Below are 53,832 nucleotides of genomic sequence, written 5' to 3' on the forward strand. Positions count from 1 at the left end.
TATTAAATTAATCACATAAAATGAAACATGCTAGGCTGCCTTCAATATAAACCATGGTATTGAATGTTATTTGGCCTTCATATTGTTTTTTGCATATGAAGCCAAAAGGAAGAGAAATCATCCAATTAAGCTGAGATTAAAGATAATTAAGACTAGCAGATGGAGATCAGTGGAACAAAAAAGCTCCTGATTTCGATGGCGGTTCTCATGACGATTTTGTTGCATGGAGCTACAACTGCTGATGCTAATATTGTGCCTCCGGTTGACATCACCTACCAGTCATGCTACACAGGCTGTAGCTCCAAGTGCAAACAACTACGATTACCAGCCGAGTTCTTCAAGATTTGCATATTAGAGTGCGACGGGAAGTGCAGCTTCTTAGCCGGCGCCTGACTCCCTCCGATGGTGCCCTTGGTCCAGCTTCCATTCGGTCCAGTAGCGTCATTTCAGGTATAACATTACAATGAATAATTGAAATGATGCAGTGTAGATGGAGGTCTTAAGATTCCATATAGTGTGTGTCCAGATGTATTGCACTGGGATTAGTTAGTTATCACATCAAAAAATTTTAACGATACAATTATAGTGTGTATACATCTTAGAATCTACCTTATAACTTTATTATTTACACCTATTTTTCACGCTTGGAAGAATGAATGGGTCATAAGTTTAATAGGAGAAACAGCCCACACCCGGAGGCCAATGCATTATCGAGTTCATAAGCCCACGGCAAAATCCAATTCGGCCCACCGATGGAATGGGAGAAACGACAAAAGCCTAGGTGGGGGCCGCAGGTTAGCAACTAATGCACATGGAATGAACATGAGGGTAGATTCACGGTTAGCCAATCTTCGGGCTAGTTCTTAGTGTCACGGGCCAGCTTCCTAGTCCCTCCCCAAGAGCGATAATGGGGTTTCTATGACTGTATATTGATTCCCTTCATTATACGTGGGCTAATATGAGCTGCTCTATCATAGGTACTTACTTCGGGTGTTGTACTTAATATCGATTGGTTATCTGTGTTAGCCAGTTAATCCTGGGGAGGGCTGGTCCGAGGAGCCTCGGTGCTCGTATCTCTGGACGCTCGCACGGGCATCAAACAGTGAGCTCGTGACAAGTGGTATCAGAGTGAGTCTTGGTGGGAGTAAGCCATGATTACGCAGGGTCGACAAGGATCCAGCAACAAGCGTTGTGACGCTTCGGCTCAGGCAGGGAGTGCTTTCCTACGAGAGGAAAGTGTGGAGACTCCAAGCTTGGGTGTCGAGAGTCGCCAGTCCTCGTTCAGTAGGTAAGCTGGTCATGGTGTCTCACTGGGACGATCCAATGGTTACCTTGCTAGGGAAGACACATAATACAACAACCAGCGAAGGCGTAAACAGTCATGGAGCCTGATGTGTCCTTATGTCCTTGTTCGTGGGAGAGTTTGTGTAGTGGGAGCCGAACTGCTTAGGAACTGACACCATTATGACATGGTGTGGGGTGAAAGCAGTGTTGTTGCTGAGGTACTGACACCACGAGGGTTGTGGTGTGGGGTGAAGGCGACGTAAGGCATTGGGACTGCTACACAGACAAGCCCGCAACGAGGACGTTTGCGGATTGGGTAGGGGAGAATGTCACGGGCCAGCTTCCTAGTCCCTCCCCAAGAGCGATAATGGGGTTCCTATGACTGTATACTTATTGCCTTCATTGTACGTGGGCTAATATGAGCCGCTCTATCACAGGTACGTACTTCGGGTGTTGTACTTCATATCGATTGGTTATCTGTATTAGCCAGTTAATCCTGGGAAGGGCTGGTCCGGGGAGCCTCAGTGTTCGTATCTCTGGATGCTCGCACGGGCATCAAACAGTGAGCCCGTGACATTAGCATGTAAGACAGTTTGTTACCAAATTAGCTGCGAAGAGGATATGGGAACTAAATAATCGATCATGGCAATTCCAATTCAACTGAGAATATGGACAAATTCAACTGAGATGGATGCGGACGCGATGCAGAGCATGGTTGGTGGGTAATCGGCCAAGAAAGGACCTAAATATGCTCAGATTTCGTTGCTTTATTTTAGGTTATTAGAATCGCTAACAATCCTAGGATTATCTTTAGTAGGTTAGTTTCGTGTTTTCATTAAATATTTTCCTATTACTATATGTTGGGCAATATTACAATCAATCAGACTTGTACCTTTTACTTATACTTCCCTTTATCGTACTTTATTTTACATTGCATCTTTACATTTCCTTACACATTCACATTCCCAAAGTTTTATCTTACCCTTCCTTTCCTTTCTAGTACCTTTTCATTTTCTGGAGAGAGAACCGATTAACCATCGGGGGTTATACGGTGTTGATCCGTCGGCCTCTACCTATCCTGGCTACCAAGCCGAAGCAGTTTTTCCGAGTTTAAGATTTAGCTTAAATTCCCCCTTTTCGGCTGAGAACCACTCCTTGCATGGCCCTGCTAGCCGTGACTCATCAGCCTTGGTCACCCAAGGAAGCACCTTTCTTCACTTCGGCAAAGTTTGTCCCAATCTCAGCTAAAATTGGGGTAACTCAGCCAAGTCAGCTGAGTGGGTCAGTTTTGGCTGAAACTCATCCTTGTTGTTTTTTTTTTTAGCCGAAATCAGTAGTGGCCCCTTGGCCGCTTGTCTTTGAGTTCCGGATCACTTAGACCACGAAGGATAGTGGAGAACTCACCGCGGCTAAATCCTCAAGTCGTGAGATTGTTTGAGACACACTTAACACCATTTACTTCATCTATTCGAAATTCAGTTGTTTTTTAATCCCATGGACTCTCAATGGCGTGGTACAACACTCTATATCAGTAGGGCCGGTTGGTGTTGCGCCGAGCAATTTCTTGAGACAGTGCCTTATCACGTCAATTTTTTTAATTGATTACCCATTGAGTGGAAGCCGATAAAGGTTTCGTCGTTTTTTGACATGAATAGTTACCAATAATCAACTTGTAATCGATTCTGATAAGCTCAAATTGAGTGTTTCGTTTATTTGCTCATCTATCAATTCATGGGAAATGTTTTGTGGTCCATCTTGCTTATGGCATGAGGGACAACAAATAAATGTACCGCTTAACCACGAGTGTGCGTGCGTGTCTGTTCACGGATTAGGGATTAAATCACAATTTAAACACGACCATTGGACTTCTTTTTTTTTTAATAATGCTAGAATGAATCGTTGGAATTCAATTAATGAAACACTATACTCCTCTTTGGAATTGAGTTCAAACGGTTTTTGGATGATATATATTCAAAATTATAAGAAAAATATTCATCTATCTCTATATTACAGTGGGAGAAGAAATGTAGTTGAAGTAATTTTCCTTTGCTCATGTTACCCATATTAGAAAATGATATTATTAATTGAGAACCGTCGAAATAGAAAAAATAGAAAAATTAATAAATTCAAGCAATATTCTTTTTAATCAAATCAAATACTCCCACAATTCTTTCCCTCGTAAACTTCATAGATTTTCCCTTTCTCTACTCTCTCTCATATTCCTCTCTCCTTTCCCAAATTTTCTATTTTATTTCTTCATTAATTTTTTTGCCAAAATTTCTTCTTTAAATTTATTATTTTATTTTTCAATTGAATTAAAAAAGAAACTACAAAAAAAAAAAACTCATGGTACAAAAATAGAAAATCCCCTTTTCATTGTTTCAAATGACTTTCCATAAAAACATACAACACCATGCATATAGCACGAGTACACATTCTTATTTAACAAAAAGGGATAATTCCAAGAAAAAGAAGTCCCAAATGTTATCAAATAATTAAAAATCTATTTCAACCTTTCAATTGTTGCCAAAAAGAAGCATACGATATCAAAACTTTGCCAAAATAGGATAGTTATTTTCATCCTCCCCCGTCAAGCATTCGATTATCACATGGTGTCGAAGCGGTGCAACATCCTTCGGGGTATTGGCACCCTGACCACGTTCTTCATACGCGATCAGATTTTGAAATTGCACTTCTGTTGATCGTTCTAGTAAGATGACTGGAATCTTTAAGAACTAGTTTTCAAATGTGATGTCATAAAACTTTCTTTTCTCCACACTTTTGAATCTAACTCCAAAATCACTTAGCTCTGTGGCAGAATGCACCTGGTCCTTAATTTTATCCAGCACAGTATAAGTGAATTCTTCCGATGCTTCATGCGTTGGCTCGGATGGTGAGGCACTTTCGTCTTACGTTTCCAAAATCTCCTCAAACAACATAAACTTGTAGACAAGATCCAAAAGATGCTTGAATTCCTTGAGTTCGTTAGAACGTTCACCTTATCCTTCTTGCTCATTTCCTCGCTCGCCATCTCTTTCTAATATTTGGGAAAGAAGTTCTCTCCTTATCTAAAAGAAACTTCTCCGGGGTCGTACCTCACACGTAGCGCTGTTGTATAGGATAATGCAGTGAAGTCCCATAGTTTTCTCCGGTCATAGAGACTGTGCATAGTGACGAGGCATTTACCGTGCAATCAATCAAATATAAAATATTTTTCGATGACCAAGAGAAACAAGTCAAGCAACCACTTTCTTAAATTACTTTTCAAATTGTAGGCCCATTGACAGGCATTTGCCTTTCGTCTGCAGGCGCCGTATTTATTTATGGTGGTTAGGAAGATACATAATTGAAGGCAAGGAAATTAAATGATCATTCGACCCCTGTCTAGTGAACTTTTAGAAGTGTGAAATCAGCTGAGCCAACTGTCATCTTTAATAAATTGGTCAATTATATCACATTCCCATTGTGCATTTGGTTATTCCTTAGTAATAATGACGTTATCCTGATGAATAGATGAATTTAATTTTTCCTATTGAACCATATAAGTTTTCAAATTATATATGAGAAATTTTATTGAAACTTAGTATTTAGAACGATGTCCACTGATGATTATAAGGTGAAATTTGAAAGCTGTAGATGCCTAACTACGTTGGAAGTGTGACATATGTCAACCTCTCTTACCATGGCAGCCCTCTTTTCCTTTCCAAGAGGGCTGATGATGTTAGATTTGAAGTTGTTCCGCTCAAGATAGGGGTCCTCCGAGCTTTCTTCTTGGACGGAAAAGCCTTGGGCGATGGGAACAAGTTCCAATTGAGAATAACTCGTAGCATGTTGAGCTTCCTCATTAATAAATCTATATGTGTTTAGAATTTCAATATCATGCTTTGTTTGGTTTCGGGATATAATCTAACTCTACTCTATCTCCACTGTATTCTTCTTTCAAATCAATGATAAAATCATTACTTTTTTAGCTTTTTATTTAATAATAAATTTTTTCACATACTTTTTTAACCATTATTAAAATTAATATTTTAATATTAAATTCTCCTAACTATTCATTAATTTTTTGTCATTTTTCTAATTTTATAATAAATTCTCTTATATATTTTTTTAATCATTATTACAATTAATCTTTTATTAATAATTTCCCTAACTATTTTTTCTCAATTTCATTCACTAAAATCTCAAATCTTGAAGTCTAATCGCTAATATCATAACCACGAGATGGCGTACGGAGGAAACCTAGGGGAAAGAAGGAAGGGAGAAATGCATAAGGGTGGGGCTGGAGAGGATAGCGGGGCAAGTTCGCAAAATTAAGAATAATAAGGGGTCCATTTTCATTTTTAAAAAAGATAATATTACACGTCACTTTTCTATTGATCAACCGTAGCCCACTTGACAGTGTTATCATCCACGTAAGCAATTAGACAGAAAAAGTGACGGAAGGCAAACAACGTGCCATAGTTGAGACGAAAACAAATTTTGTGATTTTTTATGCAAAAAATGAACAGTGGTACTTGCCAAAACTAAAACAAAGGTAAAAATTTGAAATATTTTGTGTTATTTACCCATTTAACTATGTGGAAATAATAATATCACAATATAAATCACAATTCAGAAAACAAATCATATGTCATCTAAATCATAGTGAGAATCATCATCATCGCCATCTTAAGTCATCCAATGGGTCGGAAAATGGGCTTGGCAAGCCCATAATTACTTTAGAATCACCAAAAGACCCATGGGTTTGGATCGTAACTATCTTAATATCCTATGATCCAAGCAGCTCTCTTAGACTTATCTTACTTTTTATATCTTTTGGCTGACATAGAGATAGGTGGCCGGGTGCAGGAGACTATTATCGTACTATCTTAATATTTTGCAAGCTATCATGACAACCTTCATTAGACATATTATTCAAGTCTAAAACTCAACAAGAATATACTCGATTTTGAGTTTGAAAATATAATTTCTTAATTTTCTTTAGAGAAACAAATGTAGAAATAGACAAAGAAAAGTGGGTAAGAAAAATTGAAAAGTTTTTTCTCAAAGTAAACAGGCTTTCTTAAAGTGGCTAATTCGAGAATGATACAATTAAAGGGATGATATGAAATCTAAACATCAATATAATATTGAAAAGCAGGGTAGGACGTGATTGCGTGACGCAAGGCCAATTTGTAAAACCCGCAAGTCCACATTAGTAGACCTTTCATTTTTAGTTAAATGAATTATTACTATATTTTATTTGTACTATATTCAATGAATTTTTATTTGTCTATATTATTTGTATGAATTTATATAATTACAAATTTTATTAAAAAATCAAAAAAAAATTAATTATTTACATAGAGTCCTCAAGATACTTTTTCAAATTTAATGCACTAAATATCCTATAAATAAATGGCATATTTCATTTCACAATAATAATCTTTCTATTCATTTTTTCCTACCCTTTAAGTTATAGACGATTTCTCTCTATACGTATAACATGTAGAATTTCTATCTCTCTCAATATATACACATTATTCGCATTTTTATAAGAGTATAGTAAGTCCTTTTTTTTTACCATAATTCACTTTTTTTTATCTGACTCACTATTTATATAGACATGTCTACTCGGTACATGCACTTTTTTCTATTTATATTTGTTCATAGCATATATGTTAAATTATTACAGCACAACGTACGGGTATCAACTAGTGATACTAAAAGTGTTCGTACTATTCTAGATATTTAAAGAACAATTCTTTTTGGTGTATATCTCTGGGTCTTTTTGAAGCCCAATGGTTCCCAACCAATCGAGGTGCGAACTCAGTTAGCTCATTTAGAACAAAGTTCTTGAATCATGAGTTTTTCCCATTCACGTAACTCAAAATCAAAACCTTCTAAGTCTAAGAGAAATAAGCATGGAACAACCAACCCAGGTCAGTTAAAGAAAAATATTTAGAACTCATGATAATTATCATCTTTCAAAGATTCCAGCTATGATTCTTGCCTGTGGGAAGAGAAATGCAGTTTGAACTTTAGATAACTTTCTTCTTACTTTCCATTAAAAAAATCTCTAGAAAAGGAAAACTTTTAAATGCCGACCTTCAAAAGGAAAAAATTAAAATGCAGACCTTGAAGAGAAAAAAATCTCTACAACAATAGTTTCTCAATTAATGATTTTTAAATGTAGTCCTTAAAAAAAATACAAATGCACACCTTGAAAAGGGAAATATTTAAATGCAGACCTTGAAAAAAATTACAGTATCTCAAATAAAGATTTTTAACAAAGTATTAAATTAATCACATAAAATGAAATATGTCAGGCTGCCTTCAATTCATGGTATTAAATGTTATTTGCCCTTTGTACTGTCTACCATGGTATTGAATGTTATTTATTACTTGTCCTTTGTACCGTCTCCCATTGTATTGAATGTTATTTGCCCTTTGTACTGTCTCCTGCAGATGGAGCCAAAAGGAAGAGAAACCATCCAATTAAGCTGAGATTGAAGATAATTAATTAAGATTGGCAGATGGAGATCAGTGGAATCAAAAAGCTCCTAATTTCGATGGCGGTGCTCACGACGAATTTGTTGCATGGAGCTACAACAGCTGATGCTAATATTGTGCCTCCGGTCGACATCACCTACCAGTCATGCTACACAGGCTGTAGCTCCAAGTGCAAACAACTACGACTACCAGCCAAGTTCTTCAAGATTTCCATATTAGAGTGAGACGGGAAGTGCGGCTTCTTAGACGGCGCCTGACTCCCTCCGATGGTGCCCTTGGTCCAGCCTCCGCTCAGTCCAATAGCGTCATTTCAGGTATAACATTACCATGAATAACTAAAATGATGCAGTCTTGATGGAGGTCTTAAGATTCCATGTAGTGTGTGTCCAGATGGAATGCACTGGGCACTATATTAGCTAGCATATCACATCAAACAATTTTAGCGGTCCGATTGTAGTGTGTATACATCTCAGAATCTACCTTATAACTTTACTGTTTACACCTATTTTTTCACACTTTGCGGAATAAATGGGTCAAGAGGTATCATGGATCGATAACACCTGCGAAATCCATTAGATTAATCAAGTTTAGTAGGAGAAACAGCCCACACTCGAAAGCCAAGGCATTATCGAGTTCATAAGCCCACGGCAAAATCCGATTCGGCCCACCTATGGAATAAGAAAAACGACAAAAGCCTAGGTGGTGGCCGCAGGTTAGCAACGAATACACGTGGAATGAAGATGAGGGTAGATTCACGGTTAACAAATCTTTGAGTGAATTCTCAAGTTTAGCTAATTCTTAGCATGTAAGACAATTTGTTACCAAATTAGCTGCGAAGAGAATATGGGAACTAAATAATCGATCATGGCAATTTCAATTCAACTGAGAATATGAACAAATTCAACTGAGATGGATGCGGAAGCGATGCAGAGCATGATTCGCGGGTAATCGGCCAAGAAAGGACTTCCATATTTGCTTAGATTTCCTTGCTTTATTTTAGGTTACTAGAATAGCTAACAATCCTAGGATTATCTTTAGTAGGTTAGTTTCGTGTTTTCATTAAATATTTTTCTATTACGATATGTTGGACAATATTATAATCAATCAAACTCATACCTTTATAGCACTTTATTTTACATTGCACCTTTACATTTCCTTACACATTCACATTCCCGAAGTTTTATCTTACCCTTCCTTTCCTTTCTAGTAACTACGTTGGCCTCTACCTATCCCGGCTACCAAGCCGAGTTAGTTTTTCCGAGTTTAAGATTCAGCTTAAATTCCCCCTTTTCGGCTGAGAACCACTCCTTGCATGGCCCTGCAAGCCGTGACTCATCAGCCTTGGTCACCCAAGGAAGCACCTTTCTTCACTTCGGCAAAGTTTGTCACAATCTCAGCTAAAATTGGGGTAACTCAGCCAAGTCAGCTGAGTGGGTCAGTTTTGGCTGACACTCATCCTTGTTTTTTTTTTTAGCCGAAATCAATAGTGGCCCCTTGGCCGCTTGTCTTTGAGTTCCGGATCATTTAGACCACAAAGAATAGTGGAGAACTCACCGCGACTAAATCCTCAAGTCGCGAGATTGTTTGAGGCACACTTAACATCATTTATTTCATCTATTAGAAATTCAGCTGTTTTTTAATCCCGTGAACTCTCGATGGCGTGGTACAACACTCTATATCGGTAGGGCCGGTTGGTGTTGCGCCGAGCAATTTCTTGAGATAGTACCTTATCACGTCAATTTTTTTAATTGGTTACCCATTGAGTGGAAGCCGATAAAGGTTTCGTCGTTTTTTGACATGAATAGTTACCGATAATCAACTTGTAATCGATTCTGATATGCTCAAATTGAGTGTTTCGTTTATTTGCTCATCTATCAATTCATGGGAAACGTCTTGTGGTCCGATCTTGCTTATGGCGTGAGGGACAGCAATAAATGTACGGCTTAACCACGAGTGTGCGTGCGTGTCTGTTCACGGATTAGGGATTAAATCACAATTTAAACACGACCATTGGACTTTTTTTTTTAATAATGCTAGAATGAATCGTTGGAATTCAATTAATGAAACACTATACTCCTCTTGGGAATTGAGTGCAAACGGTTTTTGGATGATATATATTCAAAATTATAAGAAAAATATTCATCTATCTCTATATTACAGTGGGAGAAGAAATGTAGTTGAAGTAACTTTCCTTTTCTCATGTTACCCATATTAGAAAATGATATTATTAATTACGAACCGTCGAAATAGAAAAAAAATATAAAAAATTAATAAATTCATGCAATATTTTTTTAATCAAATCAAATACTCCCACAATTCTCTCCCTCGTAAACTTCATAAATTTTCCCTTTCTCTACTCTCTCTCATCTTCCTCTCTCCTTTCCCAAATTTTGTATTTTATTTCTTCATTAATTTTTTGCCAAAATTTCTTCATTAAATTTATTATTTTATTTTTCAATTGAATTAAAAACGAAACTACAAAAATAAAATAAAAATACTCATGCTACAAAGGTAGAAAATCCCCTTTTTTATAGTTTCAAATGACTTTACATAAAAACATATAACACCACGCATAACACGAGTAGACATTCTTATTTAACAAAAAGGGATAATTCCAAGAAAAAGAACTCCCAAATGTTATCAAATAATTAAAAATCTATTTCAACATTTCAATTGGTGCCAAAAAGAAGCATACGGTATGAAAACTTTGCCAAAATAGGACTCATATTTTTTATTTTCCTTGATATGATGCCAATTCAAATAGTTGAACAGTTAACATAGGTCACCTCCCAAGGTCCTTGTTGAGGTTCATTGTTTTAATGGTGATACCACGTAAGATTATGCCACAAGATACATGAAAAATATTATTTTTGACAATAATAAATTATTTTTATCAATAATTTTTCTATTTACATACTAAAAATTAAAATAGCAGACCCTTATTGGCTTGTGGTATTATCACATGGTACCACCGTTGCATACAAAACTTTCTTTGTCACGGGAGTGGCCCAGGTTTACACCCCGTTTGTAGGGGTAGGAGCACGCAAACTCGCGCTTCACCAAGTAGTTGGGCTGGCCTAGGCCTCCTCGCTAGGCCTGGGCCCGTCCAATTAATATTTTTTTTAAAAGAAATTCGATCGTCGACAAATTTCTCGAGAATTAAAAAAAATTTAAAATTTACAAATATTGAGAACTTTCGAGGGATTATTGAGGGAATTCCCTTAGTAAGGGCATAACTTTTAGCAGTGAGAGGGAAAGCGGTCTCCCTTGTTTGGGAGAGTTACATAAGGGAGCATTGCATGAGGGAGATGGAAGGAGAGGGAAGAATTTGGAGAGAGACACTCTCCTCCCATTTCCCTCCATTATTAAGAAATTTCTAACCTTCCAAATATGTGGAATTTGAATAAATTTATGAATAATTTTTTAGTTCTTAATCTACAGAATTCTCTTTACAATAAATATTTTTATTTTTATAATATTTTCCTTTGGATTCCTCTCATCTCCCTCATTAATTTATATTCTCTAATATAACCATTATAAAAGTACGAATCTCGAGGTATTTCTAGATTTTTTATAATTTCATTTTTACACTTCAATGTAAATAGCCGTATTTCAATTCCTACGCCACACAGTCAATGTATCTATAACAATATTTTAAACATTCAATGTATTATATTACTTTACTCTAAACAAAAGAATAAGAATCTTATCCGTTTGTTTTCACACCTAGAATTCCAAATTTTGTATTCTCGCCTTCAAAGAGGTAAAAAAACAAAGAACAATTGATGGCCTTTCAATTGTTTTTTCTACTACTCCTATCAAAGGGGTTCAACGTTCCAGCTTTATGTGAATGCGCATCCATCCTTTTAATTCTCAGCACTTTGCTCTCCTCTTATTTCTTCTTTCTTCGTCTCTCTTGATGATTCTTTCTCTTCCATTTTGTGCTACCTCTGCAATCTATGCTTTGCCAAATTCTGGCCACGCTTTCCCACTAACAGCCCGCTCGTATGCACAGTGTTCTTGATTCCGCTTACTCACCCAAAACAGCGATTATTCCTAAGCATGCTACTAAGACTGCTTACTCGTGCAAATTGCACTCACCTAGCCGAACAAAAGTCAAGTCAAAAGATAAAGAAACAACTTCAAAAACTTAGTTAGAAATTTGGCGTTTATTATAAAATTTGAAATTTCGAAATGTCACATCTCACAAGCCGTTTAAGGAAATCACGCACCATAAAAGTCTATATCTTCCTTACGAATGGCTCTAACGTTATGAAAGTTTCAAATAATATCTGGCCCCACTTGAATATACCATTAACGACCATAATCAGGGGTGAAGCTAGGATTTCCATTCAGGAAGGGCAAACTCATACTTTTGGGATAAAATTTAAAAAATTTAAATTTCAGAGGGCGACAAAATATGAAAATACTAATTTTACATAAAAAAAATTCATAGTTTTAGGATAAAATTGAAAAACATCAAAGTTCAAAGGGGGTAATTGCCCTCCCTCCCCCTCCCCCGCCATAACATTGGCTCCGCCCTGACCATAATCAAGCTCTCTCTCTACATGTTGAAAAACGATAATTGCCGTCCCCCATAACATTGGCTCCGCCCTGACCATAATCAAGCTCTCTCTCTACATGTTGAAAAACGATAAGATATAAAGCTAAACCTCCCAAAATGACTACACACTTACTGTTGTAGCCCCAGCCATGTCACATCTAACGTGAACTTCAAGAGGAGGTCATGAGGAATTAAGCAATTTCCCCCTTTTTTCACTTTCTCATAGGACAAAATGTAGTCTTTCAGAACTCGAGTTAGGGACAAGAGCTGCCACTCCAAGGAAAAAATCAACACTCAAATGTTCCTTCTCTCACATTACCCTCGTTTTGAATGAACCTCTTGTGCTCTCTCGTCGAGAATTAGTCAAAGTAGCGTTCAAAAACGTGTTATAATTGTTCCGAATCAATTATATGTGGGTAATTCTTTTTTATTGTCCCGGGTCGGAGAAGATTTTCTAAGTCTGTCCCTAATCCTTATATATATATATATATATATATATATATATATGTCCAAAACATAAGAAAAATAATTATACTTTCGCAAAGATTAATTCAAAAGAAAAACAAGAAAAATAATGTTTGATGGTACATAGCGCTGGTAAGACTAAGGTGGTATTTGATAAATTAAGTGTTTAATTTTTAAACACTTAATTAGCTAAAGGAAGAAATGTATAAGAAGAAGGAATAAATAAATAAGATGAAAAAAGTTTTATGGAAGATAAAGAGCACCAATAATTGAAACAAAAAACTTATTTCATGAAGTTAAAATTTTCTAATTATTTCATCACGTAATTTTTTGCTGAATGATTTAAGTATTTTAGATCTTTATCTCTTATCTTTCCATATTTCTTATATTCATTTCCTCTTAAAATTAATTTATAATTAACTTTTAAATACTTATTTAATTAAATTGAATTAAGCACACGCATTGAGCCTAGTAATAATAATTTCTATAGAAGAGAGAGTGGAAAGAGGTGTGGCAAATTCTCAATGTTCTAAAGATTTGGGCTTTTCCAGAAATTGTAATAATAATCCCCAATTTCTTGTCTGCGGAGTTGGGCAAATTCTCAATGCTTGTCTGATTGCTTGACTTCCATTCCGCAGAAGACATTCCGTCTTGTAATTCCTCTCTTCGATCCTCTCTTTCCTACCGAACATGATCATGTCGTATTGACTTAATTACTGCTTATTCCGCCAGTGAGAGTTCTCTGATTGAGATTGCAGAAGCTCAAGCAACTGCAGTTGGGAATTGGGATTGAAAGAAATTCCATTTCTACCTTCAACATGTGAATCAATACTTGATTATGCTTTGAGGTTTCGATTGACTGGTGATTTGAGGATTCAATGTCGATTTCTGGAAATTGGATGAGGTTCCCGTGCCGGGTCGGTGGCGGTTTTGTTCGACATTAGTTCTTGATAGTCTCAGGTTTGTTGAGGTAGGATGGAGGAAGAGCAAGACAGGATTAGTGACTTGCCGGGGCATGTGATGGACCAAATCCTGTCGTATTTGCATATCGATGAAGAGGTGAGGACGAGCATCTTATCGAGCAAATGGAGGTACAAGTGGGCTACGGTTCCGGTGCTTTCATTTGATACTTTCCTCCGAGATATTACTGGTCATACCCCAGTTGAAATTATCAATCGTGTCTTACTGTCTCATGCTGGCCCGATACGAAAGTTCGAGATTTGTCATCAGGACAAAACTAATGACGATAATGGTTGTGATGTCGACCGCTGGATTCTCCATCTATCGAGGAGGTCGTTTGAAGAACTCACATTGTGTTTCTTTCGCTGTGATCCGTACAAGATACCTACTCATCTATTTGGGATGCAGGATTTGGTTAAGTTGGACTTGCTGTATTGTTCCATGAGTCTTCCACCGTCATTCTGAGGATTCAAGAAGTAGAGAAACTTGTCTTTGATCTCTGTTGTTGCCACTTGAGAAGCACTTGAGTACCTAATCTCGAGTTGCCCTCAGCTGTCAAAATTGACACTGATGGTGGAAGATATCAAATATATCAACATCAGTAATCCGAATCTCCAGTCCCTCGAAATTTCAATCCCTTTAGAAGGAATCAGTTTGTAAGTTCCCAGCTCGTTGGTTTCAGTTGCTGTTTCTTTTGAGAATGATATTGCAGATCGTAAAACTCGCAGCAATGTTAGCTCCAGCAACTTGAACAGATTCCTACTTGATCTGCCCGAGTTCAGAGCCTGAAGTTTGGAAGTTTTTTACTCAAGGTTTGCGAAGATTATATCATCTGGATGAAATTTGACATTTTAATAGTTAATGCCTTTTCAGGATCCATATGCAAGTGAATGTCACTAGGATTGAACTATCCTACGCAAACTATACTTCTGAGCAGCTTGCAATTCTTTCATTGTTTGTTTTTTGGATCGGTTTCAATGTTAATGTTGGGAAAATTCTCAAGCAAGATTAGTTTTTGTGCTCACGCAGGTTATTTTGGCCAAATCATATTGTAGCTGTTTACACTTGGATATGCAGATCTGTGAAATCATAATTTTACATAGAGTTACTCCGAAATGTGAGTGGCCATACTGATAGAACAATAACCTATAATCAATCGTTCTGTTTAGACACTAAATTCTTGTCTACTAGACATTTAGTGACTTTCAATTGTATTCAGCTCTCTGTTTAACTTTCAGTGTGCTTGCTTTTAGTCGTAGCTTCATCTGCTGCCAAGTTTGACCTTTTATTACTTGATGTCTACTTGTTATTTGCCAATCGTAGATGACCCTGCATATTTTTGCTGCCTGTTGTAGCATTTTTCTGTTCGTGAGGTTCCAGAAGTGTTGCCTGATCAATGCACTCATGTAAAATCCGTCACCTTTGAGATAAACTTCAGTGATTCGAAGGAGATCTTAGCCGTTTTGTGCCTCTTAAGGAGTGCCCAAATCTTGTACAAGTTGAATTATTGGTAAGCATAACTCTGAATCTCCACGGTATCTATTTCTTTCAAGCGTGATATATTTGTTGATCTTTTCTCCACTTAGCGGGAATAGTTGTTTTGTAGTTACAAGTGTAATTAGGGAAGATGAAAAGATGTAAGTGGCCAACTGTATATAAAGCTTTCTTGTCTTGGAACTAGTTGCAAATTGTCCATCACATACAATCAGAAAGTGCTATTAGGTGACCAATATAAAATGTTTGTCCATATATACAGATATATGTTATATGTATATAATCCTTTTCGTTTTTATGTTGAAATAAGAAGTTGAAGGTCGAATTTCACTTGTGAGACTGCTCTAAATGTGGAGGCCTGACTCCTTATTACCATCGGATGAAAGTCTTGATCTAAAGGGCTATATAGACTTGGCTTAGCAATAAAACTGACAGTCAAGGCCAAAGTGACATTGATTGTCAGTTTGTGTTTTTTTCTGTGGATATTAGTTAAGAGTTATGGGATGCTTGAAAGTCGGTGGAGTGAACTTGGCTTAAATAAATGCATTTTATATGTTTGTTGCATTGCCTTTTCTTGAGCATATTTGAAGAAAAACAAACTAATGTACTATATGCAGGTTCTCAAGTCGGATAGCAATTGTGAGGAGGATACTGTCGGGTCCTTCTGGGAAGTATACTGTTTGCTTTATCCACTCGGGCAAATCAAGTTCCTAGCGGTGAAGAACATCTTGGGGATGAGATCAGAGATGGCCTTCATAGCGTTTCTGCTCAACAATTCACCAGGTCTCAGAGGATTTCAGTGGAGGCAGCTTTCGTGGAGGAAGAAGGAAAGACGCTGCTATCTGAGCTGTTCCAGCTTCCTTGAGCCTCTCCTCACATTCTGTTCGCGTTTGAGCATAGGTTTTGGAAATTTGACCATCAGTTCAATGCCAAAGAACCGTCCAAAGTGGCATGAATCCACTGTGGTATTTCATTCAAGTCTAGGAGCTTGATTTTTGCTAATGGAGGATTCGCAGGTGTTGTCACAAGAACTGACGGCTGCGAAAGTAATGCAATGCAGATCTCTTGGGGAGTAATGAGAAACTGGGGCGAGACCCATCATATTCTAAGTGAAGCAAACTCACGCAGGCGAGTAGTAATGGTGAAAGATCTAATTTACAAGGCTTATTATAGTGTGGCTAGAAACAAAATGCAAATTATTAGATAATCATTGAAATCATTGAATTAATACACCACATACGACATAAGTATCTTACTCCAGCAATTCTGAAAATTACACGCAGGAACATGCAGTTTTTGTGCAGAAAGACATTTCTCAATGTAAGCAACTAATTAACGTGCCGGGACGTGGATATTTATTTTGCATTGTAGTATGAGAGGGCACTGTAGATAGTCTGTGTGATAGTTAACACGAGTAAGACTGATGCTGCGAGAACTGACAGGATCTTCCAAGGGCTGCTAAGATAATTTGCCCTTAATTTCGCCATCCAAACGTTTCGCCTCTTCCTGCAATGCTTTATCAGATTGTTAACTATTTCTTTATAGTAAAAGTTTCTGTCGGGTATAACTCCTCTGCCCGTACTGTTGAACATGGTAGCAACAGCTTCATCATCACTCAAATAGCTTTCGAATATCCCATGGTGTCGAAGCAGCTCAACATCCTTTGGGGTATTGACCAGACCATCCATGAAGCTCATGTAGGATCCTATATATTTAAATTCACTGACACCCTGACCATGTTCTTCATACGCGATAAGATTTTGAAATCGCGCTTCTGTTAGTCCGTCTATTTTGATGGCTGGAATCTCTAAGAGCCCGTTTGCAAATGTGATGTCATAAAATTTGTTTTTCTGCACAACGTTGAATCTAACTCCAAAATCACTTAGCTCTGAGGCAGAATACACCCGGTCCTTACTTGTACTCGATCCAGTATTAGTGAATTCCTCCGATGCTCCCTGCACTGGCTCGACTCCTCAACCAACGTAAACTTCCAGAAAAGATCCAACAGATGCTTGAAATCATTGAGTTTTTCTTGATTCAGTCGTCTAGTTTGCAATGCACGCTGATGTGTTGAGATGTTTCGTACTGTCACAAGATCGGCGATACTTTGTCTTGCAATGCCATATTCAAGTGAGCCTACAGCTGAAGGCAAGTGATGATAAATGAAAGGAATATTCACGACCGTAAAAATAAGGATGAGTGGGTCGGGACCATCACCAATCATAGAATAGAGATGCTCCAGAACGAAGAATGGAATTTGATTTTCAAGTAAGATTAAATCTTTACTTAAGACCTGAAATATCCAATCAGCCATAAAGAGAGGGTCCATTTCTCTTTCATGTCGACGAGCAATCCATGTAGCTTGACGGAACTGCTCAATGATAAAGCAGCCATCAAGTAACAACATTTCTTGGAAGTCATCTTTCTCTAGGGCGACTGCTTCCGCATAGTAACCACGAGCCCGGTCTTTCAGTTCTTCCAAAACCCTAAGATACTCCCTTAATTGATCAGTTCTGGATACACCATCTCTTTCCTCCCTTCTTCTAATTATATCATCCAGGTAGCGCAATTTATGTTCTTCCATATGTTGAAGCTTACTCCTGCGCTTATCATAATGGTATGGTCCAATTGAAAGTAACTTGGGCTCGTACGCCTTTTCATTCACAGCACGTATATCATGGCGAACCCTGAATATATAACCCAACCGCCTAGTGGGAAGCAGCTGATCAAGCTTTCTCATGATATTGATTGAGATCTTATCCGTGTTCTCACCTCTCCCAATAGGCTTCAAAATTATAACAAGATGATATAACCAAATTAGGAAATATCCAAATGATATCGAAAGTTAATCTAATATATTCTAATATAATATAATCTATCTGATCTAAATCTAAATATCTAAATGTAAATCTAAATAAACTATTATCAGTCCTGAGTACCCACGGCAGAGTGAGTGGCTTTTCTTCAAGTGCCCGGAATTGTTTTTGCTAATTGCCCATGCTATACACGGATTTTGGGCTAGAGTGGTTATTTTTATGGGGATTTTTAAAAGTTTCACATCATATAATCTTAAATTGAAACAATTCAAATATTAGTGCATATAATAACAAATTAAGGATAATTCAAAGTGAATTATAATACCAAATATGGATTGACAAATGATATTACTTAGAAAACATGTTGCATTTTCTTGAATATCGCACTCTAAAAAATTGCAATAGATAATTTTCACATGTTTTGCAGCAAAAAATGCAAATAATCTATAATCAAAAATTCCTTTTGCAAATTCCTACTTTCAATAATATTTATATAAATTTATCTTTTACCTTTTCAAAAGTAGTCAATATTTGAACATGCTTATTACATATCAGTAAAATTTTCTTTTAGTTACTAATTACATATAAAAATTTATTCTTTTTTCAAAATAAATTTCAAGAAATTCTTTTTTTTTCAAATTCAAGAATGTGCTTTAATATTAAAATTATTAAGCATTTAATAATTTATGTGCATTTATTAACTTAATCCTAATGAAATATACATTTACGATTGTGCCATTATTTATTATATCGTATTCAACTTTATATATATAGATAGATAGATATTAGATGACCTTTCTTGCCCTAAGATATTTATTATATTTACTTTGTGACCCTATTTATTGTCTTGTAGTCAAATTTATATCCATCTATCTATCTATCTATCTATATATATATATATATAATTGTATCCCCATAGTAAATATGGTTAGAAAAGTAATTTTATATATAGTTAAGGTTATAAAGATAAATGCCTAAATAAACAATTATAAATGTAAATACAATTAGGACTAAATTAGCAAATGCATATAAATCATTAAATAATTAGTAATTTTCTTATACAAGCACATTTTTTATTTAAAATATATAATCTCAAAACTTATTTATAAAAAATACAATAAAAAAACTTTAAGACATAATCAGTAAAAGAAAAAACTACTAGACGCATTAAGTATGTTTAACTATTGAACACTTTTGAAATAGTAATAGATAAATCTATTTTAAAATTTATTAAAATTAGATGATTTCATTGTTCTCAAAACCGGATCGAATGATGAACTGGAAGGGGTATGGGTTCATGGGTCGGACAATACGTTTAATTAAAATAAAATAAATATTCATATTATTAAAAAAATTGTGATAATTAAAATATAAGTATGATGATCTCAAAGAAATATAAGGATAGTGTAAGAAAATATATATATTTAATATTTCTTACTCCAAAATAAATATTAAATTTTAATAAGTACTTAAAAGTAGAGTTAAAAGAACAAAAAAAATAGTTGTGGCTTGGTTGGTGGCATGCTAATATAAGAAGTAAGAGGTCATGGGTTCAAATCCTTACACAATTAAATAATTTTTACACTAAATAGGAAACCCATAAAATCCATATAACCGGCCGATTCAATGGGTCTACCGGTTCAAATATGCAATTTCAGGTTTTAAGTAGACCGGACTGGACATGGTGCCGATTTCTAGTCCAACTAGTCGAACCTGCCGGGCCGATCCGGTCTGATAACTGAGGATGATTTGCACTTTTTTTTAACAAAATTTATGGATGTCATCTATTATGATTTTTTAGAATTTGATAGAAAATGTAATACGTTTTCTAACTAATATCATTTTCTTCATTCATATTTGGTATTATAATTCATTTCCAATTATTTTAAATTTGTTATTGTATGCACTAATATTTGAATGATTCAATTTAAGAATATACATAACTTAATGAAAATTTCAATTGTGATATCAAAATTTTTAAAAATCCATCTAAAAATAATCACTCCAAACAATAATCCATGCATTGCACGGCAAAAAAGCCAGTATGTATATAGATTACTTTCTATACAAATTAATTTAAAAGGTAATAGTTAAAATGGAAAGGAAAAAACTTAAGTTTTGCTGTTGGTGTGGTGGCAGTGCAACCCTAATTAACTACGTGGTTTGAACCCTTCACTCTTTTTATTTTTTATTTTTTCCGGTTAAGTGAAAGTTTGTGATTTTTTTTAATATTTATAAATATTATTCATGATAGATTTGAGAAAATATTGGAAGTTCGTGATTTTACATGTAATTTGCCCATTCTTTTTCTAAGTGATATAATTCTAAAATGACATGGATATGAAATCATCAAATTGTTTGAACCTTTACCTGGATATGAGCCACATTACTCATTTCCTCGTTTACTTTCTCCTTTTGATATTTGGGAAAGATGTTCTCTCCGGATCGGAGGAATTCTCAATGATCCTATCTCACCAAGCAAATAGAGTAAGAATATTGTCGATATATATGCTTGTAATTGGTCTATTGAAGGAGTGTAATGAAGCCACGTACCAGTTTTCTCCAATTATATAGATAGTGCATCATAGCCAGTCGTATTAAACACAAAATGGATATTTTGTACGAACAAGAAAACCAAGACAAGCTAACATTACTCTTCTCCTTCAATTGGCAAGCCCTCAGGCAAGCTTTTCCCTTTTGTCTGCATTCGTCATTGTTGACACCTTATCACAGGAAACTTCTAAAATTATGTACTCTCAAAGTTTTGATGTATGTAATTTAGAAATGCTGTTTTAGGCCGACCTTGAGTCTTGGATCAAAAAGTTGTTGACGTTGGACGTGCATTCAATTTCATCACTTTAGGCTTATTTTCTAGGAGTTAAATTCTAAAGGCTCGGGAGTGAGTTCATTATTCGATTCACAATTGAAGCCCGAATTCTGATCATCTATATATATAAAGTTGTGTCCCAACAATAAATAGGGGTGGAAGATAATTTTTCTAAATAGTATAGGGTCATAAATGTAAAAGTTTAAATAATATTCAAGATTAAAAAAATACTATCTTAAAGAAAATAAGTACTATCTTAATGATATATGTGCATGAATTAAATGTAAATAAATAGCGACGCAATTATAAAGAAATATATATATATATAATTAAATAATTATAAAAAAATATCGTCCATAGATCAACATATTTATAAATAACATATATTTATATATGTACTTCATTGCCACTCTATTAAATTAGATTAAAATGGCAAATTCATATTGATTGAGAGTTTATTTCTCAAAATGTTTAATAATTTTATCGACATACATATCTAGTATTAAAGAAAATAATATTTGATATTATAACTGTCACTTTGAATTGTCTTTAATTTGTTATTACTAGCATTTGAACAACTTTACTTTAAAAAGATATCTCTTATTAAACATTTTAATTGGAATGTCACATTTTTAAAATTATCATAAAAATATACACTCTAGCTAAAACTCGTGCGTTACACGGGAAGAAAGCTAGTATATATATAAAGTTGTAACCAATGCATTAAATATGGGTAGAATATAAAATGTCAAAATAATAAAGGGGTAAAGAATTAAAATACTTACCAATTCATATATTATAAAAAAATTCAAACATGTCTGAAAAATATTTCAATCACTTATTATCATATCGTTAACAAACAAAAATAAATTCATCATTTTAAGAAAATAACCAATGCATTAAATAGAGGTAGAAAAGAAAATGTCAAAACAATATACCGGTGAAGTGGTAAAATCTTTACTAATTCATATGTTAATATACTTATATATTATAAAGAATATATTAAAATGTATAAAAAATATTTCAAGCACTTATTATTATATCTTTAATAAATAAATATATTCATCATTTTAAGAAAATAAGCTACCATTTATACTTGTATAAACTTCAAATTAATTTAAAAATATTTAAGCATTATAGCTACTCTTATAAAACCTTAATTAAGTAACATTCTCATTCAAGTAACTGGATCATTTTATTTAAAAATGTGTTCAAATTTATAAAAACTTAATATATGGAATATCAATTATAACAAAGAAGCACAAGCAAATAATGAAGTTTAAAAGTTTTGATAGACTCTAAGATTCTTATTCTTTCATAAAATAAAACTAACAATCTTATCTAAAAGTATTCACATTTTATATTAATTTTTCATAGAAATTAATTTGATAATTGCAATGATGTATATATTATATGAATTCCCTAAGAACTTTTGATATATATTTAACATATATTCTTCTATTACAGGTTTGAATTTACTGCATAACTTTTTACATGCTAATATAAATTGTAAATTCAAGCCAATTATTGTTTTTATATTTAAACCTTTATAATAAATTTTTCTTTATAAAATCCATACAAAGCACAGGTCCAATAAAGTAGTATCTGATTAAGAAGAAAAGCTCAAAATTAGTGCATCATCATCTTGATTGGGGCTGAAATTTGATGAATCAAATAATTAGTTTCAAAATATCGTGCAATTTGGTGAAACTAATACGATATATGCTATGTGGTGAAAATTTTCAAAATATCACATTGTACAGTGAAATTTACCAAATTTTATATTATTTCAAAGATCACAATTTTTTAATAATTATTTTCTTTCTAATTATGATATGGAATATTCATGTTTATTTTTAGTTTGTACTTAAATTAGTAAATCATTTTATTCTAATATACTAAGGTAAAAATCAAAATACTTTTACATATTTGAGAGTAAAGTATATTATGCTAAATTATTTTAAAAAATCATGATTTTTTAGTAATTAGTTTCATTTTAATCATAATATTGAATATTATTACTTATTTTTAGTTTTAATTTAAATTGATTAATTATTTCACTATATTATTCTAAATTAAAATTTGATATATCTTTTATGTGTATAAAGTAGTAAATTATATGACCTTATATTTTTTCTAAACTCATGATTTTTAAATAATTAATTTCTTTCTAACTATAGCATTATTTTATTTTATTTTATTTTAATATAATTATAATATAAAACTTTTATTTTGAGTTTAACTTGAATTTATAATTATTTCACTCTAATATACTAATTTAAAATTTGAAATATTTTTACATACATGAGATGGTATTTAAGTATATAATTTCATATTATTTCAAAACTCATGATTCTTGAGCAATCGGTTTCTTTGCAATTATTATGAGTTTTGACTTAATATTTAATATCATTTTACTCTAATATACTAAGATAAAATTAGAAATATTTCTACATACATAAGAGTAAAATATATTATGTTAAACTATTTTAAAATCACGATTTTTATATAATTATTTTTTTAAAATTATAATATTAAATATTTTTACTTATTTATAGTTTTAACATAAATTTGTTAATTATTTCACTCTAATATACCAAATTGAAATGTGATATATCTTTTACTTGCTGAAAATACTAAAGTATATGACTTTAGATTATTTCAATTCATGATTTTGAAATAATTAAATTTACTTTCATTATAATATTATTTACGATTTACAAATAATTAGATTTTAACTTAACTTTGTAGTTATTCCAATCTAATATGATAAATGAAAATTGAATATGTTTTTACATATATGAGATTGTAAAGTATATAATGGTAAATTATTGGGGAATTTACCTAAAATGGTCCATGATTTACCCATTTTGTCAAATCTATCTTATACTTTTTTTTATCAAATCTATCCCATGGTTTACTTTTTGTATCAAATCTATCCCGGCGTTATCTTTTCCGTCGACATCAAACGGCCGTGCTGACGTGGCGCCCACATGGCAAGTGTGGCCCACTATCCCTCCACGTGCCACGTCAGCACGGTCGTTAGATGTTGACAGAAAAGATAACGTTGGGATAGATTTGATGCAAAAAGTAAACTATGGGATATATCTGACAAAAAAAGCATATGATATATTTGAAAAAAGGGTAAACCATGAGCCATTTTAGGTAAAAAACCCTAAATTATTTCGAAACCACGATTTTTGAATAATTATTTTATTTCTAATGATAATATTAAATGTATTATTTATTTTGAGTTTTAACTTAAAACTTGTAAATTATTTCACCTGAGTGTACTAAATTAAATTCAAGATATCTTTTCCATAATAAGATAGTAAAGTATATGATTTTAAATAAATTGAAAATTCATAATTTTTTAATTATAATATTGAATATATCTACTATTAAAATTATGTTTTTCACAATATGTATTGAATGCATATCACTGATCAACGTGAAAGGGTTACAAATGCATGAGAAAGTTGTATTTTGCCAAATGTGCATAGGTGCCGGCCTCCTACGATTGCCCTAGACTTTATATATTATATATGGCAAATTCTACAATGAAAAGTCAAATTATGTTCTATGGTGGAAGGCTAGTTTTTTTTTAATCCTTTTAATATTAAAAATAACAATTTGGCTCATAGATCTTTTAATGACGTCACAAATCTATTGGGCCACATGTAAAGTACAATAAAATTGGATGGTCGCTTACATATCGATGGTGTTTCATTGACGTGTCCATAAATTAAACCCTCTTACATGTTGATAACGTGTCGCTAACGTGTCCGGCTAATATTAGATAGATTTTCTTTAAAAATTGATTTTTATGGTTTGGTTTGGTGAGGTGGCAATGATGGATGACATGGTGGAATGTGATTGGAACATGTGACGGGAAGATTCAGGAATAATGACATAGTATTGTAGACGAAAATTGTGAAATAAAAATATGAAGAACTAGAAATACTAGCGACAAAATATGTAAATAATGGAGGGATGAGATTAAAAGTTGGTAAAATCGAATGGGTGAAATTAATGTTCTATCATGAAACACAAGTTGGGGTTCCATTATAGAATCTACTTAGATCCTTTGGACAATCCTAGTTGGATATTATAGGAAATTATATGCTGCAATCATCAGAATTGATGATATGGTATTTTATAATCAAGTAGAGCCCTAAAAAATTAACTCAAATTCCCTCTTCCAATAAAAATATTATAAAATTCCCTCAAAATTCATGTAATTTACTAATAAGGTAAGTGAAGGCTCATTGAATTTTCTATGATTTACTTCAATTGTAAATAATTTACTAAATCTAAGCAATTTTCCTCAACTAATTATGCATATTTTACGCAAAAATACGTGCGATTTACTTAATATTGATTGTTTTATTATCCTTAAAAAGTAGTTTACTAAATCTTCCATTCAATACTCATATATGCACAACTAAAAAGTGATTGTACGATATTTTTTTGGTGACCTATACATTACTAATTTTGTGGATAAAGGCTCCTCCGATCGAGAACATTTTGCAGCATTAGATGTGCATATGAGTACTGATTGGAAGATTCGAGAACAATTAAGAGCACAAGAAAGACATCAAAGAATGAAGTAAAGTACCCATTTTACATTCTTTATCACAATATTCTTCACTTTATACACATGCGTCACTTTGCATATGCATCTCTCAGTTTTAAAGAGTTTGGAAAATTCTAGCACGGCACTGTAACAACTCCAAATGAGTTTTCTTCTTTTTATCTTTTCTTCACCTAATATGCATACTCTCTCCCTCTCTCCTAGTTGTATATAACGGGAAATTCTACGCCGCAATCATCAGAATTGATGGTATGGCATTTTATAATAGAGTATATCACTAAATATTTAAGTCAAATTCACCCTTCCAATAAAAAAAATTGTAAAATTCCCTCAAAATTCTTGTAAGTAACTAATAAGGTAAGTGAAGACTCCTTGAATTTCATGTGATTTACTTTAATTGTAAATAATTTACTAAATCTAAGTAATTTACCTCAACAAATTACGCATAATTTACTCGAAATAGATGCAATTTACTTAATATTGATCATTTTATTATCCCTAAAAAGTAGTTTACTGAATCTTCAATTCAATACTCATGTATGCACATCCAAAAAGTGATTGTACCATATTTTCTTGGTGACCTATAATGTTACTACTTTTGTAGATAAAGGCACTTCTGATTGAGAATGTTTAGCTGCTTTAGATGTGCATATGAGTTCTGAATGGAAGATTAGAGGACAATTAAGAGCACAAGAAAGAATTCAGAGAATGAAGTAAAATACCAATTTTACATTCTTTCTCTCAATATTCTCTACTTTAAACACGTGTGTCACTTTGCATACACATCTCTCAGTTTTAAAGAATTTGGAAAATGATAGCACGACACTGTAGTAGCTCCAAATGAGTTTTCTTCTTTTCATCTTCTCTTCACCTAATATGCATACTCTCTCCCTCTCTCCTAGTTGTATATAAAGGGAATTTCTACGCCGTAGTCATCAGAATTGATGGTATGGCATTTAACAATCAAGTACCTCACTAAAAATTTAAGTCAAATTCCCTCTTGCACTAAAAAAATTGTAAAATTCCTCAAAATTGATGTAATTTACTAATAAGGTAAGTGAAGACTCATCGAGTTTGTGTAATTTACTTCAATTGTAAATAGTTTACTAAATATAAGTAATTAACCTCAACTAATTATGCATAATTTACGCTTAATACGTGCAATTTACTTAATATTGATCATTTTGTTATCCTTAAAAATAGTTTACTAAATCTTCCATTCAATACTCATGTATGCACATCTAAAAAGTGATTGTGCCATATTTTCTTGCTGACCTATATGTTACTAATTTTGTGGATAAAGGCTCTTCCGATCGAGAACATCTTGCTGCTTTAGATGCACATGTCTGTACTGAATGGAAGATTAGAGAACAATTATGAGCATAAGAAAGGCATAAGAGAATGAAGTAAAGTAACAATTTTTCATTCTTTCTCTCAATATTCTCCCCTTTATACACGTGCAACACTATGCATACGCATCTTTCAGTTTTAAAGAGTTTGGAAAATTCTATCACGAGCCTGTAGCGGCTCCGAATGAGTTCTCTTCTTTTTATCTTCTCTTCACCTAATATGCATACTCTTTCCCTCTCTCCTAGCTGTATATAACGGGAAATTATGTGCCGCAATCATCGGAATTGATGGTAGGGTATTTTATAATCAAGTATTTCACTAAAAATTGAAGTAAAATTCCGTCTTCCACTAAAAAAATTGTAAAATTACCTCAAAATTCATGGAAGTTACTAATAAGGTAAGTGAAGGCTCTTCAAATTTCGTGTGATTTACTTCAATTGTAAATAATTTTCTAAATCTAAGTAATTTACCTAAACTAATTACGCATATTTTACTCGAAATAAGTGCGATTTACTTAATATTGATCATTTTATTATCCTTAAAAAGTAATTTACTAAATCTTCCATTGAATATTCATATACGCACATCTAAAAAGTGATTGTACCATATTTTCCTAGTGACCAATACGTTACTAATTTTGTGGATTAAGGCACTTTCGATCGAGAACATTTTGTTGCTTTAGATGTGCATATGAGTATTGAATGGAAGATTAGAGAACAATTAAGAGCACAAGAAAGGCATCAGAGAATGAAGTAAAGTACCCATTTTACATTCTTTCTCTCAATATTCTCTACTTTATACACGTGCGTCACTATGCATGTGCATCTCTCAGTTTTAATGAGTTTGAAAAATTCTAGCATGGCATTGTAGCGCACCCAAATGAGTTTTCTTCTTTTTATCTTCTCTTCACCTAATATGGATACTCTCTCCCTCTCTCCTGGTTGTATATAACGGGAAATTCTACGTCGCAATCATCGGAATTAACGGTATGGTATTTTATAATCAAATACTTCACTAAAAATTTATGTCAAATTCCCTCTTCCCCTATAAAAATTGTAAAATTCCCTCAAAATTCATGTAATTTACTAATAAGATAAGTGAAGACTTGTCAGCACCTAATTTCGGTCCATCGGCTCTAGGGGGCAAAATTATCATTTCCCAATTTATCATCTTTTCTTTAAAAAAAAAGGTCAAGTCGGTCAGAACCGATCAGAGCCGGTCTGACCGACAAGACGGATGGGTAGGGTCGGTTAGAACTGATCTGACCGACCGCTGCACCACCCAAAAAAAATAAAAATAAAGGAAAGTTAAACTTTGACTTTCACTATTCTTCTTCCTCCCCTTCCTCTTCCGCACTCCCGGAGATCCCGTCTTTCTCGTATCCTAGAAGGTAACTGCTGATTCTCCGGGGATTTGCCGGATTTCCCTTAACGACCGGAAAGAAAACAAAAAAACCCTAGCTCTCTCTCTCTCTCTCCGGATTTTTTAAAGGGGGATTCGGCAACTCACAAAAAAAAATCCCAAAGCTCATCAATTTTCTCTAGAAAAACAGAAACCCGGAACTCGAAGCTTGAACGGCCGGAACTCGAAGAAAACCTCGGCTCCCTCGGCCCAACTCCCAGCCGAGCCCGTAGCTCCTCCACTGCTCGACTCCCCGGCTCTCTCTCTTCTGTCCCTCGCACGCAGCTCGTCCTTGGCGCCGACACCATCGCCCGACCCGGATTCTCCTGCGGCTTGGCCACCTCTCTCCTTCTCCATTTTTTTCGTTTTTTTTAATCGGGTCCAAATCCCCTTTGTCCAGATCCCGTGGCCCAACAGCCACCCCCAGCGGCGGTCCAGCCCAGCAGTAGCGGCCCGGTCCATCAGCGTCCAGCCCGGCCCAGTCCGCCCCCTTGCGGTCCAGTCCAATAGCCTAGCCCGATCCTTCAGCAGCCTAGCCCGACTCAGCAGGGATCCAGCGCGGCCCAACCCAGCGACAGCCCGTTAGCGTCAGCCCAGATCGGCCCAGTCCGAAGCCCAGCCCAGTTCGGCCCAATTTAGTCCGGCCCAATCATCCCTCAGCAGCCCAACTGCCCGGCGTTTTTTTATTTTTATTTTTATTTTTTTATTTACAGAATCATCCCTCAACTTCCCGAACTAGGTAAATCCTCTACTTAGCTGCATGTTTAGGGTTCCATTTCTGAATGTTTACGTTTGCTTGGATGAATATGATGTGAAATGAGTGTTCTTGGGTCGCGTGGGTGATCGAATTTGTCCCGAACTCGATTTTATGAACTTTCTATTTTGTCACATTTCAGTCCAGAGGACGTATTTTATCCTTTTAAGATCTGCCCTGAATTTAAAAATTATTTTCAATCAAGCCCCGGTCATTTTATTATTTTCCAATCAGTCCTTGGATTTTTCAGAATTTTTCAAGCATCCCAAAGAACTTTCCAAGTTGTTTCAGTTTAGTCCCGGGGCCATTTTTTTTTCACTTTTGCCCCGAATCTCAAAATTTATTTTCAATCGAGTCCCAGTCAGTTTGCTATTTTCCAGTCAGTCTTGGAATTCCCAGAATTTTTCAAGCATCCCAAACAACCTTTCAAGTTGTTTCAGTTTAGTCCTGGGGCCACTTTTTCGTTTTCCAGATCAGTCCAGATTTTCAAATTCGTTTCAAACAAGTCCTGGGACATTTTCAGTAATTCTGCATGGTCCTCAATTTTTTTCAGAATTTTCAAATCGGTCCCCGGAACTTCATCCGAATTTTCAAATCAGTCTCTGCTCTTTTAAAATCGTTCAAGTCAGTCCCCTGGATATTTTCTAAAAATATTCGACCCTTTCCTACTTGGATCACCCACCGACAATGTATGTGCCCTATTTAAATATTTTATTTTGTAATTATATGCGATAAGGTCGGAAATTAGAATTTATCGGGCGGTCAACTAATAGCTATCTCAACGACTCGAAACTCGTAAATTAAAGCATTCGGCAAATTTCTAATTAACCTAAATTCTACATACAAGATAATCGGGACGTTAAATTTGGCTAAATTAAATCATTTGACTCTTTAAATAAATTGTACGAACCGATTAACAATTTGTAATTACGTCGACAGTTCAAGAACTGTTAGCCATGCCATTTTCAAAATTCACAATTTCAAAAGCATCGAGATACATACAACGTAATCTTGATTTTCATGCACTTACATATTTACCGATTCAAGGGCATGATTACCGATTCTTGTACTGTCGTAATCCTAGCGTAGGTTTGTGCGTAGAATTAGTCAAAACATGAGAAAACAAATTAATCACAAACTCGGCTTAAATCAAACATGGGCAATAGTCAAATAGAGGGTAAATATAGTCAAATAGAGGGTTATGTTTTTGGGTTTTAGGTGAAAATACTTTTAATCTGTAAAAACCATATTGTCACGATACAGAATAATCTAAAAACAACCCACACATTTGAGACTTGACTATGGACATCACGTTTGTCGGGTCCGTCAAAATAATGCCGAATGCTACATCCCTTCTCTATCATCCTGTTTGTTTGTTTTAGGGTAGGATTTGTATGCCAAGATACCCTGGATAATAATTGATTAACCCACGTAAATTTCGCAATAACAAAACCTCATTGTTTGTTTATTTGTGCTTACTTGTTACATTCTTGCACTTATTTGTTATGCGGGTCGAGCCCGATCCTTTAGGATACGATTCACATGGGGTCCAACGTCCCAATCGTAGATTACGGGACCTAATCCCCTAAACACCGAGTGCGCACCTTAATTTCAATTTCAGTCTTTTCAAACCACACGGTGAGCACGAGTGGAATAATAACCGAATGCGAACCGACCGGGATTCAATTGTTATAATTTGTATTTTATTTATTTGAGAGGACAATGTGAGAATTTATGTTGTACGTTTATTTATGTAAGAATCCCGATCGGAGAGCGGACGGTCAGAGTGTTTTTTTCGAATATACGGTGTCAAAACACGTAAGATGAGCGGAACTTAATTAAGCTGTAATTAAATTAAAATGGCAAGCCTAGATAAGCTAGAGTACCGATAGGGCATGCGAGATATAGGCTCGCATGTAACAGAACCCCCGAATTCGGAATCTTGGGTTTCACAGACCATATGCCTTATCAATTAGGTGTACCCCGTACCCCTAGACCCGGGCAACTCATCGGCCCTCGACCTTCGGGTCGTAAACTGGTAGTGGCGACTCCTTCTCACGTGTGTCCCCGGGAAGGTGAACACTCCCAAGACGCGTTGCATTTAGGCGTGCGCATGCGTGCCCCGACGAGACGACATTCAAGTGCGCACAGCTTGGCGACTCCACTGGGGAGACTTAGAGGGTTCGGGCTCGTTCTCGCTTGCTTTGTTTGCTTGTTTATTTATCGCTTTTCGCGATTTCCCGTTTATCTACTTTACGCACCTTTATTTCTCGCATGCACATTGCATATCATACTAGCTTCAGGTACCTGCGGGTCGCGTCCCACGACCGATTTTAGGAAACACATGTTAGATAGGGGTTCCGAGTAAGGGTACGTCGCACGGTTGGACCGTAGATTAGGCCCCCAAAGATCCCCGCTCAATTTCAAGGAATTGACACCCTTGAGTCGGGAGCCCCTATCCTTACGTAGCACGGTCCCAGTAGTACTAAAATCATGCATTCTGTAGGAGCTCCACGCCATCCTCCAACCCGACTCCAACAATAGTCCTTGAGTCAGCCTGCGCGCCAATTTGAATTTTTTCTGTTCTTGAGAGAGATGTGCGATGTATACTATTCATTAAGCCTTGGGCATTTTTATTTTCTACATGCACACATCATCTAATTTCAAAATTAGGTTGTCATTTGTATTGACTAGTCTTAAGTCGATTTTCCTTTTATCTTGGTAAGGGATGTCACGCCCGGTTTCCTGCCCGCGCCTCGACAGAGTCACACCACCGCTCGAGGAGATTATCCGTATATGGGGAGCATTACGCCCAGTCGACCGCCGTTACATCTCTGCGTTCATAGGGGATATCCCTTTGCTGACTACTCAGCAAGTTGTTTGGAATTTCCTCGAAGCCACCATCGCATTCTGGAACCCAAGTCGTGCCGTCTTTGACATACAGGGTACCGAGCTCACGCCAACCATTGAGGAGTACCGGACACTCATCGGTCGAACCACAGTTGTCCACGGCATTGCAGAACCCAACTTCCACACCGCCCGACCAACCCTAGTCTCACGCCTACTCGGGGTTCCCACAACTCGTTTGAATGCTGAACTCGCATACTCCGGCAGTACGGAGATTGCAATCGAGAAACTCCTTTTTTTTATTGAGTCACGAGTGTATAGGGTCCAGGGGGATTTTCTTCGAAAGGATTTATGTCATGCTGTTCTATTGCTAATCTTTGGGACCCTCTTATTCCCTCGCTCGCATAGTCTCATCGATGCTGCATTGGCCAGCGTTGTCCTCCAAGTGGTCGGAGGGCGTGGTTATGAGGTAGCCCTCATGGCTGAGACCATCCGGTCTCTCGACCGCGTCTTGAGAACATGCGACCGAAGGATAAGAGGATCCCCTATGCTTTTACAAATTTGGCTCCAAAGTCACGCAAATCCTCTGCGTCTGATGTGCTCGATTATGTATTTTAATGGTCCAGAGTCAATTATTTCTCGATTGCTACCCCTCCTGCGTGTGGAAGAATGCAAGGTCTCTAAGTGGATCAAAAGTTTTCGTGAAATAGAACCTAGGGGCTTCAAGTGGCGTGCCGCGTGGATGCCACCCGGACCCATGGCCCTTAGGTGTCCTGATTTTTATGGAGTCCCACTCATGAGTCATGCGGGGTCCACCACTTATTTTCCGGCGCGAGTAGTGAGGCAGCTTGGTGGCTTACAGACGATCCCCGAGAATACGGCATGAACTAGATTTGAACATACTTGGCGGGAGGATCAGACACCTACAGATCGCTAAAGTAACGTCAAACAGGTCTTGGATGCGTGGCGAACTATGATTACCGAGCGTCCATACTTCCCCGAGCATCCGACCCTTGATGAGAGGGATTTCCAAGCTACAGAAGAATACATCATTCGCTTCTACCGATGGGCTCCAACAGCACACGAGGATCTCGTCAACTCTCCACGAGTCGGAGATGGCGGGTCACCCGACGCAACTCCCACTCCGAATATGGCCATCCAAGCTGAGCTCACTTATCTCAGAGCCGAAAGAAATCGTCTTCGTCGAGAAGTCGCAGAGAGGGACGAGCAGCTTGTTGATCAGCGCCAACTACAGAGAGAGCTCACCTAGACCCGTGTCGAGCTACAGAGGCGCGATCAGGAATTGGCACGAGTAAATGCCGCTTTGGAGAGGTCCAAGAAAAGGGCTCGCGGGGGTCCATATACACCCTAGGATAGACACCCCCGCCAAACCCTCGAACTAGGACTTTCTATGGCGATGGTTGCTTGCTTCCCGAGCGCAGTGGAAAATATACTTAGGACTTCAATTTCAAAACTTGCATTGTACTTTGAAACGTCCTAGTCAATATGAATGATCGCATTAGTATTTTCAAAACTCATGTATCGCATGCATTCTGTTTATTTATTATTTTGCAGCTACCACGCATTCCACATGACAGGTGAGTCGTGCTAAATTTCGCTGGTAGACAACTTACAGTCTTCACCATTCCTCTACGCCTCCACGTGTTCCAACACGTTTCTTGGCCTGTCCTGTGCACCTCCCTCAATGCAACAGAGCGCGTCACTAGGCGTCGTGCGAGTACATCTCTCCTTGCCCGTGCCGAATCTTCAGCATACGTCCCTCGATGCACTCGCACGACGCCCACCAGGCCAGTTCGCTTCCCTACACTCTTGCATTGAAATCCTGAACAGTTTTATGCTCTTTCATTGTTTTCTTTTCCTTCTGCAGGAAATTCCCAACAAGAAGACAGCTTGAATACTGAACGACCACAATTGAGACAACAAACGTCTTTCTTCCAGCTCCTTGGGATTTCAACACTAAGTCCCCATCCTTGCTCCACAAAGCAAAACCGCAAGAAAAATCAGAGTCATCGCTTTGCAGTGCCCTGCACTTTTCCTCAGTATTGATCTTTGCTTTTGCATCTCTTGCACTTTTTTTATCGAGCACGCATTTACTGCATTGGGCTCCGGCCCCACATCGGGCTTTGGCCTTGCATTGGACTCCGACCCTGCATTTACTGCATCGGGTTTTCGGCCCTGCATCGGGCTCCGGCCCCCGCATTTACTACATCGGGCCTGTTTTTGGGTTTTGGCCTCGCATCGGGCTTCGACCCCGCTTTGGGCTTCGGCCCCACTTTTGAGCTTCGGCCCCATATCGAGCCTCGGTCCTGCATTTACTGCTTGCGGGCCCCGACCCAGCATTTACTGCTTTTGGGTTCCGGCCCAGCATTTACTACATTCAGGGTTTGACACCTCGCATTTACTTCTTTCAGGCTCATCTGAAATCCAAAATCGACTTGGATTCAAATTCATCCAAGCGATACTCCGAGGAGCAAATCTAATCCTTTCGCTGCAAAGACCGGAAGTGATAGCTCCACAAGCAGAGCATGACCCAACTCTTGATCGCAGGAGATACCAGCACAATCATGCCTCTGATCAAAGAATGGATCTCATCCACCTCTCTTGTGGTCGCCGATCGAATACGGGGGCAACATGCGCAGTCTTCCTTAAACTCTCTTCTGCTTTAATTGAAATGCATTCCCACAAATGGGCTCTCGACATTAGCAAATCCTTCAATGGAGCACTAGGACAGTCTTTGTGACGCCTTATTAGTTCTGTTGAACATGTTTGACTCGTCTGTCCTCATGGGACCCGACTCCTCGAGCCTTCCCTAGGACGACTGCGCATGTTTACTCGCAACTAGGGAAAATATGCTTATGTGACTTTAGTCACGGTCTAACCACTCTAGAGTAGTGATGACTAGATTCCCAGAAACAAATGTCACCTACAAGTGGCACCCCATGGGTCGTGCGCGGGACAAAAAGGGATTTTCCTATGGGACCACCTCATATTTTTTACCACATATTTCCCGCATAATCGCCTAATGTATTGTCTTCTTTGTCACCCTTCACAGGGGCACATTGACCACAGGCAAAGAGCGATGCACGAGTTCACGCTTCCTTGAGAACTTGTCTCGGACCCTTTCCTTATACTTTGATGAGGGAGGTGTCCGACGATGAGATACCCCCCTATGAAGTCGAAAACAAGGACAATCGAACGATTCACTCAGTATTGATGCAACCGTTTTCGTCAAACATCCAGTGGCTTCAGCAGCGTGCACCCTCCAAGAGGCACGCGCTGTAAAGAACAACAAGAGATGATCGGAGACATCACATCAGGCGCCTACCACGGGCCACTTCAACAAATGAAGACCAGGGCATCCCTGTTCAACAATCGTGCCGAGACAACCTCGATTCCCTATTGCACATGGGGCAATTTGACATTTTCTTTTCCTAGACAATAGGGGAAATTCACATGTAATGCTTGCAAGGGCAAATGACACGAAGTTTGACTTCCGAGTGCGCGAGAACCAAAGCGGCCTCGGCAATGCAAAATCGTGGAGTTTCAAACAAAGACATGAGGCACAAAACAAACCCCAACTGCAAGAGAAAAATAGAGCGGAAAGAAGCGGGAAAAACCCGTCAATGAAGAGAGAGAGAAAAGAAGCGGGAAAACCTGCCAATGAACAAAACAAGGCATCGCCGAGATATAAAACTCCGCCACCGCCAATTCGAAGAAGAAATCAACAAACCTTGATAAAAAAGGGGAGCAGCAGACGCAACTCCTCGACTGAGACAGAACACAATGCGCTCGGAGGTCGAATCTTTCGAACCCTTCGCCGCCTTTGCAAGCTTGAGAGACAAAAGAATCGAGCCCGCTAGGTCGAAATCCCATCGAGGCAACTCAGGCAAAAGTTAGGGCAAGAGAGAGGCACGACTGAAAATCCCGAGGCGGGCGGTCGTGGCAAAATGAGAGCTAATCCCCTTTAGGTTGAGAGGTGCGGCCCTGAGGTGGGTGACCATAACAAAAGGAGAGTAAAACGAGAGATAAACAAAACAGTTACCATAGGCTCTCGCACACTGCGCAGACCAGGGATCCCCAAGGAAAAATGGCCGGGTTATCTACTCCAACATGATCCTCGATCAGCCCTCCAATACAGCTCAACCGTCCAGCGCGGATTCCTCCTCAAGCACAGTAGGCAAACCGAGCATGCTGTCCAAGCAGTTTGATACAGCCTACACAACAGAAGAACATAGGAAAAAGGGTATATCTCGCTACAGGCGTGAACTCGCGTATCCTTTTAGCTTGGGGCAACACGTTCCCCAAGCTTTCTCTTTTCTGTTTGTCTTTGCATAACTCTAGAATGAGTCACAGCCACCCTTCAACAGGGTACTACAAAGTCAAAATCCCAGACATTCCTTTCTGAGGTCTAGTCATAGTATTTTGGAAATGATCAGACCGAGTCTGATAAAATCTAGGCAAAAAAATCCCCGTGCGGGTTACAAACGTAGTCGCCTTATGGCACCTTGATGAGAAGAGTCATAAGCCGACGGGCGCGTCGAATAATCGACAGAGCCGTTAGAGCATCATTGAAAATGTCTCGATATGCTCGTGCATGGTCAACAGGAGCCTTGGAGGCCTCGCATCGAGGCCTTCGAAAATGGGATCTCATTTGCATCGCCAAAGCAAAAACTCTCCAGGCGACCCGAAACTGAAGAATATGCGTCGCGAACACATCCTTTTACCTGTACTTATACATTGTTAGTAACCCCATGACTTACTCATAATGCCAGGATCACAGGTACATCAAACACAAGAACTACGGCGAACTCTAGTCTCCGACCCCTCGAGATACGTGTCCCCTAGAGCTCGTGTCCCTCATCGCACGACCGGGGCATTCTCAGCGAAGCAGTCGCCTCAGTGCGAGACTGGTCCTCGACAAGTCAAAGACCTCGGGCTACGCATGACACCGTCATCAAACAAGCACCTCGGTCACACGACGATTCGCAAGGCATAATCACCACTGCATCACCCCAGCATGATCTTGACTTAGTGTCAAGCGAACTGTCCTTTCAGTGCTAAGCGCTATTCCTTAATATTAATCTTTGCTCCAACATTCCATGCACTTCGCTACCACCACCTCGCACCGCACGGGCCCATAAACCCGTGTCTTATTTTCTCGCACCGCACGGCCCATAAACCAGTGTCTTTACTTTTCGCGCACCGCACGGGCTCATAAACCCGTGTCTTACTTTCTCGCACCGCACGGCCCATAAACCCCGTGTCTTTACTTTTCACGCACTGCACGGGCCCATAAACCCGTGTCTTATTTTCTTGCACCGCATGGGCCCATAAACCCGTGTCTTTACTTTCCCTACACCGCACGGGCCCATAAACCTGCGTCTTTACTTTTCCCGCACCGCACGGGCCCATAAACCTGTGTCTTTACTTTTCCCGCACTGCACGGGCCCATAAACCCGTGTCTTTACTTTTCTTGCACCGCACGGGCCCATAAACCCGTGTCTTTACTTTTCCCGCACTGCACGGGCCCATAAACCCGTGTCTTTACTTTTCCTGCACCGCACGGGCCCATAAACCCGTGTCTTACTTTCCCTGCACTGCATGGGCTCATAAACCCGTGTCTTACTCTCTCGCACCGCACGGGCCCGTAAACCTGTGTCTTTACTTTTCGCGCACCGCACGGGCCCATAAATCCGTATCTTACCTTCGCGCACCACTGTCCACATGATTAACGAAGAGTTATGCTCTTCTCTATAGCATCGCCTCTCGACGATAACATTCACAAGCTACTGGGGCATCCTCGGTGAACACAACGATTGGACCATTCTCGCCAAGGACAACTGCAATTTCAGTGGTCTCACGCGACTGACATCCACCATTAGCTATTGTTCTCTCCTACGTGCAGATGCGCATGGAATCCCAAGGGGCATCTCCTCCTTAACGGACTCACGATTGCCTCACGCGGTCGGTCACAATCTCAAATCGAGTAGAGGGTTCTCTGGGGTAACATGATGTCATTCCCCTGCCACTTTCCCACCACATAATAGTCGACATCCCACGTCACCTACACATGACTTCAGTTCAACGTCAAGCGCCATCGTCTAATATGGACTCCTGCCTCCATATTCGCTATCCCCTTCCTACGAAATTTGCATTTACTTCTTTGTTACTTTTCGAACTTCGCGTCCAGGACTTCGTGTCCATCTTTACTACTTTTCGGACTTCGCATCCAGGACTTCGTGTTCATCTTTACTGCCTTTTGGACTTTGTGTCCAGGACCCCGTGTTAATCTTTACTGCATTTTGGACTTCGTGTCCACATTCATTGCATTCCAGACTTCGTATCCTCATTTACTACTTTTTGGATTTCGTCTCCGCATTCACTGCATTTTGGACTTCGCATCCGCATCTAGTGCATTTTGGACTTCGTGTCCACATTTATTGCATTTCGGACTTCGTGTCTGTGCCTACTGCATTCCGGACTTTGTGTCCTCATTTACTGCTTTCCGGACTTCGTGTCCGCATTCACCGCATTTTGGACTTCGCGTCCACATCTATTGCATTTTGGACTTCGTGTCCGTGTCTACTGCATTCCGGATTTCGTGTCCTCATTTACTGCTTTCCGGACTTCGTGTCCGCATTCACCGCATTTTGGACTTCGCGTCCGCATCTATTGCATTTTGGACTTCGTGTCCACATTCATTGCATTCCGGACTTCGTGTCCTTGTCTACTGCATTCCGGACTTCGTGTCCTCAGTTACTGCTTTTCGGACTTCGTGTCCGCACTCACTGCCTTTTGGACTTCGTGTCCGCACTTACTGCATTTCGGACTTCGTGTCCACATTTATTTCTTTCCGGACTTCGTGTCCGTAACCACTGCATTTCCGACTTCGTGTCCTCATTTACTACTTTCCGGACTTCGTGTCCACATTCACTGCATTCCGGACTTCGCGTCCACATTTACTGTTTTTTTTGGACTTTGTGTCCGCACTCATTGTATTCCAGACTTCATGTCTGCATTTACTACTTTTTGGACTTCGTGTCCTCACTTAATGTCTTTCAAGTATGCGTCCACATTTACTAATTTATGGTTTTTACCATTTTGCAACAGGCCAACATATTAGCACAAACGAGGAGAATGACCAGACGATCGCCGGGACCAAACAAGGTGCTTCTCATAGTCTTTGGCTGCATCCTCTATCCGAGCAGACAACCAAAGAGGGGCAAGCTGTCAGCACCTAATTTCGGTCCATCAGCTCTGGGGCGAGCAAAATTATCATTTCCCAATTTATCATCTTTTCTTAAAAAAAAAGGTCAAGTCGGTCAGAGCCGGTCTGACCGACAAGACGGATAGGCAGGGTCGGTCAGAACTGATCTGACCGACCGCTGCACCACCAAAAAAAAAAGAAAGGAAAGTCAAACTTTGATTTTCCCTGTTCTTCTTCCTCCCCTTCCTCTTCCGCACTCCCGGAGATCCCGTCTTCCTCGTATCCTAGAAGGTAACTGCTGATTCTCCGGGGATTTTCCGGATTTCCCTCAACGACCGGAAAGAAAACAAAAAAACCCTAGCTCTCTCTCTCTCGAGATTTTTTAAAGGGGGATTCGGCAACTCACAAAAAAAAAATCCCAAAGCTCATCAATTTTCTCGAGAAAAACAGAAACCCGAAGCTCGAAGCTTGAATGGCCGAAACTTGAAGAAAACCTCGGCTCCCTCGGCCCAACTCCCAGCCGAGCCCGTAGCTCCTCCACTGCTCGACTCCCCGGCTCTCTCTCTTCCATCCCTCGCACGCGGCTCGTCCCTGGCGCCGACACCATCGCCCGACCCGGATTCTCCCGCAGCTCGGCCACCCCTCTCCATCTCCATTTTTTTCGTTTTTTTTTTAATCAGGTCCAAATCCCCTTTGTCCAGATCCCGTGGCCCAACAGCCACCCCCAGCTACGGTCCAGCCCAGCAGTAGCGGCCCGGTCCATCAGCGTCCAGCCCGGCCCAGTCCGCCCCCTTGCGGCCCAGTCCAATAGCCCAGCCCGGTCCTTCAGCAGCCCAGCCAGACTCAGCAGGGATCCAGCCCGGCCCAACCCAGTTCGGCCCAATTTAGCCCGGCCCAATCATCCCTCAGCAGCCCAACGGCCCGGCGTTTTTTTATTTTTATTTTTATTTTTTTATTTACAGAATCATCCCTCAACTTCCCGAACTAGGTAAATCCTCTACTTAGTTGCATGTTTAGGGTTCCATTTCTGAATGTTTATGTTTGCTTGGATGAATATGATGTGAAATGAGTGTTCTTGGGTCGCGTGGGTGATCGAATTTGTCCCGAGCTCGATTTTATGAACTTTCTATTTTATCACATTTCAGTCCAAAGGACATATTTTATCCTTTTAAGATCTGCCCTGAATTTCAAAATTATTTTCAATCAAGCCCCGATCATTTTATTATTTTCCAATCAGTCCTTGGATTTTTCAAAATTTTTCAAGCATCCCAAAGAACTTTCCAAGTTGTTTCAGTTTAGTCCCGGGGCCATTTTTATTTTTTTCAGATCTGCCCCGAATCTCAAAATTTATTTTCAATCGAGTCCCAGTCAGTTTACTATTTTCCAATCAGTCTTGGAATTCTCAGAATTTTTCAAGCATCCCAAACAACTTTCCAAGTTGTTTCAGTTTAGTCCTGGGGCCACTTTTTCGTTTTCCAGATCAGTCCAGATTTTCAAATTCATTTCAAACAAGTCCTAGGACATTTTCAGTAATTCTGCACGGTCCCCAATTTTTTTCATAATTTTCAAATCGGTCCCCGGAACTTCATCCGAATTTTCAAATCAATCCCTGCTCTTTTAAAATCATTCAAGTCAGTCCCCTGGACATTTTCTAAAAATATTCGACCCTTTCCTACTTGGATCACCCACCGACAATGTATGTGCCCCATTTAAATATTTTATTTTGTAATTATATGCGATAATGTCGGACATTAGAGTTTATCGGGCGATCAACTAATGGCTATCTCGATGACTCGAAACCCGTAAATTAAAGCATTCGGTAAATTTCTAATTAACCTAAAATTCTACATACAGGATAATCGGGACATTAAATTTGGCTAAATTAAATCACTAGAGTCTTTAAATAAATTGTACGAACCGATTAACAATTTGTAATTACTTCGACAGTTCAAGAACTGTTAGCCATGCCCTTTTCAAAATTCACAATTTCAAAAGCATCGAGATACGTACAACGTAATCTTGATTTTCATACACATACATATTTACCGATTCAAAGGCATGATTACCGGTTCTTGTACTGCCGTAATCCTAGCATAGGTTTGTGCGTAAAATTGGTCAAAACCTGGAAAAACAAATTAATCACAAACTCGACTTAAATCAAACATGGGCAATAGTCAAATAGAGGGTTAGGTTTTTGGGTTTTAGGTGAAAATACTTTTAATTTGTAAAAGCCATATTGTCACGATACAGAATAATTTAAAAACAACCCACACATTTGAGACTTGACTATGGATATCACGTTTGTCGGGTCTGTCAAAATAATGCCGAATGCTACATCCCTTCTCTATCATCCTGTTTGTTTGTTTTAGGGTAGGATTTGTATGCCAAGATATCCCGGATAATAATTGCTTAATCCACGTAAATTCAGCAATAACAAAACCTCATTGTTTGTTTATTTGTGCTTACTTGTTACATTCTTGCACTTATTTGTTATGAGGTCCAACGCCCCAATCGTAGATTACGGGACCTAATCCCCTAACCGAGTGCGCACCTTAATTTCAATTTCAGTTTTTTCAAACCACACGGTGAGCACGAGTGAAATAATAACCGAATGCGAACCGATCGGGATTCAATTGTTATAATTTGTATTTTATTTATTTGAGAGGACAATGTTAGAATTTATGTTGTACGTTTATTCATGTAAGAATCCCGGTCGAAGAGCGGACGGTCGGAGTGTTTTTTTTCGAATTTACGGTGTCAAAACGCGTAAGATGAGCGGAACTTAATTAAGCGGTAATTAAATTAAAATGGCAAGCCTAGACAAGCTAGAGTACCGATAGGGCATGCTAGATATAGGCTCGCATATAACAGAACCCCCGAATTCGGAACCTCGGGTTTCGCAGACCATATGCCTTAGCAATTAGGTGTACCCCGTACCCCTAGACCCGGGCAACTCATTGGCCCTCGATTTTCGGGTCGTAAACTGGTAGTGGCGACTCCTTCTCACGTGCGTCCCCGGGAAGGTGGACACTCCCAAGCCGCGTTGCATTTAGGCGCGCGCATCCGTGCCCCGACGAGACGAAATTCGGGTGCGCACAAGACTCTTCGAATTTCGTGTGATTTACTTCAATTGTAAATAATTTGCAAAATCAAAGTAATTTACCTCAACTAATGATGCATAATTTACTCCAAATATGTGCGATTTACTTAATATTGATTATTTTATTCTCCTTAAAAAGTAGTTTACTGAATCTTCCATTCAATACTCATATATGATCATTCGTACCATATTTTCTTGGTGACCTATATGTTAATAATTTTGTGGATAAAGGCTCTTCCGATTGAGAACATTTTGTTGCTTTAGATGTGCATATGAGTATTGAATGGAAAATTAGAGAACAATTAAGAGCAAAAGAAAGGCACCAGAGAATGAAATAAAGGAACAATTTTACATTCTTTCTCTCAATATTCTCCACTTTATACACGTGCGTCACTATGCATACGCATCTCTTATGGTGCGTTTGATTTTAGAGTTAAAGTAAGTTTGATTTTGATTTTGATTTTGATTGTGGAAAAGGACAAATGAGATGATATTATAAATTTGACTTGGGAAACGTGTATTTTTGTTATGTAGTGTGTTGAGTTAAAATCAAAATCATGATTCTAAAATCAAACTTACAAATCAAACGGGGCTTTAGTTTTCAAGAGTTTGAAAAATTCTAGCACGACACTGTAGCGGCTCCAAATGAGTTTTCATCTTTTTATCTTCTCTTGACCTAATATGCATACTTTCTCCCTCTCTCTCCTAGTTGTATATAATGGGAAATTTTACGTAGCAATCGTCGGACTTGACGGTATGGTATTTTATAATCAAGTACTTCACTGAAAATTTATATCAAATTCCTTCTTCCACTAAAGAAACTGTAAAATTCCTCAAAATTCATGTAATTTACTAATAAGGTAAGTGAAGACTCTTCGAATTTCATGTGATTTACTTCAATTGTAAATAATTTGCAAAAGCTAAGTAGTTTGCCTCAACTAATGATGCATAATTTACTCAAAATATGTGCGACTTACTTTATATTGATCATTTTATTCTCCTTAAAAAGTAGTTTACTGAATCTTCCATTCATCGGAATAGATGGTATGGTATTTTATAATCAATTACTTCACTAAAAATTTAAGTCAAATTCCCTCTTCCACAAAAAAAATTGTAAAATTCCAGGTAAATTACAAAAAAAACTTAAGTTTTGTAAAATTTCTCAGTTTTATCCTAAAATTTACTTTGTAATAAAAAATCATTTTCAAAATCGTCTCAAATTTGACCTCCCATTATCGTTATGATAAGATTTTTATCTATTTGCCTACATAGAATTTACGGGACCCACCAAATTTACACATCATCTGATCATCTTCTCTATTCTTTAAAAAAAAACCTAAGTTTTGAGAAAAAATCTTAGTTTTATTCTAGATTTTGATTTTTAATTTTTTAAAAAATATACATATTTTAAAAATTTCTCAGAAATGGTCCATGAGAGGAGATGCTAGTCGGGGCCGACTTTAGGAGCAATACAAGGAGACCCGGATGGGGAGAGGTTATTTCCAACATAATTTATAAAACAAATGATTTTTTTCATTACATACCAAATTTATGATGAAATTGAGATTTTTTTTAAATTTTGGTTTTTTTTTATTTAACCTGTCTTATTTTTTATTAATGAAGGTTTTATGAGTGTTGTTTATGAATGTTTAAAATGTCACCTGTGTAATGCCAGTCAGTGATTTCAACATCTCTGTATCGAATAATCAAAGCACACACAAATTAAACATATCTTAAAATAACTTTTTACAGTTGCAACTAACAAAATACTCTTCCAAGAGACATATATATATATATATATGCCAAATCGATGCCAAAATGTACCAAATTCAACAGACCCGAAATCATGCCAAAAGAGACCCAATACATGTCCAAAACATACCCAAGACTGGCCAAACTAACTAAAGTCAGAGCTTTAATTCCAAAAAAGCCTAACTAAACATCATATAAACTACTCTAATGATGCTGTTACTCTTGGTCAAGGTCCTATTAATGTTGCTGCTGATGGCACTTATGTTGTAGTCCTCTACCATTTGAAATCATTCCTCCATGGATACCAATGTAGCTAGTACGAAGTGATTCTCCGGGTATCTAGAACAATGACATTCAATACATTATAAATCCAAACGTTATATAAGCAAATTCAACAAGAAAAAAATTAATCAAAAGTACTTACGTGAATATATGCCATTCCTGTGGTAGTGCTCATAAGCATACCGTGACCTTTTCTCGCTTGAGCCATCTCCTTATGCACAAGTCTCTCAATACTTACCTCTGAACTTTCTCCCCTCAGACTTCTTACCTCTTATACCAGCTAATTTTGTCCTCCATCCTTTCTACAAACCTGTGGTTATTATGGATTAATAATTAGCAACAATTACAATAGTAAAACAGCAACAAAGATAATCATCTCTAGCAACTACATTAAAAGCTATCCACCAAGATGAGTCTTTAGGAAACACCCATCTAATCCAATTATAGGCCTACACCCTCGTAAGAACCCTTGCTTCAAACTATCAAAACCAATATATAATCTCTTGAACCTTGCAAGTGCATGTGTCCTATCAAGAACCAACTCAATCAAGCTTGTCTTGTTCAGCAAGTTGTAATGTTCTTCCATTGACCCTAGAATCATCTTCGAAGCAAGAGACCTAGCTCTATAGTAAGTGGCTCTACTCACTATTATTGCATACTTCTCATCTATCTCTACCATTATTTGATTAACATTCCACTCAAGGCACAATCTGAACCTTTCCAGGTAAGTCATAGCCAACCACTTAGTTATGCCTTGCCTATTCCTAAAGGGCCTATGACAGGAATGCACTGTATTGAGCATTTTGACTGATAAAGCTTTCCTCTTTTTAGTGTACTAGCTAACATAAATCCTCCATGGACAGTTAAGAGCACATACACCTTCCATTCTTCTATCAGAACTCTTCTTCCACTTGATAGCATAGCCATTGGCACTGGCGTATTGCTGAACAGCCTGTTTGAATTGATGTCTTGACTCAAACATCAAGCCAATCTCGAACTCGAAATTCTTGCAGTCACAATTAGGGTCATATTTTGAATACTTTACCTTCTTTGTAGACCCTTCATCCTCACTTCCTTCCGGTGTTTGCACTTCATTGCTAGACTCCTTATAGTCACCATCAGCATCAATTGCAACCTCCTCAGACTGTTCTGCACTTTTAGGTGGTAGTTGTGTGCCTTCAGCCCCTCCCAAACATATCCTACTCATCTTCATCTCAAGAAACTCCTTATACTCATCTTCACTCATATAATTTTCTTCATTCCCATGCTCCTCCTCTTCATCAGCATCATAAAGAGGGTCATCATCATTATCATCTTCATCACTAGCATCATTAGTATTATGATCACCATTATCACCATCAACATTATCATTACCAACTAAAGTACCAATCACAATATCTACTAATCCATGCTTGACCCCATACTCGGCCATTTTGCAAGCATCTACATCAATTTTAATTTCAACCAAACCTTCTGAGAGAGAGTTTAGAAATTTTGTACCAATATCTTCGAGCTCTCTTGTAGCGCAAATCAGGAAGCATTGATTTCAACTCACACAAGGACATCTTATCTGGATCTTCCGTTCGAATAACATAATTTGGGCTTGTATATTTCAAACGAGGCTCGAACTCCATGAAGCCACCATGGTGAACACGTAGGTTGAAGAACTTATCCATCCTACATATCAAACATTCATATAAGAATTAAAAAAAAATGGTTGGAATGAATAACATTCATTAACAATAATTGGTAAGAAGGAATAAAGAATTGGAACTCAATAAAAAATTATCCACTGACACTTTGCGACAAATTTGGGACTACCACAATCGAGAAGAAGATTGTCGTTGTCAAAGTCGATGCAAAGGCGATCGAATCAGAGAAGAAGAATCGGGATAGCGCTGATGAAAAACTCAGGAATAGCGATAATGAGAAGGAATGATTACGGATAGGGTTGATGAAAAACTCTGGAATAGCGATAACAAGAAAGAATGATTATGTTGATGTAGGAGTTAAATTCATATTGCGCAGATCGAAAGAATTTCACGAATCAAAGGGGGAGTTAGGGTTTTCCTACTTGGGGGAAATTATTCTCTGAGATGGAGAGGCGTGATATAAAGGGAAGAGGGTGGGAGATGATGATTTGTAAAAAATGGGTCCAATGGGGATGAAGTTAATAGTCCACATATGCAAAATTGACTGAATTTATAATGGATGTCATTTTTTAGACAATTTAGAAAACTTACGGTTTTTTATATTACAAAAAAATATTTAGGTTATAAATTTGGGTTTTTTTTGGTCATTTACCCCTAAATGCCCTCAAAATTCTGTAATTTACTAATAAGGTAAGTGAAGACTCTTCGAATTTCGTGTGATTTTACTTCAATCGTAAATAATTTGCTAAATCTAAATAATTTACCTCAACTAATTACACATAATTTACTCAAAATACATGCGATTTACTTAATATTGATCATTTTATTCTCCTTAAAAAGTAATTTACTGAATCTTCCATTTAATACTCATATATGCACATCCAAAAAGTGATTGTACCATATTTTCTTGGTGACCTATACGTTACTACTTTTGGGGATAAAGGCACTTCCTATCGGGAACATTTTGCTGCTTAGTCGAGAAAATGCATTGCCGGGCATCTAATTCCTTAAAAGCTTTTGATTGCTAATCATCAATCACTATATATAGTAAAGTAGAATTGGCATATTAAATGTGCATTAATAGTAACCCTTATTTTATTATTAAATCAAATAAAAGTAAAAATATGAAATGTGTATAATATGCATGTAGTTTTTAAGCATCTTCGTAGTCCATAAATCACGAAACAAGGAATTTATAACCCTAACACTGTATTCTTTATATATTGATTATTAAAAAAGTTAATAAAGTCACTTAGATAATTAAAATTCGCAATAACCAAATGAATGCAATATTTACTATGGGTTATATTTAAATAACTAAATCGATGGATCATAAAGATTACAATCTGTAGCCTCAAAAGTATAATTTTGACAAAATAATTTATTAGAACAGCAAAATATTGTTGCTAACTAACTTAAAATAGAAATATTCTAGCACTTGACCCTGAAAATATTTAATATGCTAATTAATTTAATAATTTATCTGATTTATTACATGCATGTATATGTATATCAACTAGATGAAGACCTGGGTGTTGCGCGAATGATTATTTAAAAACTTAAAGATAAAAATCTCGAAATATCATAACTTATTCATATTATTAAATAATGTAAATTTTGATATATATATATATATATATTATTGAGTTTTATGTAAAATAATAAATTGATGAATATGAATAAATAAATAAAGCTACTAAACTTAAAGTTTATGAAGAAAGATCTCACTAAATTATGAAATAAGAATAAAAAAATTCAAAGTATATAAATTAGAAACGTCTTACAGTTATTAAAGCGATACCTATAATAGAACTGGAATAGAGATCATGTAAAAAAATCAATATTGAAACAACAAATTTCGAATTTGCATTAAAAAGTTCATCAACAAATCAAAGTTCAACCAATAAAAAAGAAAATTTTGGAGAAGATTCCTTAAAAACTCAATATTGAAGCAATTATTTTGAAATTTATTTTGAAAAATTCATTCTACGAATCAAAACTCAGCCAAAGAATAACAATGAACAAATAAAGCTGTCGAACTCGAAGTTTATGGGGAAACAATTTTCATTAAATTATGAAATAAGGATATAAAAGAAATATGTAAGGCATAAAAATCATAAAAGTTTTGTAATTTCTGAAGCGACACTCATAATGGAATTGAAATAGAGATCCTATAAAAACAATCAATATCTAAATAATTAATTACAAATTCGCAAATAAAAAGTTCATTCAACGAACCAAAATTCAACCAAGAAAAGGAAAAATTTTAAAAAGAAGGGAAAAAAGAGGTTTAAATTATATATAGAATATTATTCTCCTTTAAATGATACTCGGCTAGGCAAGGAGTTATATATATACACAGATGTTGAATTATCAGAAAGCGACAACTATATATTTAATCTATAGATACTAACTCTTATAATTTGTATATATTTGGTGCGGCAACTATATATATATATATATATATATATATATGCAATCCATATATACTTTGGTGCGGCAACTACATCTTATATATATATATATATAAATATCTTGGGCAAATTACACAAAAAAATCAAAAATTTGTAAAACATCTCAGTTTTGTCCTAAAGTTTATTTTGTAACAAAACAAACCATAAATTTTCTAAATTGTCTCAAAAATGACATCCATTATAAATTTCATCAAATTTGCATACGTGGACTGTTAACTTCAGTCATAAATCAATAAAAAAAAGATAGGTTAAATAAAAAAATTTAAATTTTCAAAAAAGTCAATTTCATCATAAATTTGGTTTGTGATTAAAAAAATCATATGTTTTTGCTCCTAAATTCAGCCCCGGTTAGCATCTCCTCTCATGGACCATTTCTGAAAAAATTTTAAAATATGTATTTTTTAAATTACAAATCAAAATTTGAAACAAAATTGAGACTTTTCTGAAAATTTAGGTTATTTTTGTAAAGAAAAGAGAGGATGATCAAATGATGTGTAAATTTTATGGGTCTCGTGAAGTCCACGTAGGCAAATAGATGGCAAACTTAATAAAATAGTAACGAGAGGACAAATCTGAAACAATTCTCAAAATATGTGATTTTTTTTGTTACAAAATAAAATTTAGGACAAAACTGAGACGTTTTATAAAATTTAAATTTTTCTTATGTAATTTGCCATAATATCTTCATTCTTTTTCTTCTTTTTATTTTTTTGCTGCACATTCAATTCTCTGTTGATTTTTATACAACTTTTTTCTTTCTATTACTAATACTATTTATCATTGTTATCAGAATCAGACCGGACCAGTCGATTTGATCGGTTGATCGGAAATCGACATTCTCATCGATTTTGTCAGCACCCCATTTCGGTCTATAGGCTCCGAGGGGGGCAAAATTGTCATTTCCTAAAAGAAAATTAATTACATAAAATTATATATGTATTTAAAAAAAAAGATTCGAGCAGGGCCGGGCAACGTTGACCGGCTACTCGTGACCGCAGGCCTTTTCCAAAAAAAAAAATCGATTCGGGCAGGGCCGGGCAGCGCTCGCCGGCTGCCCGTGACCCCGCCGGCCCAGAGATTCCCGAATTGCGGATTTCCGCGATTTCCTCCAAGATCGGCCGAAATCTCAACGGAAAAGGGGAATGAATCGCAATTAATTAAACAGAAAGTCGATTCGGTAAGGAAGAAAGAGGACCCAGGGAGAAGGAAAAAAAATTGGCTCTCGTTTGAGAGAATTTGGAGATCGGTGCGATTCGGGAACCGTCGCCGGAAAATCTCGAAAACTCCTTCGATTCCGGCCGTTTCGACCTCGGTGAAGTCCAAACCGGACACCACGTGGCCCAAGCAGCGCCCAGAGCTATCTCCCGCACCCTCTTGTGCCGCCGTTGCGGCGTTCAGAGGCGCGAATCGCCGCCCGTAGCGCCATCGCTGCCGTCTCTGGCGATCCCAACCGCCGCCGGCTAACGGGCCTCGGCCCATTTCCCTTTCTTCGCAGATCCAGCCCATTCAGGCCCAATACGCTTCAGTCCGGCCCAACGCTCTTCCGGGCGGTTTCTTCCCTCAGGTGGGCAGTCCGATCCAATCCGGTTCGACCCGATTGTCTGGCGATTTTTTTCTATTTTTACAGAGAAGTCCCTCAACTTTCCGAACTAGGTAAATTCTCGACTTAGTGGCATAATTAGGGCTCCTTTCCTGAATATTATTGCTTGCTTGATGGATATAATGTCAAATGAGTGTTCTTGGGTCGTGTGGGTGATCGGATTTGTCCCGAACTCGATTTTACGAACTTTTCATTTTGTCACATTTCAGTCCAGAGGACTCATTTTATTTTTTCAGATCTGCCCCGAATTTCAAAATTATTTTCAATCAAGCCCTGGTCATTTTCATTATTTTCCAATCAGTCCTTGGATTTATCTAGAATTTTTCAAGCATCCTAATAAACTTTCAAAGTTGTTTCAGTTTAGTCCTGGAGTCATTTTATTTATTTTCAGATCGATCCCGATTTTCAAATTCATTTCAAATAAGTCCTAGGACATTTTCAGTAATTTTTTTACACAGTCCCTATTTCTTAGAATTTTCAAATCAATCCCCAATTTCTTTAGAATTTTCAAATCAGTCCCCAAATTTTTAGAATCTTCAAATCAGTCCTTGCTTTTTTTAAAATCGTTCAATTTAGTCCCCTGGGCATTTTCTAAAAATATCCGACCCTTTCCTACTCGGATCACCCACCAACAATGTATATGCCCATTTAAATATTTTTTTTTGTAATTATATGTGGCCATGTCGGAAATTAAAGTTTATCGAGCAGTCAATTAATGGCTATCTCGACGGCTCGAAATCCGTAGACTAAAGCATTCGGCAAATTTCTAATTAACCTAAAATTCTACATACAGGATAATCAGGACGTTAAACGTGGCTAAATTAAATCACTCAACACTTTTAAATGAATTGCACGAACCGATTTAATAACCTGTAATCGCATCGACAGTTCAAGAACTGTTAATCATGCCCTTTTCAAAATTCACAATTTCAAAAGCACCGAGATACATACAAACGTAATCTTGATTTTCATGCAACACATATTTACCGATTCAAGAGCATGATTACCGGTTCTTGTCCTGCCGTCACTCTAGTGTAGGTTTGTGTTTAGAACGGGTTAAAACATGAAAAAACGGATTAATTTCAAATTCGGTTTAAATCAAACATGGGCAACAGTCAAATAGAGGGTTATATCTTTTGGGTTTTAGGTGAAAATACTCTTAATCTGTAAAAGTCATATTGTCACGATACAGAATAATCTAAAAACAACCCACACATTCAAGACTTGACTACGGACATCACGTCTATCGGGTCCGTTAAAATAATGTCGGATGCTACATACCCTATTCATCACCCCTTTTTGCTTCTTTTAAGGCAGAATTTGTATGCCAAGATACCTCGGGTAATAATCAGTTAATTCACGTAAATTCGGCGATAACAAAACCCCATTGGTTGCTTATTTGAGCTTGTTTATTACGTCTTTTGCACTTGATTGTTATACGGATCGAGCCTGATCCTTTAGGACTCGATTCACACTGGGTCCAACGCCCATAACCGTCGATCACGAGGTCCAGGGCCCCCATACACTGAGTGCGCATTTAATTTAATTTTCGGTCTTTTCCAAAATATACGGTGAGCATGAGTGAAATCATGATCGAATGCGAACCGACCGGGATTTAGTCATTATAGCTTGTCTTTTATTTATTTGAGAGAACAATGTAAGGTTTTATATTATACATATATTTATGTAAAATTCCGATCGGAGAGTAGACGGTTAGAGTGCTTCTCCGAATTTACGGTGTCAAAACGCATAAGATGAGTGGAACTTAATTAAGCGATAATTAAATTAAAATGACAAACCTAGACAAGCTAGAGTACTGAAAGGGCGTGTGGGATATAGGCCCATACGTAATAGAACCCCCGAATTCGAAATTTTCGGTTCCGTACAGACCATTGCCTTAGCATTTTAGGTGTACCCCGTACCCCTAGACTTGGGTAACTTGCCGGCCCTCAACTTTCGGGTCGTAAAATGGCAAGTGGCGACTCCTTCTCACGTGCGTCCGTCGAGCGTCCCCAGGAAGGTGGACACTCCCAAGCCGCGTTGCATTTAGGTGCGCGCATGCGTGCCCCGACGAGACAAAATTCGGGTGCGCATAGCTTGGCGACTCCACTGGGGACACTTAGAGGGTTCGGGCTCGTTCTCGCTTGCTTTGTTTACTTGTTTATTTATCGCTTTTCGCAATTTTCCGCTTATGTACTTTACGCACTTTTATTTCTCGCACGGACATTGCATATCATACTAGCTTCAGGTACCTATGGGTCGCATCCCATGATCGATCTTAGGAAACACAGGATAGATAGGGGTTCCGAGTAAGGGTACGTCACACGGTTAGACCGTCGATTAGGCCCCTAAAGATCCCCGTCCGATTTCAAGGAATTGACACTCTTGAGTCGGGAGCCCCCATCCTTACGCAGCACGGTTCCTGTAGCACTAAAACCATGCATTCTGTAGGAGCTCCATGCCATCCTCCAACCCGACTTCGAAGAACATTCCATCGAGTCGGCCTGCGTGCCAATTTGAATCTTTTCTATTCTTGAGAGAGATGTGTGATGTATACTATTCATTAAGCCATGGGCATTTTTTATTTTCTACATGCATGCATCATCCAATTTCAAAATTAGGGTGTCATTTGTATTGACTAGTCTTAAGTCGATTTTCCTTTCATCTTGGTAAGGGATGTCACGCCCGGTCTCCTGCCCGCGCCTCGACAGAGTCACACTACCGCTCGACGAGATTACCCGTATATGAGGAGCATTACGCCCAGTCGACCGCCGTTACATCTCTGCGTTCATAGGGGATATCCCTTTGCTGGATACTTGGCAAGTTGATTGGAATTTCCTCGAAGCCGCCATCGCATTCTGGAACCCAAGTCGCGCCGTCTTCGACAATACAGGGTACTGAGCTCACGCCAATCATCGAGGAGTACCGGACACTTATCGGTCGAACCGCAGTTGTCCACGGCATTGTAGAACCCAACTTCCACACCGCCCGATCAACCCTAGTCTCACGCCTACTCGGGGTTCTCACAACTCGTTTTAATGCTGAACTCACATACTCCAGTAGCACGGAGATTGCAATCGAGAAACTCATCTTTTTTATTGAGTCCCGAGCGCATAGGGTCCAGGGGGATTTTCTTCGAAAAGATTTATGTCATGTTGTTCCATTGCTAATTTTTGGGACCCTTTTATTCCCTCGCTCGCATAGTCTCATCGATGCGGCCTTGGCCAGCGTTGTCCTCCAAGTGGTACGAGGGCGTGGTTATGAGGTAGCCCTCGTGGCTGAGACCATCCGGTCCCTCGACCGCGTCTTGAGAATATGCGACCGAAGGATAAGAGGATCCCCTATGCTTTTACAAATTTGGCTCCAAAGTCACGCAAACTCTCTGCGTCTACTGCGCTCGATTATGTATTTTAATGGTCCAGAGTCAATTATTTCTCAATTGCTACCCCTCCTGCGTGTGGAAGAACGCAAGGTCTCTGAGTGGATCAAAAGTTTTCGTGAAATAACACCTAGGGGCTTCAAGTGGTGTGCCGCGTGGATGCCACCCGGACCCATGGCCCTTAGGTGTCCTGATTTTTATGGAGTCCCACTCATGAGTCATGCGGAGTCCACCACTTATTTTCCGGAGCAAGTAGTGAGATAGCTCGGTGGCTTACAGACAGTCCCCGAGGATACGGCGCAAACTAGATTTGAACATATTTGGCAGGAGGATCAGACACCCGCAAATCGCCAAAGTAATGTCGAACAGATCCTGGATGCGTGGCGAGCCGTGATTACCGAGCTTCCATACTTCCCCGAGCATCCGACCCTTGATGAGCGAGATTTCCAGGCTACAGAAGAATACATCCTTCGCTTCTACCGATAGGGTCCAGCAGCACACGAGGATCTCGTCA

General features: G+C 37.7%; 1 protein-coding gene and 1 long non-coding RNA gene across 4 annotated transcripts; one reads left to right on the forward strand and one right to left on the reverse strand.

Annotated features, from left to right (window-relative positions):
- The first annotated feature begins 14,242 nt into the window (after positions 1 to 14,242).
- Positions 14,243 to 16,497, forward strand: LOC116213979. Of its 3 annotated transcripts, XR_004158187.1 has the most exons (4): positions 14,243 to 14,580; positions 14,798 to 14,885; positions 15,124 to 15,278; positions 15,880 to 16,497. It is a non-coding gene; the product is annotated as an uncharacterized LOC116213979 (long non-coding RNA). The 3 variants fall into 3 exon arrangements; XR_004158186.1 differs by having other exon boundaries at positions 14,798 to 15,278; XR_004158185.1 differs by lacking the exon at positions 14,798 to 14,885.
- Positions 16,498 to 16,617: 120 nt separating this feature from the next.
- Positions 16,618 to 28,607, reverse strand: LOC116214433. The gene is made up of 3 exons (XM_031549838.1): positions 28,446 to 28,607; positions 17,556 to 18,047; positions 16,618 to 17,112 (listed from the first exon to the last, which is right to left on the reverse strand). Exons 1-3 carry the CDS (start codon positions 28,605 to 28,607, stop codon positions 16,618 to 16,620), a joined length of 1,149 nt encoding a protein of 382 aa, XP_031405698.1.
- Between the last annotated feature and the right edge of the window lie 25,225 nt (positions 28,608 to 53,832).

This window comes from Punica granatum, chromosome 7 (assembly GCF_007655135.1).
Source record: "Punica granatum isolate Tunisia-2019 chromosome 7, ASM765513v2, whole genome shotgun sequence".
Classification (NCBI taxonomy): domain Eukaryota; kingdom Viridiplantae; phylum Streptophyta; class Magnoliopsida; order Myrtales; family Lythraceae; genus Punica; species Punica granatum.

Bases quoted from the DNA above. Each gene is read 5' to 3' on its own strand.
- LOC116214433 (XM_031549838.1), bottom strand. From the start codon at position 28,607: ATGGAGAAGGAGAGAGGTGGCCAAGCCGCAGGAGAATCCGGGTCGGGC. The intron at 18,048-28,445 runs GTTTTCTTCGAG...ATAATTTTGAAG, and splicing joins GTTGGGCCGAGGGAGCCGAG to CCTATTGGGAGAGGTGAGAA. The intron at 17,113-17,555 runs GTCTTAAGTAAA...AACGTTGTGCAG, and splicing joins TGGCTGATTGGATATTTCAG to AAAAACAAATTTTATGACAT.